Source organism: Dipodomys merriami, unplaced genomic scaffold (assembly GCF_024711535.1).
Source record: "Dipodomys merriami isolate MVZ:Mamm:240054 unplaced genomic scaffold, mDipMer1.0.p SCAF_112, whole genome shotgun sequence".
Lineage (NCBI taxonomy): Eukaryota > Metazoa > Chordata > Mammalia > Rodentia > Heteromyidae > Dipodomys > Dipodomys merriami.
The window spans coordinates 3,996,714-4,049,823 of NW_027202405.1; the positions used below are offsets into that span (position 1 = coordinate 3,996,714).

At 38.0% G+C, this 53,110-nt stretch overlaps 2 protein-coding genes and 1 long non-coding RNA gene across 4 annotated transcripts; 2 read left to right on the forward strand and 1 right to left on the reverse strand.

Annotated features, from left to right (window-relative positions):
- Window positions 1–12,209: 12,209 nt before the first annotated feature.
- Window positions 12,210–16,979, forward strand: Fabp7 (fatty acid binding protein 7). The gene is made up of 4 exons (XM_070015306.1): window positions 12,210–12,356; window positions 12,787–12,959; window positions 13,724–13,825; window positions 16,634–16,979. The coding sequence occupies exons 1-4, from the start codon at window positions 12,284–12,286 to the stop codon at window positions 16,682–16,684; spliced, it is 399 nt and encodes a 132-aa protein (XP_069871407.1). The 5' UTR covers window positions 12,210–12,283; the 3' UTR covers window positions 16,685–16,979.
- Window positions 16,980–17,029: 50 nt separating this feature from the next.
- LOC138822542 (uncharacterized) lies at window positions 17,030–19,729 on the reverse strand. The gene is made up of 3 exons (XR_011370548.1): window positions 19,695–19,729; window positions 17,612–17,697; window positions 17,030–17,069 (listed from the first exon to the last, which is right to left on the reverse strand). It is a non-coding gene; the product is annotated as an uncharacterized lncRNA (long non-coding RNA).
- Window positions 19,730–21,179: 1,450 nt separating this feature from the next.
- Window positions 21,180–40,190, forward strand: Smpdl3a (sphingomyelin phosphodiesterase acid like 3A). Of its 2 annotated transcripts, none has more exons than XM_070015359.1 (8): window positions 21,180–21,365; window positions 26,502–26,715; window positions 27,922–28,066; window positions 32,586–32,682; window positions 34,419–34,588; window positions 34,798–34,978; window positions 36,461–36,585; window positions 39,565–40,190. In XM_070015359.1, the coding sequence occupies exons 1-8, from the start codon at window positions 21,263–21,265 to the stop codon at window positions 39,880–39,882; spliced, it is 1,353 nt and encodes a 450-aa protein (XP_069871460.1). In that variant the 5' UTR covers window positions 21,180–21,262; the 3' UTR covers window positions 39,883–40,190. The 2 variants fall into 2 exon arrangements, with proteins under 2 accessions (XP_069871460.1, XP_069871461.1); XM_070015360.1 differs by having other exon boundaries at window positions 21,297–21,361.
- Window positions 40,191–53,110: the final 12,920 nt, after the last annotated feature.

Sequence of the window (53,110 nt, forward strand, 5' to 3'; positions counted from 1 at the left end):
CAGCTTGTAATCTTACTTTGTGATCTTAGCTCCTCCCCTTCTCTTTTCATCAGGTTCATCATTTCATTTCAGTCTATTCTCTTCTTATGGATTCTTGCTCTTGTTTCCTGGAAGCCACTTGTACTTATTGAGAGTCCAAAGGGATTTATTTCCCATCTGTTTGCTTTGGTTAATTATTTTCTAATTGTATACTCTAATTCTTTCTTAAAGATAATGTACTCTTTCTTTTTTTTTTTGTAGATATACCCACAGATTTCAATAGGATTTGACTTTTGTTTCAATCACTTTTCTTTTAAATAAAGAAAAATATTTATCCAGACTTGTAGTTGTAATAAACAATGAGAGGAAGTTTTTTCTCTTGTGCTACTCAACTTGCGGTCCATATGGTAACTGGTAGATGCCTTCTTTCAAATATTTAGAAGATAGGTTTATAGAATCAGTTACTAGTTGAGGAGCAATTTGAAATGAGTTGGGTTGTTTTTTTTTTTTTTTTTTTTTAATTGTATTTTATTTTATTTGAGAACATACTGTACAGAGGGGCAACAATTACATGGGCAGGATAATGCATACATTTCTTACCAAGCATTGCAGCCTCCTCCTTTGTTTACCCTTCACTTCCCTTCCCCGCCTCCCCCCTCCCCCCACCCAATTTTACCCCCCTCCCCCCACCCAATTATACCCCCCTCCCCCCCCACACCGAAATTGTAAAGCTGGTTTTGACATGACATTTTGTACTTCTCATTGTTGCAACAGGTCCACCTGAATCCTTAAACGACTTGTTTGTCCCCATCTCCTCCACATGTTATACTAACATCAAATATAGTGAAAGCAGGGGTTACACTGTGGGGGAGGGACATACAAAGCAACAAAGAAATAATCTTATAAATGCATTAGAAACACATGCATGAAAGAAACGAAAACATTAAAATACATATTTAAGGTTTCATTTTCCTAACATCACATTATCTGGCCTTTTCCGCTTGACTCATACCTATACTAGATATTGCAAATAAGGGAAACCATGGGACCTATGCTTCACATAGATCTCCCCTATGATCCAGCAATCCCACTTTTGGGCATTTACCCAAATGTTTACAAACAAGACCACACTAAAGCTACCAGCACAACTATGTTTATTGCAGCATTATTTACCATAGCTAAGATATGGAACCAACCCAGATGCCCCTCAGTAGATGAATGGATCAAGAAAATGTGGTATATATACACAATGGAATTCTATGCCTCCATCAGAAAGAATGACATTTCCCCATTTGTTAGGAAATGGAAAGGTTTGGAAAAAATTATATTAAGTGGAGTTGGGTTGTTTTGCTTCCTTAATGCTTAATTCTTTTTTTTTTAATGCTTAATTCTTTTAGGCTTTTAATCATGTTGTTTTGTGTTTTGACACATTACTTCTTCAGATGATGACACTTGCATGTAGGTACCACACTTTTTAGGGTACAATATGCTACATCCAGCCTACTCTCTAATCAGGGGAATCAGGAAAAGAGAACTAATTCGAGGAAATGAGAAAGGGAAATAGAGCTCCTTCTGAAATGTAGGGTTTTCTTTTGCAGAGCCAAGAAGAGATGTCTTGTAGGGTTTCTGGTCAGAAGACATCTACTAGCCCATATCCAAAGCATAGATCGTGGAGCAGGTCAGTGATCTCCATGCATTATTTTAGAAACTTAAACTATACATTAAGATAAATGGTAAAGAATATGGAGCTCATTAGTATACCAATTCATAATAAAAATGAGTATTGATTTAAGGAATTAAGATAAAGTCTTTAACCTGCTCATAAAACAGCAGGAGATAATGTAATAAATAAAGGGGTATTAAAAACATTTATTAAAAATAAAGAATGAGAGCTAGGAATGTGACTTCGTGGTAGAGTGCTTGCCTAGCATGCATGAAGCCCTGGGTTCAATTCCTCAGTACCACATAAACAGAAAAGGCCAGAAATGGCTCTGTGGCTCAAGTTGGCAGAGTTCTAGCCTTGAGCCAAAGAAACTCAAGGACAGTGCCCAGGGCCAGAGGTCAAGCCCCAGGACTGGCAAAAAAAAAAAAAAAAAAAAAAAAAAAAAAAAAAAGAAGAAGAAAACAAAACATTAAGAATGAGCTGGGGGGGCTGGGAAGGCGGCTCAGTGGTAGAGCGCTTGCCTTGCATGCTCGAGGCCCTGGGTTCGATTCCTCAGCACCACATAAGCAAAAAGAAAAAAGCCGGAAGTGGCGCTGTGGCTCAAGTGGTAGAGTGCTAGCCTTGAGCTGAAGAGCTGAGGGACAGCGCCCAGTCCCAGAGTTCAGGCCCCATGACCGGACCCCCCCCCCCAAAAAAAAAGAATGAGCTGGGGATCAGGTGGCTCCCAATTTTAATCTTAACTACTCAGGTGGCTGAGATCTGTGGATTAAGGTTCACAGCCAATCTGGGCCAGAAAGCCCAAGAGACTCTTATTTCCAATTAACCACCATAAATCCAGAAGTGAAGGTGTGGCTCCAGTGGTAGAGAGATAGCACTGAGGGAAAACATTAAGAGGCAGAGCTTTAGACCAACTTCAAGCTCCAATATCAATACTACTTGCACAAAATCAAGCCTAGAATGTTAAACTAACATTGACCTTGAGTTGAAGATTTTAAATGGTGTAATAGCATAAAAAATTAAATTTAGAAACAAGGAAATTAAAATACATAAATTTCATATGCTATGATCATGTGTATTGCAAAATATCCATGAATTATTAAAGTAAGAGGAAAATTAGCAATCAGGCCATGTATAGGATGTTTTCTAAAGCCAGTTACATTTTTATAAACAAGTAGTAAACTATGATAAAATAGACTTAAGGAGAAGATGCAATTTTCATTTACAGAATATTAATAAAATCCCTGCAGAGGAAATTATAAAATATTATTATACATTATTAAATACTGTATGTGAATATATATACAACTTTTCTGTTAGAAAGATATTATAAAGGCATCTCTTTTTCTAAATTGGTCTATAAGATGCATGAATCTATAGTATAAAAATTGAAATTTTTGTAGATGATGACAAAATGCTGGTATATAATTTTTAGAAAGAACTTCAGGTAATCAGGATACGTGTGAGGAACAGGTTGGGAGAGTTCTTTTTCTTTTTTTCTTTTCTTTTTTTTCTGTTAGTATTGTCATGGAGCAGTAAAAAACAAGACAACCGAGTAGTGGATTTTCATGTTGATTAGAATTATTAAAATGCAGATAAATGGATGAATGTATGTGTGGAATTGTGGTAGATTACAGAATTGGCACTGAATTTCAGTGACAGAGGATGGAATTGTACAGCAAATGGGATAGAAACAAAAATATTATCCACCTATGAAAGTGTGAACGTGGATCTGAAGTCCTCATGACATACAAAAATCTACTCGATAATTAAGAGATCAAATGGTGACATTTTACACTCAAAATACTTTGACTTAGAAATAAATAGAAATTTAGCAGTGGGTAAGCCTTACCAAAAGGAGAGAGAATGTTATTCTTCAGGTATTTAGAGTTTTAAAATGTAAGCATTGTCTTCCTAAAATATCATAAAAATGTGCAAAATTCACACATGTCTATGGTTTTCCTGTGGAAACAAGAGAAAAGATACAGTTCTACTTATGTGTGACATGATATAAAACAAATCGAAGGAATGAGAATCGCAAGGTCAACCATAGCTTGAAATTCTCCATGGTGACTGCAGCAGGAATCGGAAACTGACTCTCGAAGACTCATCTTAGGGAATTTAAAGATATCATGGTGATGACAAGGGCTTTCAAGAGAAATGGAAAGGTTTTCAAATAATGTAACCAACCCACTTTCAAGTTTCTTCTATCTATTGCTTGTTAGACTAGAGATAAAAGAAGCCTATACAACCCAAGATTAAGTAGCCTTCCAAAATTGCAGTTTATTGATAATTTATCATTTATATATAACAAATGTTATTTATGATATATGGGATTATATGTCACTATAAGCTCTATTTTAAAAGCATAAATATACAAATGCATTTTTATAGAAATCACTTTACATAGAAATTATTTCCTTTCTTGTATGTTACAGAGTGTCAGAAAAATTACTTTCAGTGAATGCAGTTAAGTTCCAGAAATGTCTTAACTTAGTATGATTTCTCCACAGAATTCCTCATATTTATCTACAAATACTAATTAATGTTAATTTAAGGATGTTAAATATTTCCACATGGGTAAAATCTTAATATTATAAGCAGAAAGTTAATGGAGTATTCCTTTTGTATAACAGTCCCAAATGAAGGCTTGCCTTTTTCAAATTTCTGGGGACAAATATTTGTGAAGTTATTTTCATTTGCTAGAAAACAACAGCAAAAATAAAGTAACTGTAATGCTTTCAGTTGAACTTTTTAAGTTTTAAAACAATGGCCTCATAAAAAATAATACAGAGCCAATTACAGTTCATGAGATATATATTATAATTGGAAACAACTTTCATTGCAACAGGGTTTCACAAGTTAACACTTACTCAAGACATTTCACCTCTAAGATAGTTGTGAATCACATATCTTCCTTGTGAAGTATCAGCCTGCTTTTGTTCACTCTAGAGGGAACATTGATAGAAGCCATGTATTGTTTCTGCCATTTCTACAAGCATCAAAAGGTCAAGAGACTAACAATGTATTCAGCATTAGAGAAACATACAAATTTGGATTTATTAATAGGTTTCTGACAATTTGGAGTAAATTAGTCGTTAAATGCATTGTATACATGAAATTTCAACCCTCCCATTTTTTTCAACATAAATATTAATGTTAGATTATTTACATCAAAATTTCTCTGGGGGAGGGTGCTGGGAATGTGGCTTAGTAGTAGAGTGCTTTCTTAGCATGCATGAAGCCCCGGGTTTGATTCCTAAGTACCATATAAACAGAAAAAGCTAGAAGTGATACGGTGGCTCAAGTGATAGACCACTAGCCTTGCACAAAAAACAGCTCAGACAGTGCCCAGACCCTGAGTTCAAGCCTCAGGACTGGAAAAAAAAAAGCTCTGGGGAAAATTGGAATCTGTACAATTATAAATTTCCCCAGGAACTTTTGATGATAATCCAATTTTAAGAACAACTATTTTACAACATTTTTAGAGTTAAGATTTCTAATATATTTTTGCCCCATACCTCCACTGCCCTGCTCTTTTTTCTCTCTCTCTTTTTTGTTTTTTGTTTTTTTTAGTTATTTCAGTCCTTGGGCTTGAATTTACAGCCTGGGTGCTATCCCTGAGCTTTTGCTCAAGGTTAGCATCCTACCATTTGGAACACAGCTCTACTTTTGGATTTGGGGGTGGTTAATTGGAGATAAGAGTCTCGTGGATTTTCCTGCCTGGTCTAACTTTGAACTGTGGCTCTCAGCTTCTTGAGTAGCTAGAGTTACAAGTGTGAGCCATGGGTGCTAGACTATTTCTTTCTCTTAACAAACACACTTAAAACATATCCAATTATCTCGGTGTGAGGGATGATGTGTGGTAAATTGGCATGCCTGCTTTATGGTCCTACTACTTCTATAGAGTATAAAAGAATATCTCCAATACTCTGCCTCAACTTTCACTTGTTGTAGGTGTTGCCTATAATATGTACTTACATAAAACTAGAATTCTAAGCTTAAGTGGTGAGAGACAATACATACAAGACATCCATTTAGTGTTGACTTTCAGCCCATGTAGGAGTCTACATCACCTTTCTTAGCAGAATAATTCCTTTGATGGGTGTTCTAACAGTATACCTCTAAAGATCAGCTTAGACTAAAATCTGTTATTTTAACTCTACCAATAGTTTTCTAAGCATGTAAATCCTTATATTTAATCTTGTTTTAGTTACAAATAACTTCAATTGTTTCTCTAATCCTCAATTGATCCTTAATTAATACCTTCCTTTAATAGATAACCTCTGTTGTAATCTTTGCTCAAAGCTCATTTTAGTATTTCATGTACAGCATAAACAACAGAAATCTTCAAGTACTTTAAAAACAACAACAAAAGGATGATTTACAAATAACAACCCATAACAAACAGATAAAACTGCCATAGAAAAGACGATGTCCATGTATGACAGAGCATGAAGCTCTCTCATGCTTACATTTATAAATGCATTATGCATTTGATTTATTACTAGACTACGCTAGGTGTATTTACTCCAAAGGAAAAAAAAAAACTAAACACAATGAGCCTTAATACTCTCCTAAACCTTAATGTAATAGGAAAAAGAAATGTAGATATTCTACCTTTGGAGTTCATACAGATTGTAAAACAGAGGGTAATTGGATAAAGACTTGTGAAAAGATATATGGACAATACTTTAAGCTCTTACCTCTTTGGGACTCTCTCTGAGTTCACTCGTTGTATTTATTTCTATTGTTGACACTTGTTGAATACACCCATGAACTTCATAATGTGTTATACACAATGAACAGGAATCTCATTGGAGAATAAAATAGATGCATCCAAAACTTTTGTTCTTATGTAGAAAACAGTTATATTAAACAATGAATTATAAAAACATCATAATATAAAACATAATTGAAATTACAAAATTCATATAAAACATAAATGGTATGACATAACCATTCTGTTTCAAGCCAGTCTTCTTGTGGAAGTAATATTCGAGCTAGATTCTAAAAGAGTAAAATTTGGAGGGGTGTTGGAAAGTACTTTCTTGGCAGAGTTATGCCATCTAAATGGCCTGAGGAAGCCGGGCGCTGGTGGCTCACGCCTGTAATCCTAGCTACTCAGGAGGCTGAGATCTGAGGATCGCAGTTCAAAGCCAGCCCGGGCAGGAGAGACTGTGAGACTCCTATCTCCAATAAACCACCAGAAAACCGGAAGTGGCGCTGTAGCTCAAGTGGTAGAGCGCTCGCCTTGAGCTGAAGAGCTGAGGGACAGCACCCAGGCCCAGAGTTCAAGCCCCACGACCGACAAAAAAAAAAAAAAAAAAAAAAAAAAAGATATTTAGCTAAATGGCCTGAGGAGGGAGGGTGCCAGAAGTCTTTTATAACAAACCTGGAATAAGAAAAGGCCCTTCCTGAGTCACCTTGTCAGCTCTAGAAGCAAATTAAGGACATTGGGGGGGGGGGGGCAGTGTCTGGTCGTGGGGCCTGAACTCTGGGCCTGGGTGCTGTCCCTCAACTCTTCAGCTCAAGGCTAGCACTTTACCACTTCAACCACAGAGCCACTTCCGGCATTTTTTTTCTTTTTGCTTATGTGGTGCTGAGGAATCGAGCCCAGGGCCTCATGCATGCAAGGCAAGCGTTCTACCACTGAGCCACCTTCTCAGCCCAAGGACATTTTTTTATTCTTCATACCTAAGAAATTAAGTATGGGTGCTGGGAAGGTGGCTCAGTGGTAGAGTGCTTGCCATTCATACATGAGGCCCTGAGTCTGATTCCTCAGTACCACATAAGCAGAAAAAGCTGGAAGTGGTGCTGTGGCTCAAGTGGTAGAGTACTAGCCTTGAGCTGAAGAGCTGAGGGACAGCACCCAGGCCCAGAGTTCAGGTACCACGACCAACGAAAGAAAGAAGGAAAGGAAAGAAGGAAGGAAAGAAAGTAGGAAGGAAGGAAAGAAGGAAGGAAGGAAGGAAGGAAGGAAGGAAGGAAGGAAGAAAGAAAGAAAGAAAGAAGGAAAGAAAGAAAGAAAGAAAGAAATATAAATTTTGAGAAGCAACATTTAGATATTGAGAAGCAAAAAAACAAAACAAAACTCTGAAGGAAATAGAAGAGAGAAGAATATTGTCTCCACCCCAATCTCCTCTTTTCTAGAGTATGCTCCATCTGGAGATATATATCTTCTCTGGTCTAGTTCTCATCTTTTAAGTACAATAATACAAATTTCATATGGGCAAGAAGTAGATAAGCCATGAGTCCTCCTTTTCCTTCCTTCTTCTACCCCACAAATTCCACTATCACCATTGAAAGGAGTTGTTGTTGTTGTTGTCGTCGTAGTCCTCCTCCTCCTCCTCCTCCTCCTCCTCCTCCTCCTCCTCCTCCTCCTCCCCCCACCTCCTTCTTCTTTCCAGGCAATCCCTGGCACTGAGATGATGAGTTGATTGCATGAGGCTGGGTAATGAACAGTATGCCAATGACAGATGGGTGAATCCTTAGAGAATGTCTGTGCCAGGGTTTCAGACAAGTGTATTTTTTTTTATTTCCTCTATTTCTTATCCTGGGAGAGATAATAAATAGTCCACAATCCCTTCATCAAATAATCACATTTTATTTCCAACTATAGAGATACTTCACTACTATTTTATTATGCATAATTTGGCAACAACATTAACAAAAAACCCCTAAAGCAGTTGCTCTAAATGTTACTTAAATTTCTCTTGGTGAAAATCTTTGGTTATCTTACAAGAAATAATGTCATGACCTTAGTTGACTCACATTGCTTGAGAACAATATTAAAAATTTATTAACACTCCCTGTCTTCTTAAGCAAGAAAAACCGTTATAAAGCAGGCACCAGGAGATTTAGTTTCATCTGGAGAGTTTGCCAAGATCTCTCAAAGTATCTTCCCTCTCTTTGTTTATTTCACTACTTAAAAAATAACACTTCATAATGAATTCTTTATAACCCCCTTTGTCATTAGTTAATACATAAAGGTAATAGCTTTAGGAAAGGAGCCAATTCGCTGCATTTGTCTTCTTTTTATGTTTGTGGATGCATGGGTATTATAAAAATTGTAGCAAAATTGTATATTGCTCCTAGGTTTTAGAAACTTGGAAACATTATTGTATATTTTTTAGAACAGTGTAATCTCTATTCTTTGGCTTCCTTTCCTTTTACATCCTCAATAATCAGCAAATAGATTATTGTTTGTGATCAACAAACAGTAACGTTATATTCTGAGTAATGTAAATTAGCTTAAATATGTGTAGATATATAAAAACAGTCAACTGGCTTTTCCTAAAGTTTCTGCTATAGACATCTGTATAATAATATTCTCTTTTTTATATTGATGACTAATATGCTTCTAAACTGCTTCTAGTTTTTTTTGTTTGTTTTTTGTTTTTGTTTTGGTTGGTGATTGGGCTTGAACTCTGGGCTTGGGCGCCGTCCCTGCACTCTTCAGCTCAAGGTGAGCGCTCTACCGCTTGAGCCACAGCACCACTTCCACTAAACTGCTTCTAAATCGAGAGTCTTTTGTGTTATATAAGAGACTCACAACCACAGGAATATACACTCAATATTAGATTAAGTATGTCAAGTCTGTCATATTCTTTATCTGACAGAAAAGAACAAATGAGTATAGGCAAACATTTTCACACCTATGATCTACAGGGAACTAAGATGAATAGTGCTATAATTTTAGAATATGGAAATGAAGTGCTTTATAGTATTTATAGTTTAAGTATTGTAGAATGAAGTACATTTAAAGAAATTAAATGTTTAAGTATTATAGAATATTGAAAGGCTAGGGAAGAATATTTTGTAGTAAAATAGTTTGAGAACTTTTATCACAGGGACTAGCTTGCATAGATAAATGAATTATCTAAATTTTAATACACATATTAAAGGGAATTTATGAAGAGCTCATGACTCAGGCTGCTCAGGTACATGGTTCAAAGGTTTCTCTGTTGATGTAAGAGGGGTTTTACTGTCTGGTCTGCTTCCATTTCCAGGTTTTCTTAGCTAGTTAGGATATTTTCAAGCGTGGCCAGTTTAGATCAGTCACCATTTTACCCTCTCAGGTCAGGAGACTGTAGTCACTATCTGGAAACTCTGTGCTCTAGGTAAGTTTCTGCTTTGCCTGTTCTATCTGCCACTGCTCAGACAGGCAGGTATCTGCAAATGGCCTTGAGGATGGGCTGTGAGTCAGGCTGGGACCCTGGGTCAGGCAATTGACACTAAGTTATCTATGGCTTTTATTGTTTAGACATGAAGAGCCTTTGTTTGGATTTTTTCAGAATCCTCCAAATGCCAGTGGCTACTCCATGCTTTGGTCTTATGTTGACATTAGAAAGAACCCATTTGAAGTGCTTTAGTAAGAGAAGGACAAATTCAATCTTACATTTTATAAAGTAACTAGACCATGGTATTAGCTGGGTGGGTGGCCCAAGCCTGTAATCCTAGCCACTCAGGAGGATGAGATCTGAAGATCATGGTTCAAAGCCAGCCTGAATAGGAAAGTCTATGAGACTCTTATCTCCAACTAACCACCAGAAAATTGGAAGTGGAGCTGTGGCTCAAAGTGGTAGAAAACTAGCCTTGAGCAAAAGAGCTCAGGGACAATGTTCAAGCCCCACTAATGACAAAATAAATAAATAATAAACTCTGTAGTATTATACACATAAAATTTACTGTCTTGTAAGTTTATTTAAGTTAACATGTACATTTGATCTGTTTTGTGACATTAGCAAAACTATTATCTGGAATAAGAAAGTGAAGAAAAATGAAAAGAGAAAATTCACAAAACACATAGCCAACAAATGACTCAACCTAAAAGTGATCAAGAATCTCACCTGTGAATACTTACTGTTCAGTAGTAAGAAAATGAGCAACCCAATTTTTTAAAAAGGCAAAAGACTGGAGTATCACTTTGTCAGAGCAGATGTTCCAAAGGATGGCAGAGGAACATTTGAACAAATGCTCAACCCCAGTAAACAGAGAGATGCAGACTTCAGATTGTACTGTGAATGTGTAAGAAAAGGATTGGAGAGCACATGTGTCTGCAGGAACAGGGATGAGGCAATTGTCAGAGAACTAGATAAGCTCAGTGGTTGCTAGTACTGAGACAGTGCTAGTGGAGATGGGAAGAAAGTGATCATTAGAAAATATCTGAGAACCAAAATGAGATGAATTTGGAGGGTAAAACATTGGCTGTGTACTTCCACAGATGATATCATTCACACATGTGGTGCAAATGGGGCAAAGACCAGGTGTGAAGAGAGTCTATAAATGTATGCCGAGCACACACCTTGGAGATATCAAAGTAGAAACATACAGCCAGCAATGGACTAACATGTGTGAACAGAAGTGACATGTAATGGACTGAGTTTTAGGTGAGAAGAGTAAGAGAAGAGCAGGATTTGATGCGTCAGACTCATCCACCATCTCCATGAAGTACTTCTTTGACTGTCTACACTTGCAAAGCACAAACAATGTCTAGGTAAAAGGGAATTTCAGAGACTTCCGTTAAACTACTCTCTCACAATCTTTGAGTTTCTACCATTCTTGGGGTACCCTAGGCCTGCACTAAATGAAGCCAAAGTGCTCCTGGTTCTCATCACTCCTCTAGTCCCCCCCATCACCACACAGAATGTATTCATGTAGATGTGGCCTCATGAAATCAAAAGGCCCTACAGTGCAGATCCTTTAGAATCTTACTAAATGACCTTCTATCTAGGGTTTTTTTTTTTTCTCACATCAATTCTATAATCTGTGAAAGGAGGGGAGAAAAGAACACTTGCTTTATTTTAGTGCCTCATTAGTGAATCCTAACCATACTCTTCTTGGGTTCCTTTTCCATCCCAGACTGCTTCTCACATTCTTAGGAAGAACAATGAGTCTTTAAATTCACTCCGTTTGTCTTGAGAGGGGAACAGAATTAATGAGCCTCCATTGATGTTCAGGCGGAGCTGCCTTCCAATAGAAAGACGTCTAGGGAAGGGACTTGCTCCCCACCCAGCCTCTCTCCCTAGTTTGGCATATTCTAGCCTGCATTTTGCAAGTCTTATAAATATAACAGAAAATAAAATACACTCCTCAGGCGCCTTTGTTAGAAAAGTCTGACATTTCAGTGGGTAATTTTGTCTTTAAGGGGTCCTCGTATATAACCAGCTTTGTCATTAACGGAAATCAATCTGAATGTCTTATTGTGTGTCTTTTTTCTTCTTCTTCTTCTTTCCTAACAGTTTGAGGTTGCTGTTGCCAATTTTTTTTTTCAAAACCTGAAAGACCCCCTCTCATTTTTTTTCCCAGACTCCAGCCCGGATGAATCCCTGCAGAGATTTCCCAGGCATAAGGGCGGCAGTGTGTGCTTTGGGAGGCATCGACCTACTCCGCTAACCCAGTGGCCTGAGCCAATCACAAAGAGGATAAGAGCTTTCCTTCCCACCTCTCCCGGTGTGTCAGCCTACTGGAAAAGAGGGACCAGTTGGCAATTCAAATCATTGGCTTTTTGCCTGCTTCTTATCCAAATAAGAAGGCCTGTGCTGCTACTGTGTTGCAAAAGGGTCTTCTGAAGTGCAGTGGCAGGAATACCAGAGATTCTCTGTCTCTTGCCTGTTTTTGAGTTGAAAGGAGAGGGTAAAGATGGTGGAGCCTTTCTGTGCTACCTGGAAGCTGACAGATAGTCAAAACTTTGACGAGTATATGAAGGCTTTAGGTAGGTAGAAAGAAAACGTGCTGTGCTCTCTGTAATCTGTAGCTATATGCAGATCCCTTTCTTCATCTATCAAATTAGCAAGAGTTAGACAAATCAGCCTATCCTGGCAGGTCACTTTACTCCCACAGAATGGCTTTTTAATGTAGCATTTATCTGCTGTGTTGCCTAGGGCCAAATAATGGAGCATTTGATACTCTGTGAGAGATGGTATACTTCTGTGATTTTTTTTTTCATTTTCCCCAATGTTTCTTCATCGCTTATTATTTGTGCTCAGGAGTTGTATGGTTGTAGAGTAATCATTAATAATTCATCACAGGTCTAGTGGAACTTACACTTTACAACAGGATTCCAGGACTAGAACGTAGATTTCTGTTTTGGGGGCTATTTTGGGAGTTGCTGCTGTCTGTACCTTTTCTTTTTGCTATTTTAGGTGTGGGCTTTGCTACTAGGCAAGTGGGAAATGTGACCAAACCCACAGTAATTATCAGTCAGGAAGGAGACAAAGTGGTGGTCAGGACTCAATGCACGTTCAAGAACACAGAGATCAGTTTTCATCTGGGAACAGAGTTTGAGGAAACCAGTATAGATGACAGAAACTGTAAGGTAAGAAGCATTTTCTTCTTCAGGATATAAATAGGGAGGAAAGGCTAAAGGCATCTCTACTTCTGTGGGATTTTTTTGTACATTTTTTATTGTAAAAATGCTGTACAGAGGGGTCACAGTTACATGAGCAAAGGTAATGAGTACATTTCCTATTGAGCATTGTTGTGTTTTTGAGATTGGAAAGTAGAGAAGGTCTTCAGAATTTCCATTCAGGGAGAAGAGTACCAAAGGGAACACTCTGGCAGGCCTACGTTATATTCTAGACAATGAATTATTGATATAGCCAAAATCTCTAGTCTGTGTGTCTCTTGCCATATACATTTCCCATTTTATATCAGATCTATTCTAGAAATTCTTGGATACTGTTAATATGAACCAAAGCTTAGACTTTGTTTACTCTCTCTGATTGTCTCATATTGACCACTTGCTGTCCTCATTCAAAGATTTTGCTTACATCAGGATGACTAATTGAAAGCACTGGTTCAGAATTTTTATCTCTAATATATCAAGTTTTTGAATCTAGATGTATACATCTCAATCAAATTATGACTTATTACAGTTTACACAACAAAAGATCTAGAAGTAACAGTGAAGAATTAATAGAATATTTAACTAATACTAAATATCATTGTAAGGATTAGTAGGATATTAGCTGGCAATAATTTATTCAATCATGCAGCTCTCCAGAAGTCATGCCACTTGAATTCAAATCAGAAATATTAATTATCTCTATTGATATATCCTTTATTTATTGTTGATTTCAGTCTGTTGTGAGTCTGGATGGAGACAAACTCATTCATATACAGAAATGGGATGGCAAGGAGACCAAGCTTGTACGGGAAATTAAAGATGGCAAAATGATTGCGGTAAGTGAAGATTGACAGTTCATTTCTCTTTGTGCCCCTCCTCCTACTTTTCTTATCTTCCTCCGTCCCTCTGTTCTCCCTTCTTTTTGTTTTTCTTTTCCCTTCCTTAATAAAATTATGTCACTGTATGTAAAACTAGAGACATAAAATGACCTGAACTAATTGCTCTTGTAGCTCAGCTTTGTTAAACATATGCTATTGATTTACCAAGTGGTAAATCAAAGCAAGAACTTTTTGTAGGATTACTGTGAATATCTCAAATGAAATTTAAACATAAAACAGTCACAAAATACATGAAGGTAATTGTTATTCTGAAAACACCAAGTTTGTTTATTTAATGGCTCCTGTATCAAACTGGAGGCTTGTTTCTTGTTTTAGGTTTTTAAAAACCATATTTTACTTATCTTTAAGTAGGTATACAAAGGAGTTGTCATTCACTGAAGCAGTTTATCTACCCCTCCCAACATTTCCATTGCCTATCTCAATTTTACGTTATATATTGAATTTTTGCAATTTAATAAAGCAGTTTATGTGTATGATGCACCTTGATCTGTGTTACCACTTCAATATCTTCACCCCTCTTCAACTCACCCTGTCTTGTTTCTAACCCATTCTTGTTCTATTTTAGTTTATATAAGATTAGTACAGATTAGTTAGAGTTAAAAAAATATAATAAACGCTCTGATTTATCTTCAGGGAGAATCAAACTCATGTTATCTCCCTCTCTTTCTCCCTCTGTCTCTCTGTCTCTGTCTCTCTCTCTCTTTCTCTCTCTCTCTCCAGTCCTGGGACTTGAACTCTGGGCCTGTGCACTGTCCCTGAGCTTCTTTTGCTCAAGGCTAGCTCTCTAACACTTGAGCCACAGCTCTACTTCTGGCTTTTTTTTTATGATTAATTGGAAATAATCTCACAAACTTTCTGCCTGGGCTGGCTTTGAACCATAATCCTCAGACCTCAGCTTTAGTAGTAGCTAAGATTACAGTATGAGCTACCAGTGCCTGGCCACTCACTTAAAAAAAAATATATGTATATATATATATATATATATATATATATATATATATACATATATATATGTGTGTGTGTGTGTGTGTGTGTGTGTGTGTGTGTGTGTGTGTGTGTGTGTGTTCAATAACAGTAGGCATGTAATCATTATATAATAGGAAAATATTAGCTAGGTGCCAGTGGCTCACACCCGTAATCCTAGCTACTTGGGAGGCTGAGATCTGAGGATCACAGTTCAAAGCTAACCCAGGCAGAAAAGTCTGTGAGACTCTTTTCTCCAATAAACTACTCAGAAAAAGCTAGAAGTACAACTGTGGCTCAAGTGGTAGAGATTTAGCGTTGAGTACAAAGAGGCTCAGGGACAATGCCCATGCCCCGAGTTCAAGCCCCAGTACCAGCAAAAAAAAAAAAAGGAAAAGATTTACAAATAATTTCTCTAATAATAAAGCAGCATTAGAAACGGAGGAAAATGTTATATGTTGATCTAGCCTATTTAGTTAATACTGATATAGTCAAGTTGATTTTGTTGTTAATTAGGAAAGCTTGTTTTTTTATTCCCTTGGCTAAAATCAGGGCCTTTGTATATTGAAATAGTTATACACCTTTTATATGTAGAAATATGATTGGGGAGAAGAAGGCCAGTTTTCCTTTGATGTAGTTTTGCCCATAGTTTTCTACAAAGATTGGAAGAAGGAAGTTTTCATTTTCAAAAGAACTAATGCAAAGTCCTCCTTTTAGTTTTCACCTCTGCTTCACCTCTCTGTGAAGAGAGCTCACACTAGCATGCATGACAGTGGCCAGATAGGACCAAATTCAGAAATGGAGATGAAAGCAATGGGTGATAGGATCACCATATCCTTGAAATCCTACAGTGCCTGATAATATCAACACTTGATAATCATAAGCACACTACCCTCTTCATTCTACAAAGCAATTCTATGACATTTTTTTCAAGATGGACTTGACATTCAAGTAGTAGAACCTATGTTCCACCTTATCCCTACCAATTAATTCCATAAGTTCACCTAGGTTTTACCATTATTGTCCAACTAATGAGTATAAGGAGTGTATTTGATAGTCACAGCTGATTTGGTACGTCATTCCGTATATCATTCATTGGATTTTCTTGAGAAATTTGTCTGATTATGCATTGAGAACTGTATGAAAACCCATTAAATTTCATGCATTTTCAAGGCAGAGAACAGAGACAAGAGTGTAGATATGCCCTTCTTCAGACACAGTTTGCTCCAGTTGCTGTGGTAATTAAGATTAAATGAGCTGAGAATGATGGCACATGCTCTAATCCCAACCCTGGGATTACAGAGGAGGATCACTGATTCAAAGCCAGACTGCACTACACAATGATACTGTCTCTAAAACTAAACCAAACCAAAACAAAATGACGACAACAAAACCCCACTACCAGTAAAGACCAAGGGAATTCTTTTAACTTGCATTTAGATATGTCTTTTAACTTGCTTTTCTTTGAGAATCATTTCAGAAACCTGAACAAAGTGTACATGATACATGTGATTCCTGTGTTAAGCATATTTCTTTTGTGTTTCCTTGTATTTATTTATTTTTATTGTAAAGAAACTGTACAGAGGGGTTACATATGAGTAAGGTAATGTGTAGATTTCCTATTGAGCTGTGTTTCCTTGTTTTAAGAATGAGAAACTTATACATCATTTAGTGTTTGTAAATGTCTTTGTTCTTTGGCACAATTCTTAAATCACATTAGCTTTAAAAATTCAGCTACCAATGGCACTGTGTAAAGGTTTGGTTACTGTTGGACTCTTTCAGACTCTCTCTTTTGGTGATGTTGTTGCTGTTCGTTATTATGAGAAGGCCTAGGGAAGCCACTGGTTCCAGACTGAAGAAGTTCTTCCATTATTCTCTGTACTTGGGCCTCAGTACTGTCCTATGATTGCAGCTCAGCTTTTCCCTTATTAGAAGGTTATCCTTGGTCTGGAGGCAGAAAATGGTGATTTACAAACTTGTTTGACCAACCAGCCTGTCAAATTTTTGATATGTGAATGAAATGTAAAATGAAATAAAACTAAAATGACATTAAAGTTTAAAAGAAAATTCTAGTTTCATTTAAATTTCACTTAACTTTTGTAACAGTTTTTTTTAATAAAGAAGTGATTACATTTTATTTTCTTCATAATGCAAACCAAACTGGAATAAAAAACTTACATGCACATCAAGTTTCGTGGTTGCTTTTGTTGCCAATAACCTGTTGAGAAGTTGTGTAAAGTTGTATTTTAAAGAAAATAACTTTTCTTGTGGCAAAAAGTAAGGCTGGAAAAGTCAGCAGCTTTCATAAAATATTAATGAAAAAGAAGATATTTCAAAAAAGTGGGAGTGTCACATTTTTGTTGGAGACTTTAATGAAGAACTTGAGATGATAAAATTCATTCAGTCAGTAAATAAATTCTTCTTATAATGAATTAGCAGACTAGAGAAATGACTTTTTGCTGTTAGAAGCAGTCTGATATACTTCAAAATGTATTAAAATAAGCAAATACAATATTATAGAATTGAAATAATTTATCAACATTTCTGATAAATAGGAAAGTAGATTTCACCCTAGATTATTAAAATGAGGCTCCAGACAATTAAAGTGAGTTAGATTAGGTCAGTAGAAATGTTCAAATAAAGTGTGTAAAAAAATGCATCTAGCCAGGATCTGGTGGTTCCAGACTATAATCCCAAACTACTCAGAGCCAGAATATCTGAATTTGACAATAAAGTTCACTAGATTTCAAAAGAACCAACCAAAAGCAGGATTGGAGTCATCCTCAAGTGGTAGAGTGCCAGCTTCAGAAGCAGTATTTGCAGGAAGGCAGGAATTATTGTTTTTACTTTCATGTGAGGAAACGGAATGGCATTAGCATGACCAAATCATCATGACTAGTAATTAATACTAACAATGGCAAGCTTTACAGGATGCCCCTTCCTTCCTCCTCAAATCGATATTACAGCTAAATTTTCTTCTGAAACAAAATTGCGACTTACTTTCCCTGATTATTTCTTAGGGAACTTTTCTTCCTTAACTATTGCCCAGGGGAAGTAAATTCTGATAACTTCCTTCCATCTTCCCTCTCTCCCTCCCTCCCTCTCTCCCTCCCTCCCACTCTTCCTTCCTTCCTTCCTTCCTTCCTTCCTTCCTTCCTTCCTTCCTTCCTTCCTTCATTCCTTCCTTTTTGTTCCTTATTTCTTGATACTGGTATTTGGATACATGTTAGCCAAGTGCTCTGTCATTTGAGCCATTCCTCAGATTTTTTTGGTTTTAGTTTATTTTTAGACAAAGCTTCATGATTTGTTGGACTATAATTGTCCTACTGGGGACAGACCATGCTATTCTTTTTTTTTTTTTTTCTTTTTAATCTGGTCCTGAGGCTTGAACTCAGGGCCTGGACACTGTCCCTGAGCCTATTTGTTCGTCCCTGAGCCTATTTGTTCGTCCCTGAGCCTCTTTGTTCCCAAGTCTAGTATTCTACCACTTAAGCCACAGTGCTACTTCTAGATTGTTCTGAGTAGTTTATTCGAAAGACTCTCACTGACTTTCCTGTCCGTGCTGGCTTCCAACTGTGACCCTCAGATGTCAGCCTCCTCAGTAGCTAAGATTACAGATGTGAGCTACCAGCCTCTGGCAGACCAAACAGTTGAGATTAGAGGTATACACCCAGCTTGTTTGTCAAGATAGAGTCTTTATTAACTTTTTGCCCAGGCTTACCTCAAACTACCATCTTTTCATTTCTGCCTCCCAGGGTAGCTGGAACTACAGGTATGTACCACTATGCCTTACCCATACAATATTTTTGTTTTATCAACCTAGTAAACTCAGTAAGTTTTCATGTTATCCCAGATACAATAACTTGTAAATATGAGGGTAATTCTTTTAACTCAAAAGATTAACTGCAATGATATTATTGCTTATTATTATTTAGATGACTATCCAGAATTCATGAAATCAGAGATGTTTTGGATTTTGCATATATGTTTTAAATTTATATACATAAATGAAAAATCTTGGTGCTAGGATCCAAGTTAAATGACACAATTCATTTATGTTTCATATACACCTGTTGCATATAGCGAATGCCAATTTAGATAGTATTTTTAGTGCAGATGTGCTTTTCCTGATGCCTGTCACATGATGTCAGTGCTTAAACACTGGGACTTTGAAGAATCTTCAATTTAGGAATTTTGTATTGGAGATACTCCATTTGTAGTTTACTATAAGTTAGAGAAATAGAACGTAAAGCATAGTGATAAGATTTAACATTGAATGCACAAGTATTATTGTCAAGACAAGATTATATAGCTAAGCTTTCTGGTCCTGCAGAGTCTACTGCTGTCTTTAAACACATGAAACAGAACATTAAGAGGATGTTCTCTCCAGTTATTCAATTAGTATTATCTCTACTTCTGGCAAGTGCTGCCCACTTGGTGACTTCTGCCTATGGTGTAGAAACAGATTCCGTGCTAAATGTACAATGCAATAACAGGGTATCTATTCAGCTCATTCAGCTCACATCAATAACATTAATTTCCAACAGAGGAGGCGTGGAAGTCTAAATAGGAAAAACAATGCCACAGTGGGCTAGAAGATCAAGTTCTCAGTGGGGATCACACGTATATTTCTAGACACATGTCAACATATATTTGTTTACTGACTGTTTATAGCGTAGATTCAAATCATTTTCTTTCCAACGAAAAGCTCTCTCACAGAGCAATGTGTCAACATACTAACTTTAAAACTTTTTTTAAACTTCTTCACCTTCACCAAGAGGTCTGGGAAAGAGAATGGTCTTAAAGATATAAGCTAGACTAGAAGCTATTTAGTGAAGTTTACCCAAAGACTGTGGAGAGCAAGTATGGAATTCTGCTCTCATCTCTCGTGGTTCATCTCCTCAAGATAAACAGGCACATCTACAAACAGGTCCAGGGTGAGGGCGCAGAGCTGGGAGAAGCCTTGAGAATCTGAGAAGGTGGAAATGAGTACGGAGGAAAACAAGAAGAGAAAATGGAACAGAAGCACTAGGAGACTAGTGCTTCTCCCCACTTATTCTACTCTATGCAAGACACATTTCCTGGGTTTCAACTATTTCACAGCCAGTTTATACCTTGTCAAATGTACTGGAAATTGAAAGGAAATGGGCAAACCCTGACATTTTTACAATTTATCCACCTCCTTTCTTTTGGCTTGGGAACTCACACGTGGTTATTTGCTAACCTTGATATTGATCTCTGTCTCACAAGTGCATCTCTGTTTCCATGTGCTACCTACCTTCTCCCTGGCAGTCTACATTAAGGGCTGAGAAACTGCTGGGATCATTTGTTCTGGGAAAGCCCCTGGCTACTTGTGCTGCTTCTGAATCATCTGCAAGCTGAACAAGACTGGGACTATCCTGTCTGGACTTGAAATGACACTGGGTTCCTACTTCAAAGTCCATTTAATTAGACACATTCTCATGAAAACACGCAGAACAGAAACTAAGATTTTCTCTGATGCAACATAAAGGTACTGTACAATATTGTTAGTGTAAAAATAACCACTGTTGCTAGGTGCCAGTGGTTCATGTATATAATCCTCAGGAGGCTGAGATCTGAGGATTGTGATGCAAAGCCTGTTGGGGCAGGGAAGTATGATATCCAATTAATCATCCCCAACCCAAAAATAGAGCAGTGGCTCAAGTGGTAGAGTGGGGGCAGTGCCGGGGTCCTAAGTTCAAGATCCAGATGAACACACATACAAACAAATAAACACTTCTAAGGAAAGAACAACATGGCTTGTTCAGAGCCAAATATGAGTGAAGTGACCAGGAACTGGGAATAATGAATTCAATTTATGCTGAATGACATGTTCCACTATGGAAGAGGACACATGGAATTTTGTAGTCATAGAACAGTGGGAAAAATGAAGTAGACTGGCTACTACCAAGCAGGTATTATCATACTGCTGGGGTGTAACACCAGGAGAGTGCCTGCCTACTATGCGTCAGGCTGGCCTCTCCTCCCTGAATTGCTGCTGAAGCTGCATTTCCCACAACGTGTCAAGGTAGCCCTTTGAGACCCACGGCCTTAATCCCAACTCCCCGCAGCAGCCCAGTCCAAAACACACCTCCCTCCAAATCGCTCTGCACAACTTCCTGCTAGGGGACTTGGGTGCCCGACTGAGCACACGCCTTCCTGGTCCACTGGAGAGCGGGACAACAACTTAACGACCACTCCCTAGCAGCTGACGTTCAGATACACGCACACTTTGGGGGAAAATCAGCTTCTGCACGTGATCGGCTGGGCGTCTACACCCGGAATCGCCTAGTGCCTCCTCCCCACCCCACCCCCACCCCCCAAGGGCCTGACTGTCCCAGGACACCCGAGCCCGCCCGAGCCTCCCTGGGTTGGTGGCCACGGCTCGCCATGGCACTGCTGGGCACCTTCCTCTGCTGCCTCCTGGCCGCCTGGCACGGCTGCCCGGGCCTCGGGCTGCCCCTGGCACCCGGGTGTCCCGCTCCGACGGTGGGTGAGTGGTGGGTGGGAGTCCCCCTTCCGTCCCCAGAGCAGCGCCCGGCGCTGTGTTCAAGGACAGCTCAAAGTCAGGATCATGCGCCCGCAGCTGAGCGCGCAGCTGGGCCGCTGGGGCCACCGCGCTGGCCTCGGCCCCCGGGCGCGGGACAGCAGGCGACCCGTGGATCTGATCGGCAGAGAAGTTGCGGGGGTGGGGGGGTGGGTGGGAGGCGGTGCTGGGGTGGCGGCGATCCCGCCCCAGAGCACTCCCAGACCTCTCCGGGGTTCAGCCTGCCCGGTGTTTGTTTACCTCCCCTGGGTCAGCTGCCGGGGGAGAGGGAGGGCGGGAGGAAGGAAGAGCCCCAGGGCCCAGGGGAAAAAGGAAGCCAGGAGTTGGGACTTGGGGTGTCCCAAGTCCATTGGCTCTCTGTATTTATTCCCACCACTGAATGTCATGCCTGTGACCAAATCTCAAAGTGTGCCAGCCACCAACCAACAGCGAGCACAACACCTTCACTTGTGTAAAAGGCAGACTTAAGGTCTCTTGTCAGGATGGGACCCCAAAGGATGTTTAAGCAGCCCTCCAGCCCAAGCTGGAGAATCGTTGCTCCAGACATTTAGTCTGTTTAGAATGTCTGTGGAGAGATGGATTGTAGGATTCCTTCCTACCCTTTGGTTTCAAAAATCAAAGTGTCACCTCTTGCCCGATTCCCTTAAAAACTAATCACTCTGTTAAAGGGGGAAAGAGAGGCAGTACTGTTCTGCTTTTGAGAAAAACTTTCCCTGAGGGAGATTCATAGTGGCCCTCAGTACTGAGAGCTGTGTGTGTGTTTGTGTGTGTGTCTCTGTGTGTGTGTCTGTGTCCTGTCTCCTTTCCCATTCTCTAGTAGTATCTGCTCTATACAGTACTTCAGGGCGGGGGGGGGGGGGGCTGGGGGAAAAATGATCCCTTCTTTTGGGCAGAGGGCCAGACTCGCATGATTCAGTGTTAAGGCAGTTGGAAGCAAGAACTGTAAATCTGGTTTTCCAACTGTGGGAAATGTCAGTCAACAAGACATTGCCGCTCAAATGTTTGCATGTGTTGGCATCTACTTCTCGATGAGCTGGAGTCCTGTGACTTTGATTCAAGGCAGATTTTAAGATAAAATGGCTCAGGGTTGCCGGAGGGCTCCGATAGGCAAATGACTTGATTGCTAAAGGCCTTCATGCTGACTTTCTGGGGGTGATGTGAATGGTGTTCTCTGGTTATCTGCAAGTTTTGGGAGGGAAGTTGAAAGGTGGAATGACCTCCTGCTGCAGAGGCAGGGATACCGGTGAACTGGTCTCCGTGTTGACTCAGTGGTTTATTTTTTTCCATTTGATATGACTCGCATCCTTTCTCCTTCCGGTCTCCAATCTTGGTATTTCATAACAACTCCCACCTTTCCTAACTTCTGCTTGTTTTGCTTTTGTGTGCTTAAAATGTCAGTCTCAGGTTTACTGCCTACTGAGTTTAGGTTGTGAGAGAATAACTACTCTACCAAACTCTAGATTTAGTAGCTGGTTAACTATTAGGTGTTAATACATGGGAAATAACAGTACACATATTAACATTTATTTAAACAACAAGCACACATCTAAATAGCTGCTAAGGTTCAATGAGTTCTTCATGATAAATCACTATTTTTTTAAAGATTTTTTTAAGGTAATCTTGACATTTATCTAAGTAGATTGCACCCCCATGCATTTTTTAATTGTCTTAGAACAATAAAGTCACTCTGCTCTTTGAACTAATAAATCTGAATCTGTCACAGTCCACAGACCTTAGAAACACACACACACACACACACACACACACACACACACACACGCACACAGCTTTTTGTGTATAATTGTATTTCAGGCAGGAAGTGAGGCCTCCAGATATTCCTTACTCATAAATCTCAGGTTAACCTTCCCATGGAGCTCTATTCTTGGCACCTATTTAAAGCCATCCTTCAGGAAATGGAATTAAATACCCCCTCATTTATGTCTGTCTGGCATTGTGACATAGTAGAAAGAGCACTAATGTCTGGATAGACTGGTTCTAGGTCAGCTTTCATTTCAGAGTCATGTAGTCTTGAGGAAGTTCTGAAATCTGCCCTGGCTTAAATGCCAAGACACATAAATTGAATGATCAGAATTATTCTGGATACTGGAGATACAGAAATCAGGTAGTACTAGATTACATCAGATGTATGGGCCCCCAATGAATTTAAACTGTTGGGTTATATAATACGTTTATTATATCTCCCTTTATCTTCACAGAATCTCCTAGGTGGATGTCACTGCCTGTATTCATGTGAGCTGGGACAAGATGCATGACCATAAGCACAGGCAGGGAAAGTGTGTTCTGTGACTAAGAGCAACAGAGACTCAGTGGGCTTCCCGAGTTCATGTATTAGCGTGTGACTTGAACTTAATTTCTGTGTACTTTCCTAACTATATAATGGAGAACAGTATTAAGCTAATACATGGAAAGCATATAAAAGAGCTTAACATATAGTAAGTAGTTGACAATATTTAATACTTATTTAGAAATTGGGAAGTTTAATTCAAATTTCAAGTTTGGAGTTAGAACACAATAATGGTAGAACTAATATGAACTACTAGATGGAACACATCTTCTAAATCTCACAGAAGACACTATTATTATTCCTATTTAGAAGATGTTTTCAGAAGAATAAGTACTATGTAAATTGCCTATAAGCCTTTTTTGTTCGTTGGTTTTGCCAGTCCTGGGACTTGAACTTGGGGCCTGGTCTCAGTGTTTGAGCCCAGTGGTCTGAGCTTCTTTTGCTCAAGGTTAGCACTCTACCCCTTGAGCCATATCACCACTTCTGGCTTTTTTGATAGTTATTTGGAGATAAGCGTCTCAGGGACTTTGCTGCCCTGGGTAGGCATCAAACCACAATCTTCAGATCATGGCCTCTTTATTTAGTAGCTAGGGTTATAGGCATGAGCCACTGGCCACTACTCCTGTGTAACTATTTAATATGGACTTCCATCTCTCTTTTGTCTACCACTTGTTAAATGAGAGCTTGTAGTTTAAAATTATAAAAACACTGCCAAGAAACAGCTCTCAAAGGACAACTCACTATTTCCCCTCCAACAGATTTACTGTTTTCACTGTATTTTTTTCCACACTGAGTTTTAAGCCTTTATTATCATTTCATACATGAAAGTTCTGATGTGTTTCTGATATAAAGCACTGGTAATCGGTGAGCTCAAAATTCAGTGTATTTTAATAGTTTATTTTGAAAGCAAGTTTAAAAATAATTAAAAACAGCAATCTGAGGGGAAAATGTACAAAATATACTCACAAAATAATAAATTCAGGCAAGGAAAATGTGTTCCCATCTGCAGCTCAAAAAATCAGTTTTGTCCTGAAAGTTACATCTCCAAAAAAGGAAATTAGACCTGATTATGCATGGTTATTTAAAAAGTACAGCTATTAAAACTCTTTATCACAGAAATCTACAAGAAACTGTGGGAAAAAAAACCAAAGTTAAATTAACAAGATAGCAGAAGGTCCCCAAATCATTTAACTTATCTGTAAGTTACATGCGAAAACTTGGGGCACTTCAAAGTGAGGTTCAGATTAACCATGTCTGTTTGAACCAGTTCTCTAATTGATCAACCACTAGTTTCTCAACTCCAAAGTCAGTCTTGATTCTAACTTCATAGAGCTTTGTAGAACCTAGGCAATTCCTATTCTGTTTATGTGAAGATTACTACAACTTGCATTTTTTTTTTTTTTTTGGTCTGTCGTGGGGCTTGAACTCTGGGCCTGGGCTCTGTCCCTCAGCTCTTCAGCTCAAGGCTAGTGCTCTACCACTTGAGCCACAGCGCCACTTCCAGCTTTTTCTGCTTATGTGGTGCTGAGGAATCAAACCCAGGGCCTCATGCATGCAAGGCAAGCACTCTACCACTGAGCCACCTTCCCAGCCCTACAACTTGCAATTTATATTGCATTGCTAGTAAAGGTTTTGTGTGGTTCTTTTGTATTGAAAAGCAAAGTTATATAAAGATACAATCAGATATACATTTTCTGCTTTTGCAATCTACTTGATTTGTGTGGTGATGGCAAACTATATCAATATTTTTATCAGAGGGATCCAAATAATTTAGCATACCTTAAAATATAAAAAGTGATATATTAAGCAAGAATATAATATGAACACAGGCTCTCAGAAAAATGGCTCAATAAATTTTATTATGTGAACTCATCTTTTTACTTATTTATTTTTGGTGCCAATCCTAGGGCTTGAACTCAGGGCCTGTACACTCTCCTTGAGCTTTTGTGCTTAAGGCTAGTGATCTACCACTTGAGCCAAGTTGCACTTCCAGCTTTTCTGGTAGCTAACTGGAGATAGGAGTCTTAAAGACTTTCTTGCCTAGGCTAGCTTCAAATTGCAATCTTAGCCTCCTGAATTGAATAGTCACGATTACAGGTATGAGTCATCAGTACATGGCCAACCTCATCTTTCTAAACTATTTTTTACTTTTATTTTTGTTTACTACCCTTAAGTAGATGTACAAGGGATGTGCCATTCAATAAAGCAGTTTATAAATACAGTGCTTCTTGATGAATGACACCTCTTTCAACTTTCTCACCCTTCCTTTCCAACCATTCCTTTCCTCACTTTTCTTTTTCATTCTTTCTGTTTTTTGGTTTTTTTGTGTGTCACTTGCAGGCTTGAACTCAGATTCAGGGCACTGCCCCTGAGCTTTTCACTCAAGGCTAATGCTCTACCACTTTGAACCACAGCGCCTCTTCTAGTTTTCTGGTAGTTAATTAGAGATAAGAGTCTCATGTACTTTCCTGCCCAGGCTGGCTTGGAATCTTGATCCTCAGCTCTCAGCCTCCTGAGTAGCTAGGACTACAGGCTTGAACTACTGGCACCTGGCTCTCACTTTTCTTAGGTAATATTGAGTTCATTTGTTCAGACACACCAATTTCCTGTGTTCTTCCTATTGTTCTTCTCAAAGGGAAGAATTGTATTTAACTTTGTGGTATTAGAACACTTAACTTTTTGAGGACTTCCATCCATCATAGAGAGTGGCTCTAGTTTTAAAGTATGGGAATCCTGAAAGTGAAGAATATTAATCAAGATTTCTTTTTAATCCACAGGGCAGTTTTGGCATGTAACAGACTTACACTTAGACCCTACTTACCATATCACAGATGACCACACCAAGGTATGTGCTTCATCCAAGGGTGCAAACGCCTCCAATCCTGGCCCTTTTGGAGATGTCCTGTGTGATTCTCCTTATCAACTTATTTTGTCAGCCTTCGATTTTATTAAAAACTCAGGACAAGAAGCATCTTTCATGATATGGACAGGGTAAGTTATTATATCAATACTTCTTAATATTTTGGTATTTGTCTTTTAAAGTTTTTTTTCAGTTTCATTACAATGCTGAATTACATTAAAGAGAGAAATTATGCTTTAAGAATATTCAGATTAAAGCTGTTAGATCCAAATAGCGTTATCAGAGACATAAAGGAAATTTATAATATAAACTTTAGAAATTCATTACTTTTAACCAGGATATGCTGTCTGTAAATGTACACTTACATTAACATCTTGAAGTACCGATTAATGTAGTAACGAGGAAAAAGACAACAATAAGAATTAACCTATGGGAACAATTTTTGAAAACAATTTCTAGTAGTAAAATTAAGTATTTCTATCTACTATAAAAGAAGGGTGAGCTGGGTGCTGGTGGCTCATGCCTATAATTCTAGCTACTCAGGAGGCTGAGATCTAAAGATCATGGTTCAAAAGCCAGCCTAGGCAGGAAAGTCTGTGAGAGTCTTATCTCCAATAAACCATCAGAAAAACCAGAAGGGGTGCTGTGGCTCAAGTGGTAGAGAGTTGGCCTTGAGCTGAAGAACTGAGAGACAGCACCCATGACAAAAAAGAAGAAGAAGGATGAGGTTTGTATGTCTACTGGTAAAATACTGATCATGGCTAATACTCAGAGTATTCATTTTATGATGGGTATTGTATTAATTTATATATTACAACTTATTTAATCTATTATAGTTGGCTTCACTATTATTATATTTCAAATGATATGGAGATAACAATCATCTAAATAATTTGTTCAATTGTATAAAACTAGTGATTGGCATTTGAATACCTTTGAGTTTGAAACCTTTGTTTTACTAATACTGTAGTTTTGTTTTACTTATCATAAAATTTTGGTTAGGCATTAAAATAGGTTGGTATTTTGTGTGTGTGTGTGTGTGTGTGTGTGTGTGTGTGTGTGTGTTTGTGTATGTGTGTGTGTGTGTGTGTGTATTATTTCTTGAGATAAGGTCTCAGTAAGTTGCCCAGTCTGGTTTTGAACTCCTGGGCCTAAGGAATCCTCTTGCCTCATATGTCTGAGTAACTGAGACTATAGGTATACTATCATGAACTTTTCAATTTAGTCTGCTATATTAAAACAGAAGTTTCCAATAATAGGTTTAGAAATGGAGCATACATGCAACTAGTGACTTCTTAAAACAGATTTTGTTCTTTCTAATTCTGTCTCCATTTAAGTGATAGCCCACCTCACGTTCCAGTACCCGAACTCTCAACAGATACTGTTATAAAGGTCATCACAAATATGACAACGACAGTCCAGAACCTCTTTCCAAACCTCCAGGTTTTCCCTGCACTGGGAAATCATGACTACTGGCCACAGGTAATGCCCGTGTCAAATTCAGAAGTCAACATCAGATATCAAAACTGCAGGGCTTTTGTCTTCAGTAATTTCTAAATTATGATGTTAACTAGCCAGTGATAGTGCACAGGAAGAGTCTTCAGAAGGAAAGGCATATTCCTGGAGTTGACAGTCAAGGAAGGCAAGACAATACTCTGGGTACTTTAGAAGAATTGAAATATATAATTAATTAAAAGATACGTCAACAGTGAGTTTTCAGAATGAAGTTTGTAGAATGTTAATTCTTGTTTTCTTTTTATTATCCTCTTCAATTTCTCCTCTCATTTGAATAGTTTTCATGTTCATTTTCTTTTCCATGCCAGGTTTAGCGAGGAAGATTAGTGTTGACAAATGTCTGTATTTTCTAGAATTATATATTAGGCACACAAAGATCAGCATTATCTGATTTAAGATAGCTCCTGATTAAAAACAACAATCAGGGTTGGGATGTAGCTCAGTGGTAAAGCACTTGCCTAGTAAGTGCAACATCTAGTATCAAAAAAGAAAAGACCACCTGCCCCCCCCCCGCCCCGCCAAAAAAATGCAGTTAATAACAGAAGTTGTAGAAGACTACTATGATAGCCAAAGGGGAAAGATCCACATTCCAATTAATAAGATGTGATTCAAAGCAAAAACTATGTTTAGGATATTCAATTTTAATACCTGGTGGAGCCTGAGCACTGGTAAGAGTTGCCATTTGTTAAGCTCCCTGGTCATAACAATTGGATGTCAGTCATGGTTCAAGGATTCTTTACAATTTGTATAGATTTAAGGGATACCTGAGATTGCTCAATAGACTGGAGACTGGCAAAGTATATGTAGCCTGTGGTTCAGATTCAGTCCATTGTTTATTTTTTATAAATAGCTTTTTAACAGAAGTCGCTGTTTTCATTGGTTCTGTTTTGTCTGTGATTACAGAGGTAAAATATTTGTTGCAGAGACTGTATGGTTCGTAAGTCTATGCTTTCCTTTATGGAAAAGTTTACTGACTCGTGCTCTGAATCAGTCCTCCATTTGATAGATGAGAAAAAAAAAACGATGCCCAGAAGTGCGATTGGCTTTTCCAGGTGCTCCAAATCCCCAATTCTGGATCTTTTCGCTCCAGTTCTTCCTCTCCCCTTCCCCCCCCCCTCCGCCCCTTTTACACATCCCTTGCTCTTGACATACGCAGTATTTCCTAAACAGGATATTTACTCTGTGCATTTTTCTCGTTGCCTGGAATATCTTTCCCGTTTTCTGTCATATAGATGAGTGGAGTTGAGTTATTTTAGGTAACATGACTAGTTACTTTAGGTAACATAACTAGAATAGAATATAGATTTTGGAAAACTGCTTTCTGGCACAAGTTTAACTTTCAAATGCCTTTATGGCATTGGTCTCCATTCTTGGAGTAAACAAGATAGGAATCTTTGTAAGCCAGTACCCCAACTCTAGTGGCCAACTTTTATTACTGTTTTGGTACTAGACTACCCAGTAAGGAGACTTTAGGGCAAATGACTTTCACAAGCTCAAAGTTACACATGTTGTCTTTATATTCCTTCAATGACAGGTGTACTGAAAAATGTGAGGTTCTGAGATATAGTCACAAGAACTTAACTCTATCTTGACTTGCTTTGAAGAGCTTGATTTCATATCATAAGCCATAAGTTCCTAATATTTGCACACAGGTTCACTAATACCTATCTTGCAAAGTTTTTGTGAGAACTAGTGATAATTTATGAAGAGGGTCTAGTTTACTTCCTGGCATTCCATAAGTCCTCAGTAAGTGGTGGTTTATTAAATGGCAGTCCATACTGCACTTTTTCTCACTTTATGAGGTCTTTTTATGTTTTAAATCTCATCAAACTGTAAAAAATTCAGATTTACAGACTGACTTCTCTGATTTATCTTACAATATGTATCACTAACTTATGTCATATATATACCTTAACTGATTAATTTTTTTTCTTGCCTTTTTGCTACTGGGGCTGGAACTTACACTCCTTCATTTACTCATGCCTAGCACACTGCTGTTTGAGCCGTACCAGAACTTCTGGTTTTTTGCTAGTTATGTATTTGGAATCTCTCTTGGATTTGTCTGATTGGATTGGTTTGTAACTGAAATACTCAGATCCTAAGTAGCTAGGATCATAGATGTGAGTTGCTAACACATGGCTATGATTTTCTTTCTTTTCTTACTTTTTTTTTTTTTAGGATGGGATTGAAACCAGGGCCTCATATAAGCCCAGTGTAGAGGCTGCACTGAGCTTATTATCAAGCCCCTAGATTATGGTTTTATATCTGAAAGTCTTTTTTTCCGAATCTATTTTCCAATGGTTATTTCTCCCCTTCACAGTTTTAGAAAATTTCCAATGTCATCTGAAATGTAATTTCTCTATTGAACCCCCATAAACCTGTACCATAAACAGAGAGGTAGGCGTCCCCACCAATTACATTTGAGACAGATAACAGTGGGAACCTGGGTATTCCTTCTTGTTGCTTTCCACTGAGCAGTCTGGATCATAGTCCCTGTTGGGTGGATCACTCTTGATTGCACCTCATTTCTCAGCAGTGGTGAGGTCTCAATACAATAGGACTAGAAGGTAGCATGACACAATAAACAGTGTAAAAGTAATGGTGAGAACATGTGGAGGCTTGAGGGAGGGACCAGCTGGCTGGATGAATCACCCAACTTCTTTCCTTATATTTAAAAATGGGAAAAATCTAGATTGATTTTTCTATGTACTCCATTCTTCTAGATCTGTAGGTTTTGTACACTAGGATTAAACCACTTTCAGACTGAAAATATTTTTAATGAAATCCTTAAATCTTGAGCATGAGCAAATCTTTGCTCTTGCCACTATTCCCTGAACTCTACAGATAACAGTTGCTCACCTAACATTTAATTTTATTGGGTATTACAGGTCATCTGAAGATGACTTGAGCTGGACAAAAGAATGTAAATGCTATTTATGTAAATAAATAGATTTTATGTAAATACTATTTATAAATGGCATTTGAGATGCCTTGAGTCCCCCAAGGGTTTTAGTATTCAAATGGAATCTCAAAATAAACCCCCCATGGTTACTGTGGGGCAATTGAAAAATTTAAGGTTACATATTATGTAGGCAACATTATGATTTTGTCAGTCATCTTTAATTGAAGGAATGGTCAATACTTTGTAAATTTATCTTTATTATTATTGTTATTTTACCAATTTTCCTTTAAATCGACATTGTCCTCAATTGTAATTCTCACATAGATGAACATGATTCACACAAACTGAAGATACATTTTGGGTAATTAGTTCAGTTAAAACAATTCATTGGGTTATTTCTTGCACAGTACCTAGCTTGAAATATAGCTAAGTATTTTGATCAATACTGATAGAGAAATTCCACAAAGAGATGCCTCTGTATAATCTGAAGTCACAAGGAAATGAAGAAAGTGAAGAAAAGGGCCTTAGGTTTTTTTCAAAATTATTTTTAAAGCAAAATATAGGAATAATTGTTCAATTTCACAAATAATCTCTGTGAGTATATTCAGTATTTTAAGTTTCCCTGAGCTCATCAGTATTAATACTTTTTTAATTCAGATACTTCTTCAGTAATATTATAAATTGGTATAATAAAATGATAATTTATAACAAATATGTACTTGCAGATGTAGTTTAAGCTGCCATTTAAAATAAAAAAAAAACTATGGATATAGACATTTAAGCTACTAAGACATTTTATACTAGTTTAACATCTCAAAGGCATTTACTAATTTTTTTTCTTTCTTTTTCTCTTCTGGTAATGGAGCTTGAACTCAGAGCCTGGGCACTGCTCTTTAGTTTTCGTTTTTTCTTTCCTTCAGTGCTAGCACTCTTCCATTTGAAACATACCTCTGCATTCGGTTTGATGGTTAATCAGAGATAAGAGTCTCTCTGACTTTCCTTGCCTGGGCTGTGTTTGAACCATAATCAGATCTCAGTGTCCTGTGTAGCTAGGATTACAAGGGTGAGCCATTGCTACCTACTCTACATTCTTAAATCATGATGTTTTCCCACTTTATCAGTATGCTATACCAAGTCTTTTGTGTTTAGAATAGTGTCTCTTTCATGAACTCACTCCCATATATCATCCTGTACCCCTGTCATACAGAAAACATGAACTTTTCTTTGTACATAGGTCACATCTCTGTGCATCTGTGTTTGTTTCTGGACCATTACATATTACTTGATGGTCTTTTTTTCTTTTTTAAAATCTAGTTGATGAAATCATTTTTCCAGATCAGACTTAAATTCTGTCTTCCTTCTTCCACAATGTGATTGTTCCTGCTCCCATGCTCTCAGATTTGCTTTGGTAGCACTGAGAAAAGTATCTTCTGATTAGTTAATTCCCTAAAGACTAAATCAATCCAGTATTCATTTTTGAACTTTCAGATGCCTCACATAGTAGTCAGCACTTAAGTAATCTTTAAATTAATGAATCTGTGAACCATTCAAGTTTTAATGATGGATTGCATTGTTTATGGCCAGGATCAGTTGCCGATATCCACTAGTAAGGTATACGATGCTGTAGCCAGCCTCTGGAAACCATGGCTAGACGAAGAAGCCATTAGTACTTTAAAAAAAGGTAAGTGACTTGTCCTCACTCTGCCTCCAGTTTTATTCATATTGTTTAAGCTTCAATCTTACTGCTTGCTGCTTGCTGGGGTTTGCCAATTCTGGAGAACCCCTGCACATGCAGGGAACAGTTACAGTGCCTTAATGACATGTGTGGATCTGTAACTTGAAGGGAGCTCTTTCCCTTCCTATTCCGGCCACAGCACCACTTCTGGTTTTCTGGTGGTTTATTGGAGATAAGAGTCTCATGGACTTTGCGGTCCAGGCTGGTTTTGAACTACGATCCTCAGATCTCAGCCTCCTGAGTAGCTAGGATTATAGACATGAGCCACTGGTGCCCAGAGACTTTGATATTTTTAAAATTAGGAGACAATTAGGAATTAATGGCTTGGTTTTTTCGAAAGTTTTCTTTGACTATTTTCCTCAAATTTTTGTTATTGCCTAGAAATCAGAATATATATGAGGATGAGGCCATGGTCTAGGTTAATCTAGGGAAGTGTATCCAGTCCTATGTATCCCAGACCTGTGAGCTTGTGTACATTGAAGGAAAACCCTAAAGAATGACCCATATTTCAAAGTATTGCCTTGGATTTTAAGTAAGCCCAGCTCAAGGCAGAGAGAGACTGGTAGAAAAGAGCTGACAAATGCAAACCACGAGTTTCACAACGATATTGCCTCTAATGGTAGTCATACTATATTAATATCAGGAATAATAAAAGCTATCATGATATTCTTAAAAGTGATTTAGAGCAGAAATGTTGTGCATGAAGGGGTTCAACTCTGTCATCTCAAACCCCTGGTAGGAATTGTTATCTTCTGCTACTAGGGCAAAATGAATTGCTTGTTCAAAAATAACCCTGCTCTTACCACAGTTAAAATTATAAGATATTGCGGCTATAGGGAAGGGGAAGCAAATTATAGAGTCTGTGCTCAGTTATAATTGAAAGTTCAGAAAAGGAATGCATGTTGAGTAAGCCCAGAGCAAAGAAAGTAGATACAATATCCTAGTGGCTAACTTTGAAAACACCAGAGCAGCTGATCCTTGAATATCAGTCACTGTTGGCTCAGCAGCACGAGGTTGTTCAGGATACCACTTGAAATTATACCAGCTCTGATTTATCTGACAGTTTTTCCTCAGTGGTTACTCGTGTAGCGTATGCATTTCCCCATGCTTTAGGATTTCTCTCTGTGTCTCCCTCTTTCTGTCTCTTTCTCTGTATCTCTCTCTTTTGTGCCAGGCCTGGAGATTGAACTTGTATTCTTATACTCTGTTATAGTTCATACTCATCACTGGAGCCATGCCTCAACATCTGGCTTTTTGTTAGTTAAATTAGAGATAAATTTCTCACAGTTTTGTTTACCCAGGATGGCTTTGATTCTGGTCCTCAGATCTCAGCCTCCTGAGTAGTTAGGATTGTAGGCACGAGCCGCCAGAGCGTCATTCCATTCTATAGTAAGTCTCAATATAAAAGTATAAGTTGAGATATAAATCTTTATTTTATAAAATTCAGTTTTATTGCTTACTGCCAAAACATTTAATTAAAATTTTCTTTGAATGTTGGGAACAACTGTTGTTAACTCAGTATGTACACATTGGCTCTGTCATATAGAAATTTTTCAATAAATGCTTGTTAAATAGAATTTTTATCTAAGCAATGAGAAATGAGCACACATTTTCCGTTCTATATAGTTAATCTTAAGAATTTTGTTTCCTTAAAATATGTGTTTTAAATTTACTTTTATTAGGTGGCTTCTATTCACAGAGTGTTAAGTGTAATCCAAACTTGAGGATCATCAGTCTAAACACTAACTTGTACTATGGCCCTAATCTTGTGACCATCAACAACACAGACCCGGCTAATCAATTTGAATGGCTGGAAAATACATTGAACCGCTCTCAGCAAAGTAAGGAGAAGGTATGTCCTATAGATGAAAAATCATCATGAGATAAACAGAAGATAAGATTTGTATATTTATTGGTCTTGGGGCAGAATCAGGTGTCAGTAAATGAAAAGTATTAAAAGGTGAAGATTCAAAGTATATGGCCAATGAGAAAAGTACAAATACTGTAATCTTGCAAGTCATAAAAAAAGAATGTCATGAGTCCTCATATTTCCTGCTTCAGGTGTACATCATCGCACACATTCCAGTGGGATATCTGCCTTTTTCCAGTGGTATCACAGCCATGAGACAATACTACAATGAGAGACTGATAGATATTTTTAGAAGATTCAGCAATGTTATTGCAGGACAGTTCTACGGGCATACCCATAGAGACAGCATTATGGTTCTTTCAGATGAAAAAGGTATTGTGACCATCTTTTAGCCTCTTCCAAGGATATGAGAGCAAAGCTGTGAATATCTAGTATATTGTTGACAGAGGAAATTAAAAATGTTATTAAAACCTATCACTAACCTTTGCATACAAATGTTTGTATGATGAGTGTACAGCTCATAATACCATCCCTGTAATTTGGTTATTCTACATAAGTTTCTACTAGCTGATTAAGCTCATAATGGTTTGTTTTGCTTTTTGTTTGTTTGGTTAGTTTTTAAGCCTTCTATTGACTTTGATATTCTTTCACATCATCCAGTTTATAGAAGTAAAACTGTTATTTATTGGCTAGACTCAGTTATTTTTATTTAAAATTTGTTTTTATTAAAATCTAGACTAAAAATATATATATGTGCTTTGATTTTCTGTTGGTTTACAAACACTTTATGTTGTCAATAAAGCTTTATAACTATCACTTGAAAATATATATGTGCATAAATTTTAAGTAGTGTTATTTGTACAAAAATTGTTTTTATTTAGAATTTTAAAAACAGAGCACAATATACCTAATGATGTGAAAGGTATTGAGCTCAGACTTGTAGGTGAATAGCTGAAATTGTCTCCTACCAAGCACTCAAAGAAAGGAAATAGTTGTTTAGCAAGAAGTTGACAGGAAAATGAGAGTTTGGTTTGAAGTAGACAGGTTAGGAACCCATGTGCATTTTCTTCAGTAACTGGGGCACTCTTTTGAATGTTTACCTCTTATCTAGAATGAATTGGCTTGGTTTAAAAATGGCTACGCTTTAGCATTTGATCTTTTTTAGCTTGGAAAAAAATGTTTCTTCATAAGAGAAATGTAAAATAAGGTGAGAATTTTGTCGAATTCTTATCAAATTCTTATCAAGATTCTTACTGTTTTAGGGTATAGGACAGACCAAAGATTTTTATTTGTAGTTCTTTGTGTCTGTATTTATGATAAACCACAGATTTTTATTTGTAGTTCTCTGTGTCTATGATAGACTTGCATTTTTCTTGCTTTATGAAAAGTTTCAAAGAAAAGCAGAGAGAATGATACAACAACCCCTAATATTTGTCATTCATATTCAAAATATATCATGATTTTCTCACATTTACCTATTACATATATGTGTATATATAGGAACATATATTTGTGTGTATCTATGTATATGTCTACTCAAAGTATTTAAAAGTTATTTCAAATATCCAATCTCTTTTAGCCTTGCATAATTCAGTATTCATCACTAGTAATATAATTTATATAACCACAATGACATTAACTTATGTGCTTAAAACCAACAATAATTTTTGATATTGTTATAAAAACTCCTATTTTTTAATGTGTCTCTAAACAGTTTGAAGCCAGGATCCACCAGTAATCACATAGCATTTGGCTATTATTTTTGTGACTCTCTCAATCTGGAATATGTTCGTAATTTTAGTGTTCTTTAATTCATCTGATGGAACAATGTGTATCTATATATGTTTCATCCAGGAAGTCCAATAAATTCTGGTTTTGTGGCTCCTGCTGTTACACCAGTGAAAGGCCTTTCACAAAAAGAGACCAACAATCCTGGTGTCCGATTATTTCAGTATGAGCCTGGCAATTATACACTACTGGTAAGTGGGTATCATTTCTGAGTTATATCTATATTTATGCAAGTTTTCTCAGCTTTCATTACTTAGCACAGCCATGTGAGCTGTTGTTTTTGTTGAAGTCTCTTGGTGTCGAAAGTCTGACAGCATTTTCTAGTGTGGATAGATGGGGGAAAACCAAGGGAGGCTGTTTCTGCCCCTCTAAGGATTTCATACTTACTGAGACGAAATATTCATTAGATAGAATCTTATTTGTGGACTTTGATACATATTCTTCCCCTAAGGAATGTTAACATTTCTTCTTAAAAAAACATAACTATTTGATTCCTCCCTACAGTGGAAATCAAAGTATTATTGAATTATTTGAGTAGCTGTGAGGATACCTTGAAGAATTTGTGTAAAGCACAAAATTGTGTAAGGCTTAACTTACATAACTAAGTGCCAAATAAATGTTAGTAAGAATAATATATTTTGTCTGTACTGGGATTTGAACTTGGGGCCTTGCTCTTACTAGGCAAGCATGCTCTCATTTGAGCAATTAAGCCATGCCTTTTTACATTCTTTTATTTCAGATAAGGTCTTGCTTTTCTTTTTTTGGGTGAAGGGGTCATGGTTGACCTCAACCATGGTCTTTTTACCTTGACTCTTGAATAGCTGGAATTTCAGAGGTACTGCACCCACACATGTGATGCTTGAAGTAGTGTCAGATTCATTGAAATGGGGTATTGCTAACTTTTTGTCCAGGCTGGCCTTGAACCACCATCCTCCCAATGGTTCCACCTATACACATTCAATTAAGTGGAGTATAAAACCATCGATAAACTAGTCCAAAGGAATTCTTTTTTTTTTTTTTTATTGGGAGAATACTGTACAGAGGAGTTACAATTACATGGGCAAGATAACGAGTACATTTTTTTTTTTTTTTGGTCCAGTTGTGAGGCCTGAACTCTGGGCCTGGGCGCTGTCCCTCAGCTCTTCAGCTCAAGGCCAGCGCTCTACCACTTGAGCCACAGTGCCACTTCCGGCTTTTTGACATAATGACTTGTACATCTCATTGTTGCAATGGGTCCACCTGTATCCCTAGTTAAACGATTTGTTTTTTCCCTTCCCCTCCACAAATTATACTGATATCAAATACAGTGAAAGCAGGGTTATCAAAGGAATTCTTTTACAACTATTCATTACTCTACCACTTGAATCACACTGGTATTTCAGCTTTTTGGTGATTAATTCAAGATAAGAGTCTTGTGGACTTTCCTTTCCAGACTGTTTTTGAACTGTAATCCTCAGATCTCAGCCTCATGAGTAGGTAGGATTACTGTCATCCACCCAATGGGATTTTCATAATCAAAACACATTCTTACCTTCACTTACTATGTCAGTCAATTCAGAATGACAAAAAATACCACTAATGGAGTAGATTTAGGAACAAAAGAAATAGAGTTCTAAAGGTACCTTCTTGCTATAAACCATATATATGATTAAACGATTTGTTTTTTCCCTTCTTCTCCACAAATTATACTGACATCAAATACAGTGAAAGCAGGGTTATCAAAGGAATTCTTTTTTTGGGGGGGGGTCGGGTCATGGGGCCTGAACTCTGGGCACTGTCCCTCAGCTCTTCAGCTCAAGGCTAGCGCTCTACCACCTGAGCCACATTGCCACTTCCGGCTTTTTTTCTTTTTGCTTATGTGTTGCTGAGGAATCAAACCCAGGGCCTTAGGCATGCAAGGCAAACGCTTTACCACTGAGCCACCTTCCCAGCCCTCAAAGAAATTCTTTTACAACTATTCATTGCCTACTTTTAAATCTAAACCATATATATATATATATATATATATATATATACATATATATATACACATACATATTTGATTTAGATATATATTTTATGTATTGATATAGATATTATATATTAAGTATAATTATATAATATATCTATATCATAATAAAATATATATCTATCGTGTATATCTATATATCAAATATATATGTATCTCCTATATGTGTGTGTGTGTGTGTGTGTGTGTGTGTGTGTGTGTGTGTGTGTGTGTGTGTGTATGTGTGTGTGAGAGAGAGAGAGAGACAGAGAGATTGGGAAGAACCTGGTTTGAAGCCAACCTGGCAAAAAAATTCAGATCCAGGGCTGGGAAGGTGGCTCAGTGGTAGAGCTCTTGCCTTGCATGCTTCAGGCCCTGGGTTCGATTCCTCAGCACCACATAAGCAGGAAAAAAAAGCCGGAAGTGGCGCTATGGCTCAAGTGGTAGAGTGCTAGCCTTGAGCTGAAGAGCTGAGGGACAGCGCCCAGGCCCAGAATTCCCATGACCAGACCCCAAAAAAAAAAAAAAATTCAGATCCACTCATGTCAATAGGAAAATCTGATTATAGCTATGCATACATGTCATCCCAACTATAGTAGGAAAGTCTAAAAGGAAGATTACTATCCAGGCTGACCATTGCAAAAAGTTAAACCTTATCTCAAAAACAGCGAAGCATAAAGACTAGAGACATGGCTCAAACAATAGAGCTTGACCCCATTGTAACAATGAAATGTACAAGACACTATGTTGAAAACAAACTTTATGACTGGGGGGGGGGAGGAGTTGAGGAGGTGGGAAGAAGGGATGGTGGGGGAAAAACAAAGGAGAAGGTAACAATGCTCGATAGGAAATGTACTCATTACCTTATTCATGTCACTGTAACCCTTCTGTACACTATTTTTACAATAAAAACCATATTAAAAAATAGAGCTTCTGCTTTGCAAGCATGAACCTTGAGCTCAAAGATCATTACTTCCAAAAACATCTCAAGTGACATTGGTTTATTATCTGCCTTATTTTTCTTTAAAATCAATTTCAACAATAAGACTATAACATAGATATCAGTAGGTATGCTAACAATAATACTAAAACATAGATATCAGTAGGTATGCTTCAAATGGTGCAATGGCAATGTTTTATGTGCCAAAAAATGAACCAGGCTTTGTGTTGTTTTTAACCGTAGGATATATTGCAGTACTATTTGAACTTGACAGAAGCAAATCTCAAGGGAGAGTCCAACTGGAAGCTTGAATATATCCTGACGAAGACCTATAATGTCAAGGATGCACAGCCACATAGTTTGTATGGATTAGCTAAACAGTTTTCAATGCTAGACAGTAAGGAGTTCATAAAATACTACAATTATTATTTTGTGAGTTTTGACAGCAGTGCAATTTGTGATAAGCATTGCAAGGCCTTGCAAATTTGTGCAATTATGAATCTTGATCATATTTCCTATGTAGATTGCCTCAAACAATATTATGGAAAGTACAATCGCTAGGATTTCCCACTCTGTGTTCATAAAAAACATAACATTACCTGCTTTCTGAGATCAGATGGACAGAATTGTTATGTCAATCTTTGCAAATTACTAAGTCAGGAAACAAAATTATTGTCTGCTTTCTTTCTTGTAATATCCAAATGTAGGCATTTATAACATTCTGAATTCTTATTACCTCAAACATATTTAAAGTTCCCATGAGTGGGATGTTGTTTGGATACATGTATCTCATTTTTAAAATTGCATAATTATATACAATTTATACCTTTGTTGAAATTGTCATTTTTACAATAAAGCAAATGACTTCCTCTGAGTGTGAGGAGTGTGGTTGTTGTTGTTGTTGTTGTTGTTGTTGTTGTTGTTGTTGTTGTTGTTTGCCAGTCCTGGAACTGAACTCAGGGCCTGGGCATTGTTCCTGAGCTTCTTTTGCACAAGGCTAGCACTCTTAACACTTGAGCCACAGTGCCACTTCTGGCTTTTTTTGGTTATGTGGTACTGAGGAATCATACCCAGGGTTTCATGCATGTTAGGCAAGCACTCTACCACTGAGCCACCTTCCCAGCCCTGAGAAGGTTTTGTTTTGTTTTGTTTTGTTTTGTTTTTTTTGTCAGTCATGGGGCTTGAACTGTGGGCCTGGGAGTGCTGTCCCTGAGCTCTTCAGCTCAAGGCAAGTGCTCTACCTCTTGAACCACAATGCCACTTCCATTTTTTCTGATGGTTAATTGGAGATAAGAGTCTATCAGACTTTCCTGTTTGGGATGGCTTTGAACCATGATCCTCAGATCTTAGCCTCCTGAGTAGCTAGGATTAGAGGCGTGAGCCACCAGTACCCAGCTGAAGATTTTTTTTGATATGGTAATTTTCAGTGTTATAATTCATTCTTGTTCTCATGTGTAAACTGTGGCTCATGTGTTTACATCTCATGTGTAAATAATGGCTGAATTATTTCCATGCATGGTGCCATCTTGGGAAAGGTCCTAGGTTTCTTGAAGCCTAGGAAACATCTCAGGACATGCACTAGCAGGCTTCTGTACTGGCAGGTTTCTTCATTCCATGAGTCTTTAGCACTGTTAACTTCTAAGGATGAGAATATCACAAGTTGTATTATTACAAACAGTATAGATAAACCAGATAAATCAGTTTGTGTGGTAAAACTTGTCACATCTGCTTTGAGCGAGTTTTATGTCACAAATTGAAAGCTGGAACATCATTGAACCAATGGCACTGGTAATGTCACAGCCTCTGGATCTTCTTGCTGAAATAAAGCTAGGAGACTTCTGGTTATGGTAATTGTGGAAAAGAAGGTAATACATTCATCTTCCTCTAACTGGTAGGTAGCTGGAAGTTTCACAAGAACTGAGTAAGTGCAAATAGCTACAGTGGGCCATTTCTCTGATGCCAAACTGAAGATGAAATTCTGAATTGCTTAACATTTATTTCTAAAGGCATATTGAAAAATAAACCCTCAAGTTGGGTGCTGGTGTCTCATGTCTGTAATCGTAGCCACTTAGGAGGCTGAAATTTGAGGATTGTGGTTCAAAGCCAACTAGTCAGGAAAGTTCTTAAGATAGACTCTTTTCTCTAATAGATTACTCAAAATAAAATGAACATAATAACAACCTGAACCCAACCTGAAAAGTATATATATCAGAATGGATAATTTAGTCCCAATACGGAATATTATACAGAATTTAAAATTAATATGAGTAAATATCACAAGTATTTGGCTGATATAAGGACACAGTATACACTAAATAGTCAAGTCAAATTTTTAAATGGAAAAATAAAATTTGTTCCTTAGAAATATAGGACAGGGGCAAAAAAGAAATGTTTTGGTAAAATAAATATAAATATAGAATGACTGAAGGATGGCAAATGAAAGAGTTATTTGGAAAGAAATAAGGAAGATTTAACTTCTCATGGCTATACATTGATCTTGTTTCCTCCTTTATTGGGTATTTAATATGTATTCAATATTACATAATCAATTAGTCATGCTGATACTAATTACTATTATCCTAGCACTGGAGAAACTGAGGCAGAAGAACTGAAAATTCAAGCTAACCTAGGCTGTTTAGTAAAGCCTGTATCAAAGAAAATCAAGTATATAGTTATGTTTTATGTGTATAAATACATCCATAAAATTCATATATATATTACCACATATACAATTTCCAGCTTTTGAAAACTATATTTTTGGTCAGGCATAGTGGTTCACACCTGTCATTGTAGCTTTATGGATGGATGGATGAGACTGTAGGATGGAAGTTCAAAGTTAGCCTGAGCAAAAAGTTCGTGACACCCTATATGAACTAATACAAAGCTGGGGGCTTGATGTATGCCTGTCATATCAACTATATGAGAAAGTCTAAATGGGAAGATGGTAGACCAGGAAAGCCTGGCAAACAGCAAGACCTGTTTCAAAAGCTAATGGAAGCCATAAAAGCTGGAGTTGTGGCTCAGGTGGTAGAGTACCTGCCTAACAAGTACAAGGTCCTTTACCTCCTTAAAGACCCTATTGCCAAACACAGGCAACTTAGAAGTAAGCACTCCAAAGATGTTGAGAAATAAGCATTTTTTGTCCCTCCTGCACAGTATAACCCCTGTTTTCACTGTATAAGCATTTTTTTTAAGATAGCTTTTAAAAAAATTACTATCTTTTGTTGTTGTTTATATGATACTGAAGAACTAAACCCAGGGCCTCATGCATTCTAGGCAAGCACTCTACCACTAAGTCCCATTATTAGACCTAAGATACCTTTTTAATCTATGGCTTTCAGCTACCTTAAACTTGAACTTGAGTTTATGTAGTGTACACCACCATGTCCTACCAACAGCAAGCTTTATTATAGTGTTAAATGAGTGTAATTATATTTTCAAAGATGTCTTTCTCAATTACTTGATGCTTGTAGACAAAACTTACCAGTGAACAAGAGAGATTACAGACAAAGTAGAAATGATTGGCTGAGTCAATACTGAACTTTAGAACTTTTTCACACTATTTGAATCAGCCATCCTAGTGACCCTCATGCTCATTTAGACAGAGGTGGATTGTGGCATTGGTGGTCTGGAAAAAGGGAAATGAGAAAACAGATGAGGGTGTTGAGCAATTAGGAAACATAGGCAGGCAGACATGTGGTAGTAAGGAGGGCTGACTTGGAGTTTATCAGGAGGAGATGGGAGGAGGAATTGTATCTTACCTGACATTCTTTTTCCCACAAATACATGAGGACTGCATATTAGTGCTATAACTATGAGCAAACTAGATAAAAATCTCTGTTCCAAAGGAGTCATACACAGTGTGTGTGTGTGTGTGTGTGTGTGTGTGTGTGTGTGTGTGTGTGTGTGTATGGCCTAGAAGAAACATGGATGGCATTTTAAGCCACACTACGCACTTTCATTACAATGGCTTTGCTTCCCAGAGAACTAGCTGTGATTGTCATCCCAGAAAACAAAAGCATCAGAACTATTGCCAGTGAGTAATAGCTATGTTACGATAATGCCCACGTAAGTCTTAAATATTTTGAAAGAATGATCCAAAGTTATTAAACTGCTTTGTCTCAACAGTATAATTACATAAACATGGAGATGGTTATCAACATTCAGGGGGGGAAAAGTATTCTCTGATTCTCTCTGGCAGATTTTATTATTCCGCTGATTATTATTGAGGGCCCTGTCGAATGCTTAAAAAAAATCTCTTTTGTGGATGTGCCTTGCAAGCATTTATTCTGAGATCATTCAGACCACCATGGAGTGGTACTTGAAACAATGAGCAGTGTTCTGTAGAACATTCTGCTGGAGTTCTCATTTATCTTCTTTCCTGTTAAGCTCTGAGATTGCTGCCAAGAGATGTCAAAGCACCATAGCAACAGCCTCAGGGAATCTCTCTGTTCACCTGAAAATCCATTAATCACTTTTTCCTTCCACATCTAGCTATAATCTTGAACCGAAATCTATGTGGTTTGTAATTGTTCTTTATTTGACAAGGACTGATCATAATTTTATGATGTTAGGATATTTAAAAATTTGGACAAATTTTTAAAAAGTTAAAAACTACATCTGTCAAATATATATAATAGGTATGTTTTCTCTATCAGAAAAAAAGCCACATTCTGAATCTTTATGCATTAGAACCAAAGTAGGACCCCCATGATTAGACCACCTTTAACATGCCATCAGTCTTCTCCAATTGTGCGTGGTAGGCTACAGAACGTTACATTGGGGTTTAGTTGTTTATAGGTTATAATGCATTTGTTAATCATATGTTCAATAACTCTTTTGTAGAAAAGGAAGGGGTGAGTTCCCACATTATTTCTCAAACATCTTCTGATAGCTCCTGGGTTAAAATACAGGAGAATATTTCAGTTAGTGTATATAAGGACACACTGAATTTAGACTCTGATTTAGCTCAATAGAGTTCTGCCCAAAGGTGTCAGGAGGGAAGACAGGGTCATAATATAGTCTAAGACATCATCACTAAGTATGGCCATCCATGGGCCTTTTATTTTGCTCATGTGTGTGAAGAATACAAGTTTCCAAAAAATGCATATATGTATTTTAGTATCATCATACTTTATATATTTTAAATTTCATCATTGAAAGTTTCCCCAAACCATGTGCTAATCTACAGATGATTGATTTTATTTAACCGAAAGAAAAGCTAAAACAAAAACATTTCTGAGATCCAAGATGCTAATTAACACAGAGTAATAGCTCCCCGATTGTTACTTACACTGACCTTATCTTAGACTTGAGCTCTTGACCGTAAGCAAGCTGGCTCACCTCAGTATGTGGAATTTCATTGCAGCCAGACTGCTCAGGGACTTGAACTTCCATCTTACTTTGTCCCTTCTAACTGTTTGTCAGAGATACTAAACCATGCAAATTGTGGGAACCCAGGATTCCCCAACTGTGTTCATTTGACTGCATACGTGTGTGGAATTTTACTTGTGGGGATTGTATTCCCTAGAGTTATACAAATGTTGCTTCAAGATATTTCCTAGAGTTTTAGTCCCTTGCTTCATTGTAGACAAGATTGAGTGCCCATGGAAGAGAACACCCAGGTCACTGTAGGAACTAAAGAAAGGTACATGTTGACATATGCTTTGCGCTTCTTGTTGGTGGCAGAGGTGTGAGGTAAGGGTGACTACTTTTCTTCTTTCATGGCAGAACATCTTTGCTTGATAATATGTTGTTCAAGGGCCTGTAGTTACCTTTCTATCCACTAGCCATTGAAATGTTTGGCAGATTCCAACTGTAGGATAACCCCTGGAATTAATTAACTTGCTTCTTCTCTTTTTTTTTTTTTTTCTAGTGCTGGTCCTGAGGCTTGAACTGAACGCCTGGTACTATTTTTTTTCTTAATATATATTTTTATTATAAAGATACTGTACTGAGGGACTGGGAAAATGGCTCAGTGGTAGAGTGCTTGCCTTGCATGCATGAAGTCCTGAGTTTGATTCCTCAGCACCACATAAGCAGAAAAGACTGGAAGTGGTGCTGTGGCTCAAGCAGTAGAGCGCTATTCTTGAGCTGAAGAGCTGAGGGACAGTGCCCAGACTCAGAGTTCAGGCCCCACGACTGGCAAAAAAAAAAAAAAAAGATACTGTACAGAGGTGTTACAGTTACATGAGCAAGGTAATGAGTCCATTTCCTATTGAGCATTGTTACACCTTCCTTTATTTTTCCCCTACCATCCCTTTCCTCCCCAATTCCTCCCTCCTCTCTCCCAGCCTCCCCCCCCCCCCGCAAAGTTGTAAATTTGTTTTAAACATACTGTCTTGTACAATGGAATTGCCTCCATCAGAAAGAATGACACCACCCCATTTGTTAGGAAATGGAAAGACTTGGAAAAAAGTATATTAAGTGGAGTAAGCCAGACCCAAAGAAACATAGGTCCCATGGTTTCCCTTATCTGCAATAACTAGTATATGTCCCTAAATTTTTTAGCTAAAGTCTAGTACTCTACCATGTGAGCCACAGGGCCACTTCTGGCTTTTTAGTAGTTAATCAGAGATAGGAGTCTTATGGACTTTCTTGTCTGGGCTGCCTCTGGTCTGTGGTCCTCAGATCTTAACCTCCTGGGTAGGTAGTATAACAGGCATGGGCCTCGAGTGGCTGGTTTGTTTATTCTTTCCTCAAATGCTTATGAAAGAACTCACCCTATACACTAGGTGTTTTGGCAGTGAGGATACAAAAAAAAAAACTATCTCTGTCTTTATGTTGCTTACATTTTTCTTGTCTTTTTGGTTTTATTTTTGTGAATACAGGGTAGCAGTAAGAAGCACTTAATAGAGGGGGCTGGGAAGGTGGCTCAGTGGTAGAGCGCTTGCCTTGAATGCATGAGGCCCTGGGTTCGATTCCTCAGCACCACATAAGCAAAAAGAAAAAAGCCGGAAGTGGCTCTGTGTCTCAAGTGGTAGAGCACTAGCCTTGAGCTGAAATGCTGAGGGACAGAGCCCAGGCTCAGCGTTCAGGCCCCATGACCAGACACCCCCCACCTCCCCAAAAAAGAAGTACTAGTAGAGATGTAATTTGACACTGAAGTCCAGCCTAGAGCAGGTTTGATGTGTTAATTTTAAATATTAAGGTCATTATTAGTTGAATCTAATTTAATGTGCATAGATGAGATGTTAGGGAACTTCATCCACTAGGGAAATTCAAACTGTAAACAAAATGGTCCAAAATTGTGTGTAGCATTTAGGTGGATTTTCAAAACAATTCCTTTAGAACATGAATAATTGAGAAGCATTTTATTCTATGTGATCCGTTATTGCTAGGCAGAGTTGGTCCAGAAAGAGTAAGTGAACTGCCCAAGGAAAATACCTAATTAGAGCTGAAACACACTCAATTCTCTGACTTCAGGTTGAGAATAACTCCACAGTGCTGCTCAAGTTTGTACTCTTCAGCACTATTCCTACTCACATACAATTCCTTACACTCACAAAGCAATGGATTAAAAAACTGTTCTGCTAAAACAAATGCAATTATATTTTTACAATTGAATCAGGCAGTAGATTTTTGCTAAGCTTGCCTGTTTCAAAATATGTTTTATTCAGTGAGTACTGGCCTCTGCTCTGTTGGAAAATGCCTGTGTAGAATACCTGTTACCAACACCCTTGTGATAACTCCTAGCCCTATGAGGAAGCATACATTTCCTCCCTCCCTCCCTCCCTCCCTCCCTCCCTCCCTCCCTCCTTCCCTCCCTCCCTCTGTCCATCCCTCCCTCCTTCCCTTCTTCCTTCCTTCCTTCCTCCCTCCCTCCCTTCCTTCCTTCCTTCCTTCCTTCCTTCCTTCCTTCCTTCCTTCCTTCCTTCCTTCCTTCCTTCCTTCCTCCCTCCCTCCCTGCCTCCCTCCCTCTCTCCCTCCCTCCTTCCTTCCTTCCTTCCTTCCTTCCTTCTTTCCTTTCCATCTTCCTTTCTTCCTTTCCATCTTCTTTTCTTCTACAAAACATCAATAATTACTCAAGAAAAAGAAAGATGAAATTACTTCAGATTAAAAAATCCATTTTATATCCATACAGGATGTTACTGAAACATCTGGTGAAAACTGAACATAAGTTGTGTTATGTAATGTTGCATTAATAGTCATTCATTGAATGTGGTAAAACTAGTACATATACATGACATAGATGTAGCTATATCCATGTATATAGATACATAAATTACATGCCTTAAAATTACAGAATGTCAGAGTAAAATGCACAAATGTTAATTTAAGAAAAGCTTGAACACTGAAAAAAATAAAATAAAGAGTTAAACACAAATAATTACAATGACAATGGTCGCTTGTTCTTCAGTCTGGCTTGGAAATAGGGACAAAAAGTTTAAGATTAGTTTTTGCTCCTTCACAATAGCACTGTCTCTAAAGGCTGTAGTTTTTGCCTGACTGTTGTGGGCTATTTCTTAATTGCTCTAAATCGTTTATGAAAGCTCACATAAGATGAAACTTAATCAATTTTTTTGAAGGTATTTCTGATCCCTTGCTACACTGGGCACACTGTTTTGTGGCTATAAAGCAAGGAACCACTGAACTTCACACAGTTTCTTTATGAGTTTTCCATTCACACTCCTCATTTTCAGCATTGCTTGTAATGCTGTACCATGGCAACCTCTTGTAATGCAGTAAACAATGGAAATTAGATAGATCACTCTTCCAAGGGGCATATTGTGAGGTCATCCGCTTTCATTATGGGCTTTCATTACGGGTGATAGGGATTAGATGCTATAAACACAGGATGAACTAAATGTGTTCTTCCAAAAGGCCAAATTCAAGAGCTGCATGAATCATTCTTTTTCATTTCCCATAGCCACTTTCTGTCTGAGCTCTTCAAACTGATAACCTTGCTTAGCATGGGTTCCATGACTTTTCAACATCTCTTTAATGTGTTCTAAGGCCTGTACATGAGCAATTCATATAAAAATATTTCTTTTGTTTCTTTAGAAATGAGTATCCATAAAGTATGTGATGTTAAGCTATAATTTTTAAAGGAAAGGGGACTGCTTCTCCAAGCTTACTTGGAGGAGAAAGAAACATAAGGCTGGGGCTGGGAAGGTGGCTCAGTGGTAGAGCGCTTGCCTTGTATGCATGAGGCCCTAGGTTCGATTCCTCAGGACCGCATAAGCAAAAAGAAAAAAGCCGGAAGTGGCACTGTTGCTCAAGAGAGAGAGCACTAGCCTTGAGCTGAAGAGCTGAGGGACAGCGCCCAGGCCCCACAACCGGATCAAAAAAAAGAAACATAAGGCTTACCTGTGTTCATGTCAATGTGATTACCTTTTTTTTTTTTTTTTGCAAAATTAGTAAACTTCATTACTTTCAATATTATGAATAATAAAATAATTTACCCAAGTATTTTTATTTTCATAAGAACAATGACCAAAGGCTTATTAATTTCTTGTGTTTCTTGCTTTTATTGTCATTAGCACCCAAAGAAAGATATTGTTTAGTGAGAAAGATTATTGTTGTTACACTTTTCAACACGAAGTTTTAAGTCACACTTAAACCCTCCAGCTCTATCTTCATTACTAGCAAGGTTACTACATACATGCTTCCATTTATTTGCATTTCTCCTAGAGATATCTTAAAGTTATAACTATAGAGTGGTTTGAGGTGTTATATTTAGATGACGAAAGACTTAGACATATGGCTTTTATCCAAATGAAGAAACTCCTTGGCAAGGAGAATAGTCAACAACAAAATCTTCCTGTGACACTTGTTAGAAGACTTGGTGGGGTTAAAGTGTAGCTCTGTGTTAAACCTCATGCATGAATTCCCAAGCTCCATTTCCAACACTTCCAAAAACCAGACACGGGTTGGCAACATGGCTCTAGTGGTAGAGTACCAGTCTGGCAAGCAGGGGGCCCTACAATCAACTTTCATGAGTCATTTTAAAGAATGAAACAATTATAATCTTCTCAAAGCAAACAATTTCACAAGACAAGTCTACATTTTTTTGAGTCAATATACTGGTAGATCATTAAATATATGTTGGTGATATAGCACTGTGGAGCTTAGCAATTAATCTGAAGGAATTAAAAGAATGGATTAGTAGTTCTATACTAAAATTAGTTTATCTACCTATTATCTATTTAGATGCTATTTCTCAGAACTAATAACCATGAAAAGTTAAAAGGAGATAAGTTAAATGCTGACATTGGCTTATCCTGGCAATGAGATACACAATACCATCAATTTCTCTATCAGATGCCACAGCAAATGACACAATTGACCCCCATTGTTTGGTCTTTGCTCTCTTTGCTTTGAAACTTGCAGTTCTTTCCGCAGAAGCAGTAAAGGTTTTCTAGAGAAATCTCACCCTTTCTTCAATTCCTCAATGGTGGAGAGATGTTTTGATATTTGGTGAACATGCCGATTGCTATTTGGAGATAAGCTATTACCTATTATAGCATAGTAGAGGTCCCACAAGATAGCTCCTATCTGTGTGGCTGGCTCTCTCTCTCTCTCTCTCTCTCTCTCTCTCTCTCTCTCTCTAATCTATTTATCAATCTAAGGGCTTGACCTCATGGCCTCAAATTATTGCTCAACTTTCTTGCTATCATTGGAGCTTATCCCTTAAGCCATGCCTCCAGTTCAGAATTTTTTCTGGCTAAATTAGATAGAGTCTTGTAGACTTTTCTGTCCAGGCTGGCTTCAGAGTTTGATTCTCCAGGTCACAGCCATGAATGCAGCATTTGGCCACCTGCGACTCCTACTTTTCCCTTCCTGTTCCAGGTTCTTTGTGGTGACACTTTCCTATTCTGCTCTCAGCTGGGCAGAGTCTTACAAGTGTGAAGTTCAGATGAAGTCCAGCAGCCACGCCCCCTTTGCAGTCTGATCGTCCAGACTTGGTTAGCAAAGCTGGGAGCCTTCTCCCCCCCCTCCCCCTCCCCCCCCCCCCCCCCCCCCCCCCGAAGCCAGGTCAGAGACTCCTTTCTTGCTTCGGAGATGCTTTGTCCGCTTTTGAATACGGCCTTTGTGACCACAGCTTGTGCTCAGATGTGATTCAGTGGTAAGCTGATTGCTGCAGTGCATGTGAATAGAACATGGCCAGTTCAGAGGCAGCCACTCAGCGCAGCCGGGCTCCTTACATCATCATCGCACCATGGTGACTGCCCAGCGCCAAACTCATTCTCCTTCACTCTCCTTTTTTATTTTTTTTTTCATGGTTTCTTTTTCTCTGTTCTTTCTTTCAAGCAAAGAGAAGGAAGCCAGGGAAAGTGATAGGATAATCCTGCCTTCACAGAGAATCAGGAAATAGCATTCGCCACAACAAATTCTTTGTAAAAATGGAAAATTGGTAATCCTAAAAGAGAGTAAAGAAAAAAGAAAAATCCTGGGCAAGAAATAATATCTATTTTACTCAAACTTGGATCTAGTATGTCAGCTTTATTTGTTTTCATGTTTAATTTCCCCTACTTGCCTTCAACTTCTTCCCAAATTTTCAATTGTTTATTCATTTTTCCCTAGAAATATCCATTTGCATGAACATTACACACACACACACACACACACACACACACACACACACACACCAAAAAAACAACAAGAACAACAAACAGGTTGTCTGTTGTGTGTTGGGGGCAGGGCATGGAGTTTACTCAGTTATTGAAAAGTCTCTATCAATTTTCTTAATGATTGGAATATTCACTCCACAGGCTTTCTATTACATGGCTTACAGCAGGTTATGTACTTTTAAGAATGAGAAGCTTGTTTTAAGGTGAGAAAACAGAGAAACCACATTTGGAGAGGTTGAATCTTGGAGTCTTTATTAAAAAGCTGGCAACTGCATGGTAGACTCCTGTCTTCAAGACCAGCAGCTAGAAATTCACTGAAAACTGTCAGGAAACTCAGCCATAAAGGCTACAGAGGAAAGAAAGAACAAAACCAATGCCAACAAACCAATTCAGCTTCGCTGGAGAGCTGAATTGGGATGCCATGTTGACTGGAGAAGAGCCAGTGTCAGAAGACAGGACCACAACACAAGGAAATGTGGTATGGTTTCCTGGTGCCTGAGCTGGTCCGGATCTATATAAGGTCAAGTCAGAGGGCAGGGTCACAGGAAACTCCCAGGCCCAGACACTGGACTGACAGGTTTAGTAACCTATCAGCCAAATGCCCATCCCTGCCTCCAGGGATTTAGGCAACCCAACACCTGGGAGGTGGTGGCTTTACCTTCCCCTACCATAAAGACAAGATGCTGGTACACTGCCACCCACCATGTGGCCGAGATGGTGCCAGACAGGCACGGACTCCTTATTTCAGGCAACTCCTCCATTCTACTTCCCCTGCATTTCCTGTCACTGTCATGTATTGATGGGGGGGGGGGGGGGCGGGGGCGGGCGGAGTCTTATCTGAAAATAAACGGAGTGCGATGGTTTTACAGTTGCTGTTATCTGAATTCCACAACAATGGTATTGTAGATTAGTGGACCATGCTTTGCTGAAGCCATTTTAATGTTTTGGTGACTCGTTTCCACAATAGGTTTTTAAGGCAAGTAACAGCTGTGAATTTATACCTGTAGTCAAGGAAATTTTAGAAATCAAGAGACTTACTCTGCTGAGATCTACTAATTTCTGAATAATCAGGTCATTTCAAACTCTATAAACATTTCCACATGCCTATCTACAATAGAATTATTAGCTTACCTCCTGGACCACAAGGAACTAACAATGGTATTCCACTAATAATTATTTTTTCTCATAAAACAAGTGGAGGAAGCGTCTATGGTAAAAACAATAAAGCACACTTACATTACTGGGATGATAGATGGCTGTTTCTGAGAAAAGTTCCGGTTACGAAGCAAAAGGACTAAATCATGGGCTGTAAATCCTTGCTCTTCACAAAGTTGATTCACAGCACAAGTGAAGTTTTAGCTTTTTCATTAGTGCCTGAAATTTACTAAGAATGTCTTTATGTATTACATGATTAATTAAATAGATTTGATTATATAAATCAAATAACATTCTCACTGTAGAAAAATTAGAGAATACAGGTACCATCCCATAGAAAAGGGTTCCACCATTTCACTGATATAAGTGACCTTCTAATGTCTGTCCTGTGTCTGCCTTACAAATATTTTGGTATAAGGTCCTGGGAAAGAATCCTACTATCCAGTTATTCGAGGACTTTTTTGGTATAGAATTTGTCATTTGAGAGAATTTTGTCTTTCATGTAGTTATCTTCATTACTTTTTTATTTGGTGATCTTGACTCCATCAATACATATAAGTCCTATAAGGACAGAGATTTTTTTTTTCTTGTTTTGTTTCTTTTTTGTTTTGTTCCTTGTTATGTCCAGCATCAACAATGCCTGACTCTAGAAGCCATTTAATAGGTGTTTGCCAAGTAATACTTTAATAAACAGCAAGTATGTTGTCTCTTTTCTTTCAATAGATTTGATATTCTGATACTTATATGAACAAACACCACCATGTTTGTTATGAGGAAAATTTTGTCATGGAATTCCTGTGTCAATCTTTTCAATCTACTTTTCTCCAATGTTCATTGCATGGGGAGTGATTGTCTAGGTCTTCTTTCTGCCATTCCTCTGGTTTGCTGACCTTAGGAACCTACCAAATCCATATGCAGGTATTTTGCATGAGTCATATCCTGGTGTGAGAACCATCAAGGAACTAGAACTGTGCTCCTTAGAGTCCAGTGTTTTCAACAATGAGCTTGGTTATCAGTTACTCAGAGCAGGCTCTGCTGACATTCTATGGGGATTTCAGCAC

Coding starts and splice junctions, on each gene's coding strand:
- Fabp7 (XM_070015306.1), top strand. CDS start 12,284: ATGGTGGAGCCTTTCTGTGCTACCTGGAAGCTGACAGATAGTCAAAAC. Junction 12,960..13,723: donor TAGATGACAGAAACTGTAAG/GTAAGAAGCATT, acceptor TGTTGATTTCAG/TCTGTTGTGAGTCTGGATGG. Junction 13,826..16,633: donor AAGATGGCAAAATGATTGCG/GTAAGTGAAGAT, acceptor GGACTCTTTCAG/ACTCTCTCTTTTGGTGATGT.
- Smpdl3a (XM_070015359.1), top strand. CDS start 21,263: ATGGCACTGCTGGGCACCTTCCTCTGCTGCCTCCTGGCCGCCTGGCAC. Junction 21,366..26,501: donor GTGTCCCGCTCCGACGGTGG/GTGAGTGGTGGG, acceptor TTTAATCCACAG/GGCAGTTTTGGCATGTAACA. Junction 28,067..32,585: donor ATCATGACTACTGGCCACAG/GTAATGCCCGTG, acceptor GTTTATGGCCAG/GATCAGTTGCCGATATCCAC.